The sequence below is a fragment of the Notamacropus eugenii genome, chromosome 3 (assembly GCF_028372415.1).
Source record: "Notamacropus eugenii isolate mMacEug1 chromosome 3, mMacEug1.pri_v2, whole genome shotgun sequence".
Taxonomy (NCBI): domain Eukaryota; kingdom Metazoa; phylum Chordata; class Mammalia; order Diprotodontia; family Macropodidae; genus Notamacropus; species Notamacropus eugenii.
Window position 1 is genome coordinate 468,004,192 of NC_092874.1, and position 72,089 is coordinate 468,076,280.

The window sequence follows — 72,089 nt, forward strand, 5'->3', positions numbered from 1 at the left end:
GTGCAGGCTCTTACCACCTCACCCTTGGACTATTGTAATAGCCAGTGGTAAGTCTGTCTGCCTCACGTCTCTCTCTGATCCAGTCCATGCTTCACTCAGTTGCTAAAGTGAGTTTCCCATAGTACAGGTCTGATCATGTCCCCTTTATATTCAATAACTCCAGTGACTCCTTTTTACTTTCTGAAATTAACTATCAGATCTTCTGTTTGGCCTTTCTAACATGGCTCCTTCCTACATTTTCAATCTTTATATACCTTACTCCCCACTGTGAACATTGGGAGCCAATGACCCTGGCCTCCTTGCTGTTCCTAGAACACAACACTCCATCTCCAACTCTGCATTTTTACCGGCTGTTCCCGATGCCAAGAATTCTCCCCCTCCTCATCTCTGCCTCTTGACTTCCTTCAGATCTTGGCTAAAATCTTACCTTACGCAAGAAACTTTCCTTGATACCCTTCAATGTGAGTGTCTTCCCTCTGAGAATATCTCCAATTATGGTGACTATCTCCTGTTTATATGTCGTTGTTGGCACATTTCTTTCCCATTAGAATGGACACTCCTTGAGAGCAGGGACTGGTTTTTTGCCCTTCTTTTATCCCTAGTGCTCAGTGTAGAGCTTGACACATGGTCGATGCTTAAGGATTTCTTTTTAACTCAAGATGAGGAGCATGTTCACTTCAGGCAAGGGGGACGCTTCATAGACCAGTTTGGCTGAAATGTGGAGTGTGACAAGGAGAGTAATATGGAAAAATCTGGAAAGGTTAGTTGGAGCCAGATTACGGAGGGCTTCTCATAATATGTTAGGAACCCCGAGGTTTGATGCCACACCCAGCAAATGGCAAAAATGACAGAATATGGGAAAAGACAGTGTTGGAGGCCAGACAGTCGCTCCTTTCCAGCACCCATCAATAATTATGTTTTGCCCAACCAAACAAGTCAAATACTTCTTTCATGGACCAGCCCTTTAAATACTTGAAGACAACTGTTTTGCTCCCTGTCACACACAGCTCCACCACTGAAATGTCTGGGTGACTTTGGCCAATCTGCTTCCCTTCTGTTGGGTGCCAATTTCCTCATTTGTGAAATAAGGGGTAGGACTAAGTAACCAGAGTTTACACTTGTATAGGACTTTAAGGTTGCAAATATCTCATTTGATCTTCACAACCAGCCAGGGAGGTAGACACTATGATTATTTCCATTTTACAGACAAGGAAACAGACAAACAGAGGTTAAGTAACTTTTCCAAGGTCACAAGGCTAGTAAGTGTTTGAGGATGGATTTGAACTTCTGACTCTGGAAACAGCATTCTCTCCACCACAGCAAAAATAGCTGCTCGGTTATTATTGAAACACTTTACATACATTATCTTATCTGATGCTCACAGCAACTGTGTGGGGGAGGGGGCAAGGCTATTATTATCTCCATGAAGAAACTGAGCCTCCTAGAGATTGAAGGACTTGCCCAGAATCACATCACTAGTAAATGTTCAAGACGCAATTAGAACCCAGGTTTTCCTGCCTCCAAATCCATGGCTCTATGCAGATCTCTAGAGTTCATTTTCATTCTAACATTTGGTGATTCTGCGGTGTGATGTAAGCTCACACAGCAAGTCACAACATGGAAGGAGAGTTTGCTCTCTGAGAACTGGGCTTTCTCCATTAGACCACATTACCTAATGAGTTTTCCTTGGGGAATACAGGCAGGGAATCTTGTAGGGATGGGCATCATTAATTTTAGTTAAAGTATGTGCAGCCTTCTTCTGTCCCTCCGGCCATTCCTTCCTCCCTTTCCTCTCTCCACCACCGTCTTACCACCTCTATACGTATACACATGTATACACACACACACACACACACACACACACACACACACACACATACACAGCTGGCACAGTCCCTCTGTTCATGGGTAATAGTCAACAAAGAGCCAGCTGTGTTAGCATTATATTTAAAGAAGAAGCTCCCATTTTTGGTTGTTCACTTGAAGGGACCACATTGATCATTTTGGCATCTAGGGCCATAACTCTACTGCTGCAGTGGCTCATTTTTTTTTGGCAGGATGGAGGAAATGCCTTGGGATCCCTCTGAAAACCCCTTGCATATTCTTTCTCTTCCTGTGACAAAGTGGAGTCTGGTAGCTAGAGTACTAGTACTTGGGGTCAAGAATGACCTGAATTCAGGTCCTGCCTCTCTGATACTGGCTTTGTGACCAGGACAAATTACTTACTCTTCTTGATCCTCAGTTTCCTCATCTGTAAAATAGAAATAATAAAAGAGCACTGAGTCCAAAGTTAGGAGGACCTGAGTTCAAATCCCACCTTAAACACTTACTAGTTGTGTAACTCTGGGCAAGTTGTTCACACCCTCTGAGGCTCAGTTTCTCCATCTATAAAACATCCTCTCAGAGAGGTTGTGAGGTTCAGATGAGATCATAAGTGTTGCAGATCTTAAGATACTACGTGAATTATTCCCCGCAGAATAAGAGCTCCCAAGGGCTGAGACTGTTGTGTGCTTTATATCTGTATCCCCAGCACCATCACAGTACTAGGCACATAGGTGCTTAATAAATACATGTTGATTGATTTACCAACTGGAGTCAGCACCTTCCAGAGAGGAGACTTCCTCTTGTTGTTCAGCCATGTCTGACTCTTTGTGACCCCATGGATCACAGCATTCCAGGCCAGCCAGTCTGTCCAAGCTCGTGTACCCTGCTTCTATGACACTATCTATCCATCTCATTCTCTGCCATCTCCTTTTCCTTCTTTTTACCAATATCAAGATTTTCTGCAGGACATTGGGAGGCTAGAGGACATGGGACCACAGACCTAGGGCTGGCTGGGACCTGAGAGTTCATTGAGTACAGCTCCCTAGTTTTATATTTCAAGTCTGGAACATCTGCACGAGACCCTCCTCATTAGTGGAGAGAATGTCTTTTGCCCACAGCTCTTAACCATCTCTGTCCCTCATCTAGGCATACAGCTTTGGAAATTAACCTTTCCACCCATTAGGAAAATCTTCTACAAATGCTCCGGGATTGAATGGTTTGGAAATACTGAGACCCAGGGAATGTTCCACAGCTACTATGTGTCAGAGGTGAGATCTGAACCCAGAGTCGTGGGACCAGCAGTATATGTCAGAAGCTGGACTTAAACGCCAGGTGTTCCTGACTCTGAGACTAGCGATCTATTAAATCACACATGACAGGTGCTCATCAAAGCGAATGCCTGATAATTCCCATTTTGAGGAATCCCGTTGACTCCTTTGGAGGCTCTCATTTCTACAAAATTATTTAAGTTGCTGATAGTCAATCAAAAAGCATTTATTAAGTCTCTACTGGGTGCCAGTACAGAGTATAAATGAATCCGTCGCTGCCCTGAAGAAACTAAAGGAATTGGGTTATTTCCCTCATCAGGAAATGTCAAGTTCATGGCAGGAGGGGAGAGGAATCTCTTCCCAAGCTCCCACTTCCCCAGGTGTCCGGCCAGGCCTTTGTCAGTTGCCAGCTTTGAGGATGCGGCCCCTTTCCAAGGACCTTAATTCCTTCACACTCCCCCTGCTCGGCCTGCTTGGTATGCCGCTGGCCTGCGCTCCCCATGCTGCTCCCCTACCTGCCAATGTGCTTTGAGGAATATCGTTAGCATTAAATTTGCCATTTACATTTTCCCGTTTGACATAATTGAGGAATGAATGCTCTTATGAAAATTAAACTCGTGGGCCTCCTGGGCTGTCGTAACCCTGTTAAAATGTAATGCGATTCCTGATGCGTCTCCTTGAGGTTTTTATTAAATAGAATATCAGTATGACTAATTCCCTGGGCTTAAATGTAGGCCGGGAAGCAGCATTATGGATAGGGCTGCCCACAAATGGCTCTCTCGGCTCAGCCTCTAATGGACTAATAATGCATTAGGCTAGAATCAGAAAGAGTTGGAGCTGGAGTGCTTATCACCATTATTGAAGACACCTGGAGGCTCCATTCATCAAGGTTCCATGGAGCTGGGGCCGCCTGTTTATTCGCCTGTCAGTGAACATCTCTATTTGGCCCTGGGCTCATCCTCACTGGGTCAGGCCAGGATGGAAGGAGAAGCAAGGTGGGGATTTCTTGTGGTCTCACGAGATTCTGGTTCTTTCTTTGACAAAGGGATGGCCTCATAAAGGACATGCTCCTCCCACTTGGGGGTTCTTGGTGACTTTCCTCTCCATTTGGGGGAGAATCCTGCAGAAGAGAGAAGGCAGAGAAGTGTAGGCATCCTCAGAGCAGGGAGACTGTGCCATACAGCTGGGCCAGGGAGTTCCTCCGTAGAAGCCTGGTATTGTGGGATTGACCTTGCCTGTGTTCCTTTTGGAGGGCCAGTGTCTCCCCACTGTCAACGCTGTTACATTGAATTGCCTGGCATACAGTAAACACTTTATAAAGGCTGTGTTTCTCTGCCTTTCTGTGCAATTACTCAGAGCCATCAAATGAGGCCATCTTGGAAAGAGCATCTTATTCCATGAGGGGTTAGTGTTGGCACTGGTGCCAAAGAAGAGGGGAATTGCAGATTTTCTTTAATAGTTTTTGAAAAGAACTGATCCAAATGGCTCCTCCCCATTCCTTTCTTTTCTTTATAACACCATACTCCAATTTAGAATCCAGGAAGTTTAACTCTTTCTCCCATCCTGAACTTGTAATGAAGAAACTCCCCCTTGATATTCTCCCAACAGTGTACTATTGATCATCTGTAAAACAGACTTACCCATTGCTTTCTATATGACATTAATGTGATTTGTTTATTTCTGTTTTAAAAATTTATTTTTTAATGTGAATCTAACAGTCAACAAACACAATCATTTCAATATAAGAGAAAGAGGAGGATAAAAGAAACGGGATTGCATACAGTTAATTTTTTAAAAACACACCTATCCATGCATATCTGTTTTAATTTGATAGGGTAATAACAATCGTTCTTCTGGGGATTGACCTCCCAGTCCGGTTGTGTGACTCCACCCTTCTCTTTGCTCTGTTGTGTTCTCTTAGGCACTTCATTTAGCTTTATTCTGCAAATGAAAAATAAATTGAGTTCCTCTTTATGTATCCATCATTATGTCTACAGTACCTGGCAAATAAGAGGTGTTTAGTAAATGCTTATTGATTGATTGATTGTGGCTGTAGGCATCAGTCAGAATCATAACTAACTTGGGATGGCTGGGGCTCTGTTCCAGGTGCTGACATCGGCAGAGGCTCCCTCCTCACTCTCCTACCCCTCCCTTAATCCTCTTCCCTTTCCCATCCCTGGACTGACACATCCTGGAGTTTTGCGGTCTTTATTCCTGTCTGTGGAGGTGGAATGCCCCAATGTGCCTCCTGGTCTAGCGACCAAGGCCATCTTGGCCTAGGAATGCCAGGCTTGGCTCTGGATAAATAAGTGCATCAGAGGCAAGGGAGACTGTCTCCTCCCACCCATACAGTAAACTCAGATCTAGCCTTCCCCAGTCTCTACCTTTTTCCCCAGTTTCTACCTTCTTCCCTAGTTCTCAGCCCTCTCTTTCCATGGTACCTGCTGGAACTTTCTCTGCTTAGTGAACTCCTCTTTTTACGTCTCTTTTCCACATTCTTTCCTTGTAGGCAGGTCATAGATTTAGAGTTGGAGGGGATCATGGAATCCACCCCTTCCATTTAAAGATGAGGAAACTAAGGCTTAGAGAAGGGAATTATCGAGGGTCACTCCGCTAATAATGGTCTGAAGCAGGATTCAAACTCCAAGTCAAGAGATTTATCCATTACACCATCCTTCTGTCTCTTCTGGTACTCACAGAGTCTTACCTTTTTCTGGAAGGAACCACATCTCTTGGGCCCCTCTTGAAGGCAGGCTGCTACTTCTCTCACAGTCCCTGACATACAGAGCCAGAATGAGTGGCTGCTTTAATCCTTGCTCCCCACTGTCACCATTCTGAGGGACTTTCAGACCCTCCCTCTGCCACCATCACTTAGCAACCACCTGTTCTTTCAAGTTCACTCCAACCCTTTTAGATCCTTGCTGCTGCCATTTATGGGCTGACAGATCACTCTCCCTCTTCGTCAGGAAGCTCAGTCTCACAGTCTTCTCCTCTCTAACCTCATCCTCTTTGAACCTTGTTCTTGTAGTTCCTCAATTTTGCCAGTCTCATATCTATCGTCTCTAGCCTGCCTAAACCCCAAACAAAAGTAGTCAGAACTTAGATACCCTCTCTTCCCTCCAGTGTCCTACCTCCCAAATGAATTTGCCCAGATACTGTTCTTACTTATGACTTTGGCATTGACCTTAGACCACAAGCCCTCTGAGGGCAGGGTCTAACACAGTGCCAGCTGCATACTTTTGATGATGATGATAGTTGGTTTTTACAGTTTCCAATGCATTTTAGATACATCATTTGAAGCTCTCAATGATCCTTTGAGAAAAGTGACATTTAAGCAGCTTGCTCAGGGCTGTATAAGTCAGTAGCAGAACTGGAATTCAAAATCAGATTTTCTGATTCCTTGTCCAGTGTGCTTCCTACTCAATTCAATGAACATTTGTAAGAGCCTATTATGTGCCAGGCATTGTGCTAGGGATATAAATAGCCTGTGGAGGCTTCTATCAGCCACTATTGGCCACCTTGAAGCCCCCTAGCCATGAGCTCCTCATTCCCTGGAGAAGTCTCACAGAGCTATTTTATGGGAGTGGGGCAGAAGATATCCCACAAGGACAGGCCATGCAATCTGCTCCCAGCAGCTTTCCCCCATCCTTGTTACTATCATTCCCTGACCTCTAGATCATTCTATCAGATTTGTAAAGTGACTTTAGAACCTGGCTCATGGCCTTCCTCCCCACTGCCTCATGCCCAGTCATCATTCTGAGGGACTTCAGCTTTCAAATTCATGCCCCTGCTAACATGCCCTCGATCCCAGTAAATTCTCCCTCCATCCCTACTTCAGTCACACACCAGCATGGTCACAAAGTCAGCCACCTCCAAGAGCTTGAAATTCAAAATTCCACCTTCCAAACCCACACTCTTGGTCTTCCACCTTGACTCTGGAATTCATACCAAACTTGCTCTTTTCCGTTATTATGCCCATTGATCCCTGGACTCCTTCCTATTCTCCTGGTCCACTTCCTAATTTTGATTTACTTGGATCCATTCCCAGTCCTGATCTGAGAATCTACTATATTATTTTTGGTCTTGACCTCTGATTTATTCTTCTCTTAGAAAATTTTTCTACATTTAATACCTCCACTTCCTTACCATCAAATTGCTCTGTCTCTGTCTTTCTCTCCTCCTCCTAGTTTTTCTTGTACCCCTCTAACTGTTCTTTTTCTGTGTCCCATACTGATCCTTTGTGCTCCAGATGTATTAAGCTGAATATTCTTCAAGTCTCTGTCCCTAGTCTCTTTCACTGGTCTCAATCTCGATCTGATTCTCCCATCCTCTTCCTTGGACTAAACTAGAGGAAGTTGGGGTAGCTGTGGAGGGCTGGGGGGGTTCAGTGTTCTAATATAATAGCTGATGAGCCATAACTGGTGTGCTTTCCCCCATGATTATTAGTTATTATCAGTCGATCAACCAGGCATTAGCTCTTAAAAACAGGTATTTATTAAGGCAATTTCAGGAGAACAGTTGGTATAAAACATCCTCCTTCTCTTGGCTCTCCTGCTGGTACAAAAGGAAAAGCAGACTCAACCTTCAAGCACCTGTGTGAGCACAGGATAACTCCCAACTCCTGGTTTTTGAAGCTATTTCTTCCTTTCGTGGGTGTATTCATGAAGTTGCTTCATAGACCTGGTGTAAGCCTGGTGGAGTCTTCTGCTGGGCTTCCTGTAGAGTTCTGAAGCTGCCTTTTCCCTCAATCTAGTTTGTCCTTAGCTGATGAGGAAGATTCTACTGATAGTCATTTCTTTTCCCAGGGTGAAGTCCAAATTCTTTGACCTTCCAAAATTTATAAGGCCATCCCCTGATCAAGGGGAGGATACAGATGCTCTGCGTACCCTCCCCTTTTCAGGGGATTGCCTGGAACTTCCCTAAGCTGCCAGACATTACAGAACTCAGTTTTGAACAAATGACCCAAGAGGCATACGTTAGCTTAATGCTTTTGATTGGCTGATTGAATAGAGAGGTTGTCACCTGACGAAGGTATTGGGCTAGAGTATATGTTAGTTACTAGTCAGGTGGGATGGTGAAGTCTTTCAAGTCTCTTCCTTCAAGTGACTTTAGACTACAGTTCCCCTAAATCCACAGAACCATGTTCTAGAACCTGGCTACACTCTTATCAGAGGGCTGGACTGTGTGACTCTGGGTGAATAGCGTCGCCTCTTTCAGCCTCAGTTTCCTCCTCTGCCTTTAGGACTGATTGCCTCCTAGGTTTGCAGTGGGAAGTGAATGATATATTTGTCAAGCACTTGAGACATCTTAAATCTACAAAGGCCAGTGAGGAGGAGTTAGCACAGATTGGTGGGTAGAGCGTTTGATCTGGAGTCAATCTTGGTTCAAATTCCACCCCAGACACTAACTGTGTGACTTTGGCCAAATTACTTGATCTCTTTGAGCTCCAGATTTCTCTTCAGAATGGTGATGATACCCATACCTTACAGGGTTGTAGTGAAGATCAAAAATCATCTAATATGTATAAAATGCTTTGCTATCTTTAAAGTACCGTATACATTTCAGTTATTCCTATCAACTATTTTTATTAACATGTTAACAATAAAAATGTAGACAAGCACATAATTTAATAAATAATTAAAATGAATAATTGATTAATAATGCTTCTTATTAATTGAATCTATAGATTTTGAATCAAACTGGGAAAAATACAAGCAGAGGAGGTAAGAAATCTTTCCAGATGAAATGTGAAAGGAGACAGTCACAGGAGGAGGCAGGGAACAACAGGCATTTGATTATTGTTTTAGGAAGCGATCTCCACTCAAACATCACGTAGCTTCATGGTTCCAATGGGATAATGAAACAGGGAGAAATCTTGATGGAAAGTTCCCAGCCCCACCCTAAAGACCCATGTGTTCACAGCTGTTTTATATTTTCTAGAGAGGCACAGCCAAAGAAAAGCTTAGTGGAGAGCAACAAAGCTCCCTTAAAACGCCAAAGGTGAAGTTTTCTGTAGAACTGATAGGGCTGCTTTTTCCAGCCCACCAATGGTCCTGGATCAGTACACGTAGATTTGGACATCTGATGAGGGTTGATTTAGATGATCACTAAGGTTCATTGTAGCTCTGTTACTTTGTGGCATTCTTATTTTATGTGGTATGTACCGTATACATGAATACATAAAAGATCTGATTTTAGCAGCTTGAGAAACTTGCTAGTGTGGGAGCTCCCTCCTTCGGTGCTGATTGTGACCCATCTATAATAGAGAGAGAAATTCTAGGAAGTTTCCTAAGGCCGATGGGAATCAATCTAATTACTGGATTATGTACATGAGGCCAACATTTCTCATTTTATAAACAAGGATACTGAGTCCCAGGGAAATGAAGTCACACAAGTAGGAAGCCTCAGAAGCAGAATTTGAACCCAGATAACAGAGCCAGGCTCATCGCTCTGAATCACATTGCTTAAGTGACATGTCCAGGGGTCCCACAGCTCATGTGTGTAAGAGTCAGGTTCATATGATTGCAGATTTAGATCTGGAAGTGACCTCAGATATCATTTAGTTTCACTTCCTCATTTCACAGGTGAAGAACTGTGTTCCAGAGAGTTGTCCTGAAACACTTGTTTGTGTTTGAGGAAGGATTGGAACTCAGGTCTTCCTGACTCTAAACTGAGCCTTTTACCATATCACCAAGCTTCTACATGTGCAGAAAACTATTAATGATGCTGATGATGAAAAATAATAATAATAGAAAATACCAGTTTAGTGGATTGCAAGTTGCTTGGACAGAGGCAGAGTGGTACAGTAGAAAAAGAAGCTAATTTGGAGTCAGAGGATCTGAGTTCAAATCCTGGTTATGTCACTTGTCTATGTGTTTTCTGGCTAGTCACTTAAGCCCTGAGCCTCAATTGTTGCATCTGTAAAATGAATAGGTTGTACTTGATGGTTTCTGGGGTTCTTTCTTGCTCTGGATGAATGAATGGATGAATGAAAGAATAAAGGATATATTAATATATTAATATATTAATAAATAACATATTGCTGTATACAAGCTCTAGGGATACAAATACAAAGTGCTTTATATCTGGCATCTCATTTCTTCTTAATTTAGCCTCTGGTCCAGGGCCACTCCCCTAACTGAGAACTTATACACTTATGGATTGGGGTCAGAGAGCAGTTAACTACTAATCTATTCAAGATTCTAAGCTCAATTCTGAGGGGCTAGGTTTCTAATACTGTTGCTCATGAGCCCCTACCAATGTACTCCCCCTGATTATCAGCAAATAGTCTCAATTGATTTTTACCAAAGGTATTTATTAAGGTGGCATAACAAGAATAAAAATTCTGGGATGCATTTTTCCCCTTTCATACACATTCCCAGCCCTGGGAAGGGAGGGCTCAAACATAAAGTGCAGTGGTAGTGAGGCACGTGTGCAGAGAAAATGTGTGGCAAAAAGATACTACCTGATTCCTACCTTTGGAAGCCTTTTTTCCTCCTTTTTCCTACCTCTGGAAGTCCTCATAAAATTTCTTGTAGGATAAGGCATTGGTTATAGATAAATCCCTCCCCTGGGCTGGCTCCTTTTAGGGCGAAACATTTCTGCTATGTTGGTTGAATCACTACTGGGTCAGGCAACTCCATCTCCTGCTTTTACTTTCACTCTGCCTCTAACTTTATCCCTGGAATTTCTCTAGGCTGGGCAATGCTCACAAGGCTCATGTCTACTACATCTATCTTGACTCCTGTGGCTACTGCTACCACTCTGGTGGACTTATCAACTCTGTCACTGGTGGGACTTATGGTGGGATTCTAGGTCTCCAGAGCTTGGCTGGAAGTCCTCTATTATACACTGGGCTGCTCTTGAGCTTTCTGACTCCCAAGCTGGTTAATTGTTTTATGCATCGCCCCACCATGCATCTGTTTCTTCCAGCCAATCACAAGATGTTTCCTGTGTATCTTTAGTGATGACAGCACCTTTGAAACTGGTCCAGGTCTTGTCTAATCTGGTTTACACTTTGGATTGACTGAATTGTCTAAGTTTTCTGTGAATACGTTAATTGGGCTGAAAAACACTGAAAACAACACTTTGACGCCATATGGATCAATTATTTGTCCCATTTTAATCATAGGGTCGTAGTTTTGTAGCTGAAGGGACCTTAGAGACCATCTAGTTAACCTCCTCATTTTACAGATGAAACAACTGAGGCCCATAGAAGCTTAGCAATTTGTCCAAGGTCCCTTGGGTAATAAGTGGCAGAGCTGGGATTCGAACTCAGATCCTCCAACTCTAAACATAATGGCTTTTCCTACTGTGCCACCCTAGGTTTTGTGACGAAGAGAGCTAGCCTTCAATCCAATGCTCTTTCCACTATCCTACAGCTGACTACAGAGTGGTCAGTGTGGCATCATTCTCCTTGCCCAGAACCCAAAAGAAATTAATTCAGTTATCTGGTGCTCAGACACTTAAAAACACTTAATAATAACAACAGCTAGCACTTATATAGTGCTTTTATGTTTATAAAGTGTTTTATATACATTATCTCATATGATGATCACAAATGAGGAGTTAGTAAGGTTACAGGGAATGTTGTTATTCGTCCCATTTTACATCTGAGGAAACTGAGGCAGGCGGTAGCTAAGTGACTTGCCCAGGATCACACTTACTAGCAGTGAGTTTCTGTGACTGAATTTGAAGTCAGGTTTTCCTGACTCCAGGCCCAGTGTCTAGTTACCGTGGCACCAACCACCCCTTATTAAATATTTATTTGAGTAGATGCTATGAGTGTAAAACAGACATGAATACATGTTACAGTCCTATGTAAGAAACACTCCCTTTGCAGATGGGTTGGAGTGTTTGGAAATGGGCAGGAGGTTCTGCCCAAACACAAGAAACATTGAGGGGTCATTTAAAACCATGAGAACAATTAACTCCGAATCTAGATAAATGGGATCAATGAATCCTCACCCAAGTGGTCAGTCTTTCTCTGCCTTTTGAACTCATCTCAAAGCTTGAATGTTTACAAGTAAGACAAGAAAATATATGTATCAAATGAGATAACACATGTAAAGGGCTTTGTAAGTCCTATGTAATTGTGAGCTATTATTAGCTCCCCTGGTCAGCTGCCCTTTTCTCACTTCAGTGCATTCTCACAACTGGTGGTCATGGGTAGAATGCATTCCTTCCCTTCCCCTCACTTCTCTCTGCCTCCAATAATTCTCATCTTCCTTCAAAACTCCTCTGAGATTATCTTTTCCGTGACCTCCCCATTTACTATGATTCTCACATTCTTTTCTTACCTTTTGCTTAAGTATCTGTGTGCATGTAGTATCCCACAAATAGAGAGTAAGATCCTTGAGTGCAGGGATAATTTCATTTTTGTCTTTGTGATTCGAGCCAATACTTGACAGCCATTATTTGACCTTCACAAGAACTAGCCGAGTAGTTTGTACATCATAGGTGCTTAATAAATGTTTGATAAGTAAACGTAGAACAGACTTCTTTCAAAACTATTGTCTTCTCTTGGTATTAGAGTAGAGCTTGAGACTTAGCCAAAGTGCCATCTTCTGTAGAAGACCTTCCTAGTCTCCCTAGCTGTGAATACTTGCCCTGCTAAGGTTAATATCCATCTATTCTCATATATCTTATATGTCATTGAATGGATGTTGCCTCTGAAAGATTGGGGCCTGAGAAATGACCTCAATTTAGAAAGGCCAAGGTCATCAGCTGCATCCCAGACCATCTCCAGTCATCTTGATTTTTGTGTTGTCTCTGGACTTGGGTGGCTCTGAAGGAAAGAATGAGGCTCATGATTTTGCGCAGCTCAGGTTATCACCTTCTTCTTCAAAAATGAAAGACATACAAGAACAATGTACTTTCTTTCTCCCCATTAGACTATAAACTCCTTGAGGGTGATCATTTTTTGCTCTTTGATTTTGTATCTTCAATACTTACTATAGTTATTAACAGATAGTAAGCACCTAATGCTTGTTGATTGAAATCTGAATGTTTGTTATAGAGAGGGAATACTGGATATGGAGTCAGGAAAAAATGAGTTCCTATTTCAACTCTGCTATTGGCTTCCAGGATAGACAGACCTCCCCCTTTAGACTGTGATCTCCTTGAGGGCAGGGACCAGTTTTATTTTTCTTTGAAACCCCAGAACTTAGTGCAATGTGTACTACATAAAAATCGGGTAAATAAAATAAGGCATTCAGTTTTATTCAAACCTCAAACTCTAAGCTATTTGCAATTTGGCAAAAAAGAAAATAAATGTAAAAACTTCACCAAGAGAAGATTTCCAAAATCTTATTTTATTCGATACCCCTTTCTGATGTCTTTCTTTGTCTATCATATTTTTAAATATGTTCTAGTTTGTTTATGATTATAAAGAGTGTGTGTGTAGATTCTGCTTTTCTGTTGACTGTTGATCCTTCATTACAGCCTATAAATCTTTTCATATTTGTCATTTTTATGTTCCCATTAACCTTGGCTAGGTTTCTTTGTCAGTGGCTAGTGAGGAAGGGAATTTTCTCCACCCAATTGGGCTAAGAACCAAAAAAGCATGAGAACTTCTGGCAGGAAGGATGACACATGAGAGTCTTGAATTTTGGAAGATCCTGACTGCAGTCAATTAGAGTCTGAACCCAAGAAGCTGTAAACAGGGCTCCAGCAATTCAGCTCATCGGAATCTCAGCAGGACCCAGGGATCCGTCATAGATTTATGGCTCTTAGGAAAATGTCCATTATAGATCCCTAGTCATCAGTATGATCCAGAATATTTTATAGAGGGTGTTGAACACTGGCAAGAGCTGTAACAGGGAGTCGTAACAATGATCTAGAGAATTCCTCCCTGTCCCTTCTAACACTTGCTCTTGGGAAAATGAATGGTGCCTATAGCTCTTATTTATTCAGTCACCTGAGTGAGTTCAGATAATAATTGTTCAACCTCTCATCCTTGCTGTGTGGATACTTGCACTTTTCAAGGGACAGGGTAACAGTGGATGGACTGGGCTTGGAATCAGTACGGTCTGTATTTGAATCTTGTCTTTGACACTTACTAACCCTATGACCTCATGCATGACATTTAACTCAGTCTCAGTTTGCTCATCTGTAAAATAGTCAGATAGTCAAATCAGTATGTACCTTGTAGCTTATCATGGGACTCAAATGAGGTGGTGCATGTAACAGTGCTTCATCATAAAGCTGGCATCTGAGCCATGATGCCACACTGCCTCTTATTAGGCATTACTAAATAACTCTTCATGTGAGCTTGGTTGTCTCCACTCACAAAGAAACCAGCATTTGATGGACTTTGAGCCAATTTTCTGAAGACAGAGTTACATTCAAGTTTACCACCCTGGGAAAAAAATAACCCTGATGCTTTAATGTTCCTTCAGGCATTTAAGTTAAAAGACTTTATCGCTAAATCCTTTTTGTCAGACTTTACTATTCCTCTGTGAAGTGAGATCGCTTTTCTCTAAAAGTATTTTTATAAACTTTAAACCTATTATATTTTCTGAGGACATCTACCTGCAATTTTCCTCTTTTTTGAAGAGAAAGTGTTGATCTTTCTGTAGGTGCCTTGGGGTGATGACCGCTGTATTTCAAAAACATTGTACTTAATAACATTTGCTTGGATACTTCCTAAAATCAGGGATTGTGTGTGTGTGTGTGTGTGTGTGTGTGTGTGTGAAAGATACATTTTGACAATCTGGGCCCTTTCTTGGAATAATGTTTTACAATGTATAAGGCAGAATGCATAGGATGACAAAGGAAGCTAATTACATTGAAATGTAATGGTGAACTATTAAAACATAGAGTCAAGGTTAAGAACTGCTGTCAGTCTGCTTCTGTCTGTTTTAGTGTACGTTCAGTATATATCAATCGCTATTGTGAAGGAATTAATTTGTTGTTATTATTAAGGGTTCATTAATGTTATCATCAAATACAGACAACAGTAGGATTAACCTTGGAGTATATAAAGGGAACTCAGCACTGAGGCAGGAATGAAGGTATTGAATTAAATGGTTTCCCAGATCTCTTTTAGCTCCTAGCATTCTGACATTCCAACGTTTGGACTGTACAGTGTCTGTATTTCTTATTGGAAACACTAGGTGGCACCAATACACAGCTGATCCAGGGCTGGACCAGGGACCTCCAGCCTCCACTTCTCCATTATTGGGGGAGCTAACTAGGCCATGTCTACACTTCTGGGGTGGAATAGAAAGCTTTCTGATCACAGTGATGAATGTCTCCAATCTGGATGATTCGGAAAAAGGAAAAAATGTCCATAAACCACCTACCCCATTTTTCCTATTCATTTATGGGCTGTTTTTTGGAGGGAGGAGTACAATTGGTTGAGCTTCCTCACCTCTGCCCTGGACTATTCAGCTCTCCAACTAATCTCCCTTCCTCATCTCTCCCTGCTCCAATCCTTCCTCTGCTCAGCTGCCAAAGTCACCTTCCTCATACATCACAGGGCTGACCATGCGTCTAGTGGTCCCCTCTTTTGACCTGGAGATCAATTATGAACTCTTTAGATAGTCACCATTGACACAACCTTACCCTTCCAGCCTACTTACTCTTCTCCAAGGATTTTTTGTTCCACTGGAGTCCTTGATGTTTCTTGTATGTGACACTCTCTCTCCCATCTCCATGTGTTTGCACATGTGGCTTCGATGCCTGGAATGCACTCTTAAAAAATAGCTAGCATTTATGTAGTGCTGGAGGTTTGCGAGGAATTTTACAAATATTATCCCATTTGATCCTCACAAAGAAATGGGGGCTGTTATTATTATCCTCCTTTCACCCATGAGGGAACTGAGGTAAACAGAAGTTAAATGACTTACCCAGGTTCCTATAGCTCATATGTGTCTGAGGCTGGATTTGAACTCAAGTCTTCCAGAACCGGGGTCCTACAACACCAATCCACATTTATTAAGTGCTCAGTAGGTACCAGACGCTGTGCTGAGCACCTAGCTGCCATTTTTAAATGTCTGCTCCATTGCTACCTTTAGCTTTCTTTAAAGCTCACCTTAACTATCATTTTCTACCTGGGGCCTACTACCCCAAGGTGCTAATGTCTTCTCCTTGGAAGTTACTTTTACATATTTTATATTTAATTTTCTCGGTACCTTATATTTCCCCCAGTAGTATATCGGACCCTTGAGAGTCAGGACTATCAAATCCTCAGTCTGGCACAGTGCCTGGCACATAGAAAGTAATAAATTTTTGTTGAATGAATGGATATAAATAGGGGGAAGTGAGCACAATTTTTTGCAGGGCTGGGTGTAAAGCATTTTGCAAATGCTGAGGTCCTATATAAATGTCAGTTTAGGAAGAAAATGTAGTCATTAGAGGGGTGACCTCAGAAGTAGGAGGAGCTGGGATTCCTCCTCTTACTTGTGGCTGTGTGACCCTGAGTTAGATGCTTAATCTCTCTGTTCTCTGGGCTGCTGTCTACAACTCTCTTTTGCAGAGAAGGTGCCACTTCACCCTGTAGAGAGAGTCTTTCCCCTAGAAGTTCCCTGCACAAATGGAATCCTGGGCCTGGACAAAAAATAAATTCGATAGCAGGGTCAGCAGTGTTCGGCAGAGCACAGTCCTGAAGGTTCCCCAGGAGCCTGCAGTCAGGAGTACAACATCATCCTCCATTGAGCCATGGTGATCACCTCTGGCATCTGAAGTACTCAGCTGCATTTAGAACCCTGAGAGCAGTGGGATGCACCTCTTTTTCAGGGTTTCCTCGGGCTCGGCGGCTCCGGCTTGTTTGCTCTGTGTGTGTGTGTGGGGGGAGGAGGGGTGACGCTTTCCCTGGAAATGTGGCTTTGCTATGACTTTCATGCGGTCTGATCTTTTGTTCCCTTTCGCCAGGCATTACTCTGTTATACTTGCTTGGACTCAATTCAGCCGAGCGTTTGTTAAAGGCTTGCTGTGCTAGGCGTTAGAACGAAACCATGCCAGGCTCAGGGAGCCGACACTCTGCCCCCTTGGAGTTTCCTGTTCATTGATGGACACGCTTTCTGCAAAGACGAATAATACTGGTCTGGAGAAAACCCATGGCGTGTTAGGGTCCTGAGAAGTCACCTCATCCATCTAATCCCTTGATTTTCTTGAAAGGAAAAGTTACTTTCCCAAGGTCACATAGTCAGTGAACCCCCAGTCCTATCTCCATATCTAGTTTAACATTCTACCCCCCGCACTTCCGATGTACGCGGTTTCTCAAGATTAAAGCCACTCAGTTCCTCATTAAGATGACTGTATTTCCATTCTTAACTGATTTCCAATTCACATTTGATCCCATCAATCTACGATGATGACCAGAAATGGACTCCACTATTGGGAACTTTGGGTTCCCTGACATACACTTAAGCAGGTATTTAATGCTCTGGGAGCATTATGATTAATAACTCTAGGTCCAGGCCGGGAGGGTATGTTTTCCAAGGTCCTCGGTGGTCACCGAGTCTGCTTTGAGACGGTCAGTCACTGACAACTTCGAGAGCGGAGGCAATCAGGTTCCTTCCTAAGGACCCACACTCCAGGTATTGGGATGCCCCCACCTCTTTTCGCGTGTCTTTCATCACTCCAAGGTCACTGCACTTCTCCACCGACTCAGCTAATTCTTCTTCCTTGCCTCTCTCTTCTTATGCTTTCTCAGTGATCACATGAAATTCTCCGTTCTATTCTCCTCCCTCTGCCTGTCTTCCTCTCTCAACTTCCCTTTATTCTATTTATGAACCAAATTCTAGCCTCCTTAGCATGTATAATGTTAGGGATACTTTATATCAAAGACTGGCAGGGTGGTTAAGAATGGCGAGTTGGAATATCTGGATCAGACACTTGCTGTGTGATAATGGGAGTTACTTAACCTCTCTGAGATTGATTGTAAAATAACGGGATTAGACTAGATGCAGTGCAGGAGAAAGAATGATGGATGTGAAGCCAGAGAACCTGAATTCAAATTATGACTGCCATTTACTATCTGCATAGCATTGTTTGTCATTTACCTCTGTAAGTTACAGTTACCTGCTCTAAAAATGAGGGGGTTGCATTAGATAAATCTGTGTTCCTGTGATTCATCAGAAAGTGTTGCTGTCTTGTTTCCCAGTAGGACATATTTCCTTTGTGGTAAAGGATTGTTTCATTTATGTCCTTGTATTCCCAGTTCATTGAAGAGTGCCTGGCATGTCACAGTCAGCACCTAAAGGTTTGGTGAACTGAATTAAGTCGAGGCAGCTTTTATACCTTGATTGAATGTTTCTAAGGAGGGGTGGTGGTCAACGCTATTTATGATCAGTTGGCCACTCTTCATATTCAACAACTTGTTGAACTAGGTTGCTTAGGAGCTGTTAAAAATAATTGCTAGCATATACATATCACTGTATGGTTTGCCAAGTGCTTTATGAATATGATCTCATTTTATTCTACAATGATCCTGAGAGATAGGTGCTATTATCCCCATTTATAACTGAGGAAACTGAGGCAGGCAGAGGTTAAGTGACTTTTCCAGGGTTACAAAGCTGAGAAACATCTGAGTCTATATTTGAACTTAGGTCTTCCTGCTTTCAGGTCTAGACATCTATTCACTGCATCTGGCTATTGTAATTGGATGCATTATACCTCTAACAGGCCTTAACTTTGACCATTGTGATAATCAAGTGATGATATACCTGCATACAGAGAACTGACTCTGAAATGACTCCCACATAAGTAACTCATCATTTTCTGTTTGTTTAAGGATGGGGTGTGTGTGTGTGTGTGTGTGTGTGTGTGTGTGTGTGTGTGTGTTCAGGGCTTGCTTGTGATATCCAAACATACCTCATTCTCTTTAGAAAGAAAGCACCCATGATACGATATGAGGTATGAGTCTTTAGAGATATTGACAAGCTTTTAATTTCTTCTACTATTTGATATCGAACTACATTTTATAACAGATTTTTAGCCATTCTACCCTGTTCCCACCTTCACATTAAATTTATTAACCAATGACCACTCATTGGTTAAGTTAGAGATGAAATTCTTTTTTTTTTTTTTACCTATGGGTTAGTTAATCACTGATTTATTATCTGCATGACCTTGGTCTAGTCACTTAGCTCCATGGGCCTCAGTTTCCTCCTCTGTAAAATGAGGAAATTAGCCTCTGAGGTCCCATCCATCTCTAGGGCAATGGTCAGGGTGATCTCAGAAGTTTCTTTCACCCATAAATCTATGACCTTATGGCCTGAGGGTCTGTTCTTTCACCAATGTGGCTTGAGTTTTGAAAGAAGACTGTCGCTAGATACCCATCAAAGAGGATGAGTGCCCCCCATCTGGGTCAGGTAGACTCTCTTTTTGGAGTGGGTCTAATTGAAGTCTTATGAGGTGCAGTGGTTCATAAGATCATAGGAGGATAAAATCTTGACTGGAAAGGACTTCAAAGGCTAAATGGTCCAATTACCTCATTTTACAGATGTGGAAATTGAGGCACAGAGTAATTTGCTTAATGTCCCACAGATAGTAAGTGACAGAGAGAGCTAGGATTCAAATGTAGCTCTTATAACCCCAAGTTTCCTCTAGCATACTGGAGCTCCTCTTCTAGTCTAGTGTGGAGGTTTGTCTTAGGAGAAGGTGTGTGCATCTGCTGCCCCAGAGGAAGTGCATCCCCCTGGCACTAAGCCGCAGTTACTCTGCACTAGTTCCAGCTGTGCCAGGCATGCCTAACGCACCCTCATCATTTCTAAGGGTGATTATTCTAGGCAGCAATCGGTCCTTCTCCATTTCAAGCCCTAGTCATTGATATCCTGTTGTGAATAATTCATTCTGTGAGCATGAAGAATTAATTTTGTTATGAGATAGCAGTTAATATAGATTTGGGACGCTAGGGAGGAACGAAAATTGACTATGTCAATATAATTTTGTCTTCCTAATGAGTCGTCTGTGTCTTCATTTAAAAAATGAAAATAGCAGCTGCATGCTTTCCTAATGTGCATCATTTCCATTAGCTCTCCAAAAGTCATTGACTCAAAGGGATCCAATCCAATTTCACCAAACACAATGCAACACACCTATGCAAAGTGCCTACTATGTGTAGGACACTATACTCAATGTTCAGGGCATTGAAAAGTTTATCCTGCCCTCATGAAGCTTATTGTAGATCAAGGTCATGTGCTTTAGCTGTAATGCAAAGTAATATATTACAGGGAAGGAAGTGGGGTGCTCCAGGCTTTAGCCCCATGCTTGGCACATAGGAGGTGCTTAATACCTGTTTCCTGACTGACTGATGAATGATGAGACTGATTAAAAGATATCATTTGAGTTGAGTTTTAGAGAGTAGATTGAGACTTGACATTTGGAAAGTTGATGAGCAAATATTAGGGACTTCTTATATGCCAGGTACCCTATTAGATGGTAAGGATACAAACCAATCAAGTAACTAACACACATTTATTATGCATCTGCTGTGTGATAGACACTCTGCTAGGTGTTACAAAGACAACCCTGAAACAATTCCTACAAGGAGCTTACATTCTATTAGAGTGATAAAACCTCTACATGATAAAGTAAATATGATGGATGAATGAAAAAAACCATTTATTTGGCGCTTACTGTGTACCAGGCAGTGTGCCAAGTAAGCACTAGGGATACAAACAGACAAATCAGAAGGTGTCTGTGAGTCTTTAGTGAGCTGCCATTCCAGTGGGGGGACAACACATCTGGAGGGTTTCAGTTGTAAATCAGATGAAAGGTCCCATGATCCTTAGGGTTCATTGTTAACATAGATGGCAATGCCTTTTCTATAATGTCATTTCCACTGATGAAACAATATCAGTTTCAATGACTGTTTGACAATGCCAAGGACTTTGGAGACAAGACAAGACAAGACCCTCCTGGGTCTTTAGTAGCTGTGATTGCGGCAGCAACAGGAAGAATTGTCATGTTGAATCACCACAAGGATGGTGCCTAGGATGATGGATGGGGGCATCGGGCTGGAATCCTTGCTGTTCCCAGTGTTCTCTAGTTCAGGGTCATGGGAAGGTCTCCTTGGGGTCTGAGGGGAGGTCTGAGGCAGTCTAACTTGCCTGGAACAGGTCAGCTCCTCTTTCTCTCTCGGGTACCTGGTGAGAGAAAGATTGACCTATTTGTTGTGTGACTATATGAACTATATGGCATCACATCATAGATCTAGAGCCAGAAGGGATCCCAGAGACCCTGGATTGGTCTTCATATACATCTCCTATGATGTGCTGGTTAATGTTTAACAATCAACTCTGAAGATAGGGCACACTTTTATGTTTAATCTACCACATTAACATTTTCTTTATAATGTTCTTTAGTCTAGACAATCCACAAAACAATAAATCAATCCCTGATTTGTACCTTTTGTCAATTTCCAAGTTGCAAATGCTTGCACTGAAAATTTAATGATTGACTCTAGTCAGCTGGGGAAAGCTGGGTGACCCAGTGGATAGAGTTGCCGGGTCTGGAGTCAGGAAGACCTGAGTTTAAAGCTGTATGACCCCAGGCAAGTTATTTAACCCAGTTTGCCTCAGTTTCCTCATCTGTAAAATGAGCAGGAGAAGGAAATGGCAAACTGCTCCAGTATCTTTGCCAAGAAAGCTCCAAATGGGGTCATAGAGCATCAGATACAAAGGAAAAATGACTAAACAACAACAAAATCTAGCCAAGTTGCCTCCAACATTCCTCAGAATTCGATTCCAACCTCCTCATTGTAAAGATGAAGAAAGAGAGGGCTTTGGAGATGAAGTGACTTGCCCAAGGTCATATGGATAGTATCAAAGATGGGAATTGACTCCTGATCCAGAGAGAAAAAGAGAGAGACAGAGAGAGACGGGGGAGGATGGGTAGGGAGAGAGAATGAGAATGAGAATGCACTTGACTGGCTCAGGATCAGGCAGCTAATAAGTATCTGAGGTGAGATTTGAACCCAGGTCTTCCTGACTCTTAGCCTAGTTTTCTGTCCACTATACTTCTTTGCCCATCCTTAATATAGTCTTAAGGAAACATGACATGGAGAACCCGTAGATTAGGCCTCCCAGCATGGAATCAAGCAGAGCGCCACAATGTCAGCCTGACCTCCCTACAGCTTGTTTCTTCCTTCTTGATTGTTTTTGTGTACTCCTTCCTGTCTGAATGGGAATCTGTCTGGCTTCTTTGAAAGAGGAAGGAAAATGAGGAAATAAAGAAATGGAAGGTAGGGAGGAAAGGGAATAAACACATGCATTTATACAGCACCTACTGTATTCCTGACACCAGGCTAAGTTCTGTGCAAATGGAAACTTTAAAAAATCCATGCAGTTATACTAGAATGATACATTGGCAGGTTTTCTAGTTGGATTGATCCTTGGCCCTTGCCTGACTCAACGTTTTTAATAGAGATAAACCACATGGTGGTCATGGTAGTATATATATACATATATACACATGGTAGTATATATATACATATATACACATGGTAGTATATATATACATATATACACATACAGTGTATATATATATATATATATATATATATATATATATATAGGATGTGTGTGTGTACACACACACACACACACACACACACACACACACACACACACAAGATTTAGAAATTGGACTCCTGTGTGTTACTAAGACCATGAATCTGGGTCACTGCTTGCTTTGTTCTGGAGCCATGATTTGGGGGTTATGCTTTATGGTATCCAAGCTCTCTCCCAGTTCTAGATTTTTGGTCTCTGTTGAGAAGAGCTGGCTGTGTGGAAAGTCTCTTGTCCTGTGTAGGCTCCAGCTCTTCTGCTCTTTCTAGGATTGCCTAGGGCAGTGAGGTGTTGACTACATTGTCTATACCCGTGTACGTTCACTGGGTCATGAATTTAGAGCCTTGGAAGTTATCCAGTCTAGCCTCCTGATCTTACAAACAAGGACATGGAGACCCAGAGAGAGAAGTGACTTGGGGAACGTCATAAAAGGCAGCAAATGACAGAGATGGGATTGGAATCCAGGTCCTCTCACTCCAAATGGGTCAGACATTGAACTTGAACCTGACTTTTCTTGACTTCACCATCTGCCCAAACCACCCCTTCCGCCTGAGTTCTCATAAAATACACAGCTCTATTCAATGGAGAATGGAATGTTCTTTGACAAAATGTGTATATTGCTAAAGAGTTCTATTAAAGGTCTTCCTTATGGACCCTTCCTGTATATTTTGCACTAATCCAGGGCTTCTTACCCTTTCATGTGTCCCGTACCCTTGTACAGTCTGGTGACGTGCGTAGAACCATTTTCAGAATCAGGGTTTTAAATGACTAAAGTAAAATTCAGAGGATTACAATGGAAACCAGCTATATTGGAATGAAGTAATCAAAATGTTAAAAAAAATCAACAAGTTAGAAATTCTAGGTTCAGAACCCTGCCTAAGCAATTGTTGACCCTAGTCTTGCTGTGTCTCAGTTTCCTCAGATGTAAAATGGGGACAGTAATGGCACCCATTTCCAAGCATTGCTCTATTATGCTTTATAAACTTTAAAACACTGTGTATGGATTATTGTTATTACTACTTATTAGTACCTACATTTAGTTCCACCTCTGGTTGGGGGCCAGGCTGTGTAAAAAGGTAGGCTCATGGCCTTTTGTAGAAACCCTTAGAAGAAAGTAAGGGAGAAGCCCAAAGACCTTCATCTCCTTGAACTGCTCAGTATCAGCGACAGAGGGAATTAAAAAAAGCAGAAAGACATTGCATTCTGATGGCTTCCACTCCAAAGTTTAATTCACTATGTATAAAATAGCAGGATGCATTTAATGTAATTCAATTAGGCTTAATTACATTAATACTAGCATTAAATTCAGCTAAAGGTAAGTCCTTGTTTTTTTTCTAATAATACAGAAAGCTCAAGACTGGATGAGTTTAAAATAATAACTCTACAAGAGAATGTGATTGAATGAATCCAAACGGACAAACATCCAAGAGTCAGCCTGAATATGAAAATTGAAACCTTGTATTGATGTCATTAAAGAAATGGAAATGAATGGCCAAATGGCTTGTCTACTCCATCACAACCATTAGACATGTCTTTAAGTGATAAAATACTGATGGCATTCCAATCGGGTGACCTCAATTCACCGAGAAAACATAGTCTAACTAGCTGGAATCAAAGACTCTTAAACTTTTGGAACTAGAGGCCTCGAGGGACCACAGAGTGACATTTGGGGGGCAATGGACTGTTTGAGTTTGTCCTGACCCCAGTCAGAAGCCCCTCCGTCTTCTCTTTTCACACAGTTCCATGCCTTGGTGTGGGCCAATATGTCTGTGGCCTAGTGAGTGAAAGACGTGGTTGTGCTTCAAGGCCATCTGGTCTGATTCCCTTATGTCTTTGCTGACTTTCATTGATCACGTTTAGCCTTCATATGAAAACCTTGTGATTTTCATTGGTAATTTTAAAATAGAACCTGACCTTGATGCTGTAGCTATGGTGTAATGAGAAGGGCACAAATCCAGGCTACTTACTTCTGTTGTGACTTTGGAAAATTTGAATAGCCTTTCTCAGCCTCTGTTTCCATTTTTTCTTAAATTTTCTTAAAATTAAAATTAAAAAACACATTCCATTCCTGACTCTGCTTCTGATTCTGTGCTTTAGCTACCTTTTCATACTGGAACTTACCAAGCACCTGTGTCTTCCTCATCCAGGAACACCCCTCTGCTCCTATAAGCCCCTTTTTCCTCAGATGAATTCCCTTCCGAGTTCCCTTTTTGGGGAGGAGACCGGCTTAGCGTTTCTTCATTCTTCTCCTGGCTCTGATTCTTCTGATTCTGACTCTCTGGACTTTACTACCATGTCCCTGCATGAACACTCTTCCTCCCCTTCCTCCCCTTCCCTGGAATACCCCTCCCCTTTTTAATCCTCGTTTATATGTTGTTCTCTGTTAGAGGGGAAGCTACTTGAGGGAAGAGCTCTTTTTTTTCTTGTATTTGTACAGTGCCAAGTACTTAGCTCTAATGCCTGGCTGGCATTTAGCAAGTGCTTAATAGAAGATTGTTGACTGACTGAGTTATTGTGAGGATCCAAGGACATAATGTCTGTAAAGCAATTTGTAAACTCCTAACCAACAACACAGAGTGAAAAAAGCTCTCACCTCTGGAGTCAGTAGATAGAGCTCTTGATTGAGGGTTCAGAAGACCTGAGTACAAATTCAGCCTTGGGTGGTTACTAGCTGTGTGACCTTGGGCAAGTCACTTAACCCTTCTGTGCCTCTGTGCCTCCCCGTCTATAAGATGAGGGCATTGTGCTCAATGATCTTTAATGTCCTTTTCAACTCTAAATATATGACCCCATGATTCATCTTAGGGGGTTCCTGAGGGCCTATTTCTTTTTTAAAATTAATTAATTTTTATCTTTCGCCGTTTACTTTTATAAGATTTTGAGTTCTAAATTTTCCTCCCATCCATCCCCTCCTCCCTTCCCAAGATGGCATGAAATCTAATATAGGCTATACATGTATGATCATCTTAATATATTTCCACATTGGTCATGTCATGATAGAAGAATCAGAACAAAAGGGAAAAACTACAAGAAATAAAGAACAAAAAAATGAAACAAAAAAAAGAGAAAATGGTATGCTTCAATTTGCATTAACTCCATAGTTTTTCCTCTGGAAAATATGGATAGCATTTTCCATCATGAGTCTTTTGGGATTGTATTGCTGAGAAGAGCAAGTCTATTAAAATCGGTCATCACATAACGCTGCTGTTACTGAGTACAACGTTCTCCTGGTTCTGTTCACTTCTCTGAGGGCTTATTTCTATAGCATCCCTGTGACATCCCTCTCCTCAGGCCCAAAGACATCATGGAGGGGCCCCGAGGTATTTGTGCTTAGAATTCAGACAAGTTACTGTGGAAGAAGTATACATTTCCAAGAATACATCATCAGCTCTCAAGCCACAGCAAATCACATTACTCATTCCTGGAGCACCCAAGACATTCATTATATGACACCATAAAAGAAATATGTAGCAGCTGAGTCTCTTAATTAGCTTTTGGAGACCTCACCTCTCTCCAATCAACCCATCAACATGCATTTATTAAGTGCCTACTATGTACCGGGCACTCTTCTAGCCCAGAACTGTTCTCACAGGAGCTACCCAGCTCTCTGGGAGGATTCTCGAACCGAATGGGGACACAGAAGTTTAATTGAGTTACCAAAGATTAGGATGCTGGCTTCCTTTCCTTCAGCAGCTGCTCACAAAAGCCCTGCTCTCCATACACATGTTCTATGAAACCACACCCAATAGGCTCATTATTCTGGAGCATTCTGAGACATCTACCCTGAGAGTCTGTAGAGGTGGACAGGGCAGGGATCCTCCAGTGAGTTCAGTGACTGATGTCCAGCTGTATCCAGAATGATTTGGAAGCACAGTTTTTTCAGGTGATGGTGAAGATAGCAACCTGTGTGTGACACATTTTACAACACACAAAGCATTTTCCATATTTAGTTATACTTGTTGCTTATACCAGATCTGTGAGGAAGGCAGGACAATGCATAGTACTTTGGTGGGTTAGTGATTTCATCGCACTCCATCTTTAGGATCATAAATGCTCTTGTCTTCTTAAAGGCAACTTAGTATAGTGTGGTAGTTTTCTAAGTGTGACCTAGGCATCCCCAGGAGGATGCCGAGACCCCCTTGGAAGGTCCATGAGGTCAAGTGATTTTCAAAGTAATGCTAAGAGGCTTTAATTTCTAATATGGTAAATATCAATAGATGGAACCCATATAGACAAATCCATAGTTGTCACCCTGTCTCTACCTTGCCATGCAGAGGTCTTCAGACTTTTCAAGGGTGAAAGATGCTAAAACCACTTATATTCCTTGCTCTCATTTTTCACCATGGGGTTTGAGAATTCTCATTCATCTGGCTACATTCAAGAGTGTGTCCATTTGGGAGCTGCTGCTAGTGTCTTCTCTCTGGGACCACCTTCCGTTTACACTGAGTGCCTCTTGGACATCCCTAGCTGTTTGCGTGTTGTCTCTTCCCATTAGAATGGAAGCTTTTGGAGGGCAGGGAAAATTTTGTCATTCTTTATTTCTAAGACTTGCGTATGAATGCAGTGTTGGATTTAGAGTTAGGAAGACCTGAGTTCAGATCCTGTTTCAGATACTTAGCTGGGTAATCCTGGGCAGGCTCCATTTACTCATCTTTAAGATGAGTACAATAATTGCACCAACTTCCCACAGTGTTGTTATGATCACATAACTTAACATATGTAAAGTGTTGTGCAAGATTTCTGGATTTGAAGTCAGAGCACTTGGGTTCAAGTCCTGGTCCTGTAATTTAGGGTGAGTACCTCCCCCCCACCCAATTACCCCAATGCAGGGCCTCCGTCTTTCATCTCTAAAATGAGGGGTTTCAGGTGGCTGACCTCTAGCATCTCCTCCAGTTGGAAAACTGTGATCCTGAACTTTGGTGCCTGTGACTCTCACCAGGTCCCAGAGAATGACCCCCTGGGGAAGGTCCTGGTTATCAGAGTTCAGAGCTAAAATTAGGCTGCACATGTGAAAGTGAATGCTGCACAGACCATGTGAAGCTGAGAACTGAGTGTTTGTCTGGTGAACTTGATTAATGCAGACAGGCTATTGAGATAATTCTGGTTCCATGCCACCCCTTGCTTGGCACCTCCCTCCCCCAACACACTTTCCCTTTAGTTGCCTCTAAGATGGAATCCAAACTTCTTTGGTGTTTAAGGCCCAACCTGCCTCCAGCTTCCCTTTCCAGCATTATTCTGGCTTACTACCTTTCCTGGACTGTGGTCTGGCCAGATGGGCCTTCTCCCTGCTCCCCTACACGATATCTCCATCTGCACCTTTGTGCGTGCCCTCTGCCTTTCAGAAATCCCTGTCCAACCCTCAACTTCAGTCCTTCCTTCTCCATGATGCCTTTCCTACCCCACCAGCTCCCAGAACCTGCCTCCCCAAACGACCTTGCATCTATTTGGTATATCTCTTGTAGATATTCATATATGCACATGTGATCTCTTTGAGGGCAGGGACATAATAATACAGGGCCTGCATGTAACAATAACAAATATTTGATTAATTGATAGGATGCAGGGTTTTTTTCTTTTTGCCTGAATTAGCTGGGATCTTTTTCAGCTCTGTAGTTCATTTAAGTGATGCAGAAGCAAGCAAAACCTAAGCATAGTACTATATTTTTTCCCTGCTCTGAAAACCCCAGATGATACAGAATCACAGGACTTGGCTTTCATTCCCCTAAGGGAGTGGGGGTTGAGTCAGACATCCTGGGTTCAAATCTCCCCTCTGATACTTAGGATCTCTGGGAACTTGGGAAGTCACTCAGCCTTCTTGGCCCTTAGTTTCTTGATCTGTAAAAGAAGGGGCCTGAACCAGACAGGCCTCCAGAACTGTTCCAGCTTCAGAGCTATGAATACACGGTGAATGATTTATACATAGCAGGTGAAATTTATAATCCCCAAATGATGGGCAAGAGGGGGAGAGAGGATGGGAGGGCAGACTCAATTCCCAGTCCCATGTTTGTTCTCCATGGAAATTCTGTATTCTTTCTGAACTCTGATTTTTCCAACAAGTGTCACATCTTACCTGTCAAGCTTTAGCTATTCACCCAATTACAGAGGGTAATGGTTACTTATGTTCATAATAACGATAGCTGCACGTAAATGTTTGCTAAGTACTTTACAGGTATTATCTCGTTCTATTATTACAACAATCCTGGGAGGTAGGTGCTATTGTTATCCCTGTTTTACAGTTGAGGAAACTGAGGCAAGTGTAAGTTAAGTAACTTGCCCAGGGCCACACAGTTATTAAGTGTCTGAGGCTGGATTTGAACTCAAGACCCAGTGCTCTATCCACTGTACCACCTAGCTGCCTTTGAGAGAATGATCACCTTGTCCAACCCTTTCTTTTTTTCAGATGAGGAAATCCATGCCCGTAGAAAGAAGCCACTTGCCCAATATAGCCTAGCTAGTTATTGAAAGAATTGGAATGTGAATTCGAGGTCCTTGGTCTCTAAGTCAAGGAATCTTTTTTGCTTTTGACTTGGAATCCCCAGTACTTAACCCAGTGTGTGGCACAAGTGTGTTCGTCCTTCATTGCTGAAGAAGACCATGCCATGAGAGAAGTGATGACGCGACTTGCACTTGACTTTGTTTTGAGGGAGGGAGGGCTGGGCAAGGTCACCAGCCTCACTTCTCCTCCAGAGCCATCTGAATCCAGTGACCAGATATTCATCAGGATGACTGGAGATGACCCAGGATGAGGCAATTGGGGTCAAGAGACTTGCCCAAGGTCACACAGCTAGTGAGTGTCAAGTGTCTGAGGTGAGATTTGAACTCAGGTACCCCTGACTCCTGCACTGGTGCTCTATCTAGCACGTGGCACATAGTATGTGATTAATAAAGGCTTTATTGAAATGTTTGTGAGACAGGTGGTCTGTGCTCTTCCATTTGCATGCCTGGAATATATTCCCTCCACCCTCAAGCCTCTGATGAATCCTTAAGACTCAGCTCAAGCCCTGCCTCCTACACTAACCCTGTTCTAATCTCCCAGTTCCCTTGTAAAACACTCGTGGTTTGGGGGTGTTCCTGTGGGAGGTGCAGATGAAGGACAGGTATTTATCACCACTCTCTCCTCCATATAGTCATTGTGGACTGATCAGTTACATACAACAATTAGTTCGCTTTGTTTTTTTAACCTAGTGGCAATATGTTGGCCCCTTGGTTCTGCATGGTCCCTTCCTTTGTTGTTTGATCCTGTCAATTTTATTTTTCTAACATTTCTCTTAAATGACCCCTTCTCTTCTCGGACACTACACCTCTTGGTGCAGGTCGTCCTCAGCTCATGCCTGGATGATTTCAGTAGCCTGCTGGTGGGTCTGTCCCATCTCTGGTATATCACCCGCCCTCTTCGCACCCCAACAGTGGCTCCCAATTACCTTCATAATCAAATACAGCATTCTGTTTAGTTTTTGAAGCCCTTCCTCATGTGACCCCTTCTTTCCTTTTCATTCTTCCTGTGCTTTGACTACTCTGTGATCTAGTGAGTGCTGGACTCCGTGCTCTTCCTTGAACAAAACAATTCATTTTCCACCTGTGCCTTTTCTCTGGCTGTCCTCCATGCCTGCAATTCTTTCCTCTTTCTCATCTCTCCTTCTCGGCTTCCTTCAAATCTCTTCTCAAGAAGCCTTCCCTGGTCCCCTTAATGCCAGTGCCTTTCCTGTGCTGATTATCTGCAATCTATCCTGTTGGCATCTTCTTTGTATGTAGCTGTTTGCCTTTTATCTCCTTCATTAGACTGTGAGTTTCTTCAGGGCAGGGACTGTTTTTATCTTTCTTTGTATGATCAGTGCTATATAGTATACATACAGTATATCTATATCTATATAAGTATATAGTAGTGACTTAATAAATGCATTTTGACCCAATATGGCTTAGATTAAATGAAAGGTTAGGAATATGATGACAATAGCTTAGATTTCCAAATCAGGAAAATTCCCGACATTTAGGCAGAGGTTTGGCTCTCATCTCTAATTTTAACTTGTTTTGACTCTGGGTAACATCTGGCCTTTTTTTTTGTATGAACATTTGTATTTAAAGTTATAAGTTCCAAATTCTATCCATCCCTCACTGTCTTCCTTTCTTCCTGAGATGGTACGCAAATAGATATAGTTTATACATGGGCAAACATTTTCATATTTGTTATTTTATACAAAAAGACTCAAATAAAATAAAAAAATGAAAGAAAGTAGAACATGCTTAAGTCTGTATTCAGACAATAATCACTTCTTTCTCTGGAGGTGGATAGTCTGCTTCATCACTAGTCTTTTGGAATTGTCTTGGATCATGGTATTACTGAGAATAGTTAAGTTGTTCACAGTGCTTCATAGTACAATATTGCTGTTATTATGTGCGGTATTCTCCTGCTTCTGTTCACTTCGTCATGCATTAGTTCATGTAAGTCTTTCCAGGTTTTTCTGAAATCATCCTGCCTGTCATTTCTTATAGAACAGTAATATTCCATTACAATCATATACCACATTTTGTTTAGTCATTCCTCAATGAAAGAGCATCCCTTCGATTTCTAATTCTTAGACACCACAAAAAGAGCTGCTGTAGATAGTTTTGTAAAAATAGATCCTTTCCCCCCTTTTTGGATGTTTTTGGAATATAGACTTAGCATTGTATTGCTGGATCAAAGGGTATGCACAGTTTTACAGTCCTTTGGGCATAGGTCCAAATTGCTCTCCAGAATGGTTGAATCAGTTCACAGTTCCACCAACAGGGCATTAGTGTCCCAGTTTTCTCGTATCCCCTCCAATAGCCAACATTTTCATTTTTTTTGTCACGTTAGCCAATATTACAGGTATGAGGTGGTACCTCGGAGTTGTTTTAATTTGTATTTCTCTAATAAATAGTGATTTAGAGCATTTTTTCATGTGACTATATAGATAGCTTTGATTTCTTTGTCTGAAAACTGCCTGTTCATATCCTTTGACCATTTATCATGTATTTTTATAAATTTGTATCAGCTGTCTATATTTTTGAGAAAAGAGATCTTTATCAGAGATATTTATTGCAAATTTACCCTTCCCCAGTTTTCTGCTTTCATTATAATTTTGGCTGCATTGGTTTTGTTTGTCCAAAGACTTTTTAATTTTATATAATGAAAATTATCTATTTTACATTTTGTAATGCTCCATATATCTTCTTTGGTCCTAAATTCTTCCCTTATCCATAAACCCATAGACAGATAGACTATCTTGTGCTCTCTTAATTTGTGTATGGTATCACTGTAATGTGTAAATCATGTACCCATTTTGACCTTGTCTTGGTATATGGTGTAAGATACTGGCTTATACCTAGTTTCTGCCATACTGTTTTCTAGTTTTCTCAGCAGTTTTTCTCAAATAAAGAGTTTTTGTTCCAAAAGCTTGGATCTTTGGGTTTATCATATACCAGATTACATCACTTACTATAATGTAATTTGTACCTAATCTATTCCACTGATCCACCACTCTATTTCTTAGATAGTATCAGATTGTTTTGACAATTACCACTTTATGATACAGTTTGAGATTTGGTATGGCTAGACCACCCTCTTTCACATTTTTTTCATTGATTCCCTTGATATCTTTGAACTTTTGTTCTTCCTATGAGATTTTTATTATTTTTTTGTAGCTTTCTAAAATAATTTTTTGATAGCTCAATTGGTATAGCACTGAATAAATAGATTAATTTAAGTAGAATTGTCATTTTTAATATATTGACTTAGCTTACCCATGATTAATTATTATTTTTCCAATTGTTTAGATCTGCTTTATTTATGTGAAAAGTGTTTTATAGTTGTTTTCATATAGTTCCTGGGTTTGTCTTGGCAGTTAGACTCCCAAGTATTTTATATTGTCTACAATTATTTTGAATGGAACTTCTTTATTTTTCATCTCTTGCTGCTATAATTTTTTGGTAATATATAGAAATGCTTATGATTTATATGGCTTTATTTTATATCCTCTAATTTTGCTACAGTTGTTAATGATTTCAAGCAGTTTTTAACGGATTGATTTACAGGATTCTGTAAGTATGCCATTATATCATCTGCAAAGAGTGACAGTTCATTTCCTCATTGCCTATTCTAATTTCTTTAATTTCTTTTTCTTCTCTTATTGGTATAGCTAACATTTCTAGTAAAATATTAAATAATGGAGGTAATAATGGGTATCCTTGCTTCACACCTGATTGTACTGTAGAGGTTTTTAGCATCTCCATTACAGATAATGCTTGTGGCTGGTTCTAGATAAATATTACTTATTGTTTTAAGGTGAGCTCCATTTATTCTTATGCTCTTTAGGATTTTTAATAGAGAGGGGTGCTGTATTTTTTTCAAAGGTTTTTTCTGTATCTATTGAGATAGTCATATGACTTCTGTTGGTCTTATTATTGATACGCTCAATCATGCATGCTGACAGTTTTCCTAATATTAAACCAGCCCTGCATTCCTGGTATAAATCCTATCTGGTCATAGTGTATAATCCTTATGATATATTGCTGTAATCTCTTTCCCAGTATTTTATTTAAAATTTTTGCATTAATATTCATTGGGAAATTGGTCTATAATTTTCTTTCTCTGTTTCAACTTTTCCTGGATTAGGTATCAGCACCATATTTGAGTCATAAAAGGAATTTGGTAGGATTCATTCTTCACCTATTTTTCCAAATAGTTTGTGTAGTATTGGGATTAATTGTTCTTTAAATGTTTGGTAGAATTTGCTTGTGAATCCATCTGGTCCTGGGGATTTTTTCTTGGGAAGTTCATTGATGACTTGCTCAATTTCTTTTCCTAACATTGGGTTATTTAAGTATTTTGCTTCTTCTTCTGTTAATCTGGATAATTTACATTTTTGTAGATATTCGTCCATTTCACTTAGACTATCAGATTTATTGGCCTATAATTTAGCAAAATAGCTCCCACTAACTATCTTAATTTCTTCCTCTTTGATGGTAAATTCACCCCTTTCATTTTTGATACTAGTAATGTGGTTTTCTTTTTTCCTGGAATCACGGCTGATCACTGTATTGATAAGAAAGCTCAAGCATTTCCAAGTTGTTTTTCTTTACCGTGTTGTTATTGTATAAGTTGTTCTCCTGGTTCTACTCATTTTACTCTGCATCAATTCCTACAAGTCTTCCCAGGTTTTTCTGTTGCCTTCCCTTTCATCATTTCATATAACATAGTAGTATCCCATTATATTCACATACCATAACTTGTTCAGCCATTCCCCTTTTAGCTTCCAATTCTTTGGTCTTACAAAAGAGAGCTGCTATTGATATTTTTGTACATACGTGCTTCCTATGTTTCCAGGGGGAAGGAGAAAGAAAGGGAACAAGACTTTATTGAGTTCCTGTTGTGTGCTGTCACTGAGCCTGAGCCAAGTACTATAACAAATATACCATTCAAAATAACATCCATGGTGTGGTAAAGTATGTATAGCATTCTTAAATGCTGGCTCTGGGATCAGAGGTCCTGGGCTCAAATTCCACCTTGAACTAGTACTACTACCCATGAGATATTGGGCAAATTACTTGATTTCTTTGGGCCTCAGTTTCTTTCTCTGTAAAATGATAAGGGTTGGACCAGATGGTGTCTAAGGTGCCTATCCAGCTCTGAATCTATGGACAATGATCTCCAGTCCTTTCAATGGAGCATTTGGGGGCTTAGTTTTCAGTTTTCTCACTATTCTGATCTCTAGATGTGTTCCATTTTGTCAATGCTGTTTCTGTCATGGGTCAGATCAAAGTGAATATGGTCTGACTGGGGCTTAGCATATCGCTCATATGTAGAGTACATTAGAATTCTCCGAATGTAACCTCAGATTGGGTTAATCTTTTGGGACTCATCTCATTGCTGACTCATTTTGAGCTTGCAGGTCAGTAAAGATGCAGTATTTCTTTTGCTGGCACGGGAAAAAGAAAAAGAGAAAATCTCTCCCTCTCCTACCCTACTTCTTTTCGGGCTTCCAAAAGAAACTCAGCTTCCACCTCTGGGCCCCAAAGTATTTCACCATCTTTGCAGCTGAAATACAGTTTCATGAGGGCAAGCAGCTTGTGTCCCTGCTGGCTGTCAGTTCTTCAGTTCGCTCTGGGTGGGTGGTTCAGAACGGACATGCTGACAGACCATCACCCACCGAAGACCAGCAATGGGGGTGCTGACAGGTGGCACAATTAGACTCGCCTACCCAACAACCTTTCAAGGAGAAGACACTTTCACAGTTATTAGTTTGCTGCCATTTTGCATTATGACTTGTCCACAGATTTTTTTAAAAAGCTTTTCTATTTGAAGAGAATGTAAAGGATAATAAGGAAAAAACCCACCACTCTACCATTTAGGATCTGAACCAATGACCCAGAGCCAAGGAAAACTTAACAAAGGAAAAGAGAAATAAACATTTCTCTCCCTGGGTGAGACACAGGCCCCAGTTTTCTGTATATTTTTCTGTGTATTTAACCTGTTCAGTTCTGAGGGCCTAGAAAAATTGGCAGAGAGCCCTTCGTGAGGGAAAAGGAGATTGGACCTCCCACATATCCATAATTCAAGTATTGACCCTTTGTGGACTCAGTTTTGTGACAGAGGGAAGTTGTCATTTAAGAAGTATGAAGTTCAAGGACAGAAAAGAAGTGCATTTACAAACAGCTTTGTTTGATAATAAAGGCCTAGAAACAAAGCATGAGGAGACTTAACCAGGGAATGTGGTACAAGTTATGGTAAGTGAATGCTGTGGAATATTACTGTGGTCAGAAATGATGAACACGAAGAAATCGAAGAAGTGTGGGTAGCTTTTTATGAACTGATACAAGGGAAGTAAGTGGAACCAGAAGAACATTATCACTAAAATATATAGAGAAAACAAATGAAACTGAATGTTGTGTAATTAGAATAATCAACCTTGGACCTAGAGGACAGTTGGGAAACACTATCTCTCTCCTTTCTTTTCAGAAACAGGGAACTATGTGTATGGAATATTTTATGTACTGCGAGACATGGGCAGTTAATTGATTTTATTGAATTGTGTTTTTCCCCAATTATTTCAAAGACTTTGTTACATGAGATAACTCACTGGTTGGGAGGGGGAGAAATATATTTGGAAATGTGAATGTGATGCAAAACTTAAAATTATCAATAAAAATAAGATAATTTATTTTTTTAAAAGAGAGTAGCTTTGTCTAGCCTTCCCTTCTGTGAAGGTGCATTGATGGCTATTCTCAGTCTTAATCAAATACTGTGGACGTGATCCAGGGAGCTCTATAGCTCTGATTTTGAGAATTCTATCCAATGCACTGTAGTGAGGCAGGGAAGAAAGAATTTCTTTCTGGTGCTGTATTTTCCAGCCTTTTCGTTGGGAGCTAAGATAGTAGAGGTCATTTCGTGTGACTCAACTTTCTCTCCTCTTCACTTCAACACAGCCTTGTTTCCATACTCATCCTTCGCTTTGGTCTCACATGAAGCATTGCTCATCATCTTCTCTAAGCCTAACCTTTCTGCTTGTGTCCCTGATCCCCTTCTTCTTGGTTTCACATAGGCTATACTCTCACACTTAACTCCCTCCTCCCCATTACTGCTCCCCAGCATATGCAACATCTCCTTTGCTGGTACCTTCTCCTTTGCCTTCAAACATACTAAGGTCTTTCCCATTTTGAACAAACTTGGCCTTGCTGCCAACCAACCCCCAACTAGCCTTACTAACCTAATTCTTTTCTTTTCATTGGGTAAGTTTCTCAACCAAGTGAACTGGTATAACTATTCACATTTTCTCTTCTATATCTCCTCTGACATTACTGGAGACAAAGGTCATGGATAATCTCTTTATTGCCAATGGTAAAATCCAATGGTAAAAAAAAACTGTATTCTCATTGTCTTTGCCTTGCTCTTGACACTATTACCACTTCCTTCTCAAAACTCCCTCTCTTGGTTTCCATGACTCTACATTACTCTAGCTCTCTTTCTGCTTCTTCAGTTGATCTTCCTCTGTCATTGTTAACCTCTTTCTTGCCCTGCTCCCCTAACTGAGGAGCCTCTGCAAGGCTCAGTCTGGGCCTCTATACATCCTTGTGACTGTTTCTTCTTCATGTTGATGAATATCACTCTTGAACCTTCAATTGAACCCCAGTTTCATACCTCTTACTGTCTCCTGTATGTTTCCATTTGAAAATCTTGCCATCACCAGAAACTTTGCAAGTTCCAAACACAACTTATCATCTACCAGTGAGCTGCCTCTCATAAGTTTCCAAACCCTGCCCGATGGGGTTACTTAGTCTACTTGACTTGACATCCAGCTATCACCTTTAAGTCACTTTCTCCTTCATTCCCTGCCCCCTTGTTTAGTCAATTGTCAAACCAATTCCTTTTCTTCCATTTGAAATACCTCCATTTTGTCCTCTCCATTCCACTGCCAAAATGCTCATTGAAGAGGTTTGGGGCTTCATCACCTCATGCAAGTGCTTCTTCCTTGACCTCCAATTTCTTTCCTTTCTGAGCCCTAAATTCCACTGCCAGTTTTCTTTAGACAATACTTTTGTGTAGCCCCTCTGTTCAAATAAATCAGTCAATAAATGAGCACTTAAAAGTGCTTTGTATTAGGTACTGTTCTAGGTTCTGGAGACAGAAAAAATTGAAATAATTCCTGCCCTCAAGGAGTTTGTAGTCTATTGAAGCAAAGTAACTCATGCACTAATAATTAAGTACTATGTGTACTCACACACACACACACACACACACACACACACACACACACAGAAAATACAACGTGATTTCCCTGAGTGGTGCTGGCTGCTGGGGGAACGTATGTGCATCAGTCAGTAGTTATTAATATTCTCATAGTTGCCTTTCTTGGCCATAAAAAAGCTGAGATTTTTTCTGTACCTCTGCCGACTTTCCTTTTTTTCTGATATCTTGAGAACAGATCCCCCAGTTCTCTCAAAATTGCGTCTTCTACAGCATAAACCTCCTCTTTTAGTACAACTTCTCTTTCCATATCTTTTTTTTAAAAAATAATTTATTTGCTTATTTTTAGTTTCCAACATTCACTTTTATAAGATTTTGAGTTCTAAATTTTTCCTCTCTCCTCCCTCCCAAGATGGCATGCAATCTGATATAGGCTGTAATTGTATAATCACATTAAACATATTTTTACATTAGTCGTGTTGTGAAAGAAGAATCAGAACAAAAGAGAAAAACCATGAGAAATAAAAAAAAGCAAAAAAAGAGAAAAATAATATGCTTCGATTTGCACTCAGACTTCATTATCTTTTCTCTGCATGTGGATAACTTTTTTCATCATGAGTCTTTTGGAATTATTTTAGATCATTGCTGAGAAGAACTAAGTCTATCCAAGAATATTTAGTGACATCTCTCCCATACAGTGTTGGTGCAATTGATTTATTTTGGAGGCCCAGTGTGGAGTTTTTCATTTACTTCAATACTTATTGAGTCTATGATCTCTTCAGTGTAGATAGTTCATCATCACAGATAACATCCCATTCATACTCATCCTGTGCAATTTTTGTCCATGTATTTCTGTAAATTATCCAGCCTGCTGTCTTGTTCTTTAAAAATTTTTATGAATTGGGCCATATATTTATGGTTTCTTATTCTCACTACATGATTGATGCACCTCTGTTTTCCAGTTACACATATTCTTAATGATGTCATTCATGCCACTTTTCATCACTGCTCTAGGGTACTGAACTCTCTCTCTTGTACGGTCCCAAGTTGATTCTTAGTGATCTCCATAGTCTTTTCTAAATAGTCACAAACCATTTCTTTAATAATGAATCCTAAAATTTTGCCAGAAATCAAAATTAACACTAGCCTATAGTCTGAAGAGATCCTTGTCTTTCCAATTAAAAAAATTGCAATGTTCACCTAGCTCAAATTCTGGGATGCCTCGTCTCCATGGTTTTGTGAAAGATGGAAACATGAAAGGATTTCATAATCTCTCCACTTTTTTAAAAATGATATTGTGGCTCTGATGTAGAAAATAATTTGTGACAACCTGCGTGTTCCTTTTTCATGTGTTTTTTTAAATCAGAGATACCTCTGATATATGCATAGATCATTCTCATAAAAATTTCATGAAGATGAAAAGTTGTTAATGTCTCCAGTTATTGCTACTCTTTTGATGGCCTTTGTTGAAAGGTAATAGCATCTATGAGATTCTTCTCCCCAATAGTTTAATATCTTAACTTGTGTCAAATATCTTGTAAATATATCTTTCAATTCTCTTAAAATGATATTGCTTATAGCATAGATTTCTTTGTTGAATAGTTGATTAAGTCCAGCTGATTTTCTCAGTTTCAACTCCTTGAAATCTATTTTCACTACCTTACAAAACATATTGAGAACTTATATGAGTTAAATGTCAAATGTGATGGTTTAATCTTCATAAATAATGAAAATAGAAATGTTAGGAGATTGGATCCATTTTTCTTTCTTTTTGTTGTCACTTAACTCTGTTTGCCTCAGTTTCCTCATCTGTAAAATGAGCTGAGGAAGGAAATGGCAAACCATTCCAGTATCTTTGCCAAGAAAACCCCAAATGGGCTCATGGAGAGTTGGACATGACTGAAATGACTGAATAAAAAGGACACAATACTAAGAGGAAGATGTAAAGAGAGAAAGAATTCCAGGTATGGGGAGTAGCCCACACAAAGGCATGAAGAGGAGAGATGTTCCATGAATGAGGAATGGCATGTTTGCATCATTATCGATGGGAATAATATGTTACAAGAATCAATGCATGTATTTACTTGGTTTCCTTTCCTAAGTCTCTTTATTTCTTCATCCTTTCCAGTAGATGTTGGCATATTAGCTATAGTTATCTTCATGGTGGTCTTTTGGGGTTTACTCACCATGAGTACTGCTAAGAAAAATGATCAGTGATGGATTTCCCATTACCTTTGGGTATATGATCAACTCAACTCCCCCACCTCCTTTTTTCTCCTCTCCAAGGGGCAACTATGATCCATCTTTACATTTAGTTGCAACTTAAGTCTTGTAGTTGTGGTGATAGCAAGAATTCATGTTTTAGTTCCTTCAATAACAGATAGACTCATCTGGACTAAGTTCCCATATCTAGAGTAAAAACAGTAAAATTCATGTTTAAATATGGTCTGAAGATTGTTTGGGTCCTAGCATCCCCTCATCCATTTTTCATTACACCTCTGCTACTAATACTGCAGAAATAGAGGATACTGAATAGGCCTGGGGATAGTGTGTGTGTGTGTGTGCATGTGTGTGTGTGTGTGTGTGTGTGTGTGTGTGTGCATTTTATTTGTTTCATGGACTGCCTAAAAATGAATCATTTGGTAACTTTACTGGTGATGAACTTCTCCAAGGCAGAGTCACAGACAACCCAAGTCTTTGGGTGCTGTAAGCATCATCTATAAGAGCTGAAACAATGTTTTTCACTGTCTCCTCTAGTAGACCCACACTGGCTAGTTTCAACAATCCCCAATGTGGAGAGCCCTAAGGAGCTGGCTCAACTCCTCTCCCTATAATTGCTTCCAGAAGCTGGATCAGCAACAGCAGTTGCAGATATCTGGAGTACCTCCTGTGGGTATCCAGGGTACACCTCTTTTTAAAGGCAATCTGTGGCAACACAGATGGTGGGGGGAGTGTGTGTAGGGAGGCCTCCCCTGGCTTGTGTGATGAGGCTTACTCTCAATATCCTATTGATGGGAGTGAGGTGGGGCGAGGGTCTCTCAGGTCCGCTTTCTGCCAATCGATCTAAAGCACTTATAAAACTCTTGTGTGCCAAACACTGTGCTTTATGCTGGGCATACAAAGACAAAAAGACAGTCCCTGCCTTCTGTTCTATCAGGATAAAGAACATGAATACATAAAAGTACATTCAAGTAGAGTATAAGCTCCTTGGGGGGAGAGATTGGTTTTTTCTATTGCCTATTCCCATGGAGTAATGAAAGTATCTTATAATACAGGGTGTCCCACATGTCTTAGTGCAACTTAAGCTATTAAAGCTTTTCATATTTGCACTCTCCCTATCTTTGTTTCTCTCTCTGTTCCTCCTCCCTCTTACTCTTCCAGTCTTTCTCTCTTTCTTCCTCTCGCCCTCTCTCCCTATATGTACACATACATTTATATAGATACACATTTTTAAACTGTTAAAGCTTAAATATACACTAAGTCTTTTGAGATATCACTTTTGAGTATTGTAGAGTGATGGCCATGAAGTAAGACAGACATACTTTCCACTTCTTTCCCCTGAGCCCCAATCTTTTGCAGTTCTATAGCTCTGGACAAGCCATCCAACCTCTGTGAAGCCTTGGATTCTCCATCTTCAAAATGTGGGGTTAGACCAGATGGCCTCAGAAGTCCCTTCCAGCTGCAGACCTATGATCTGTATAATAAGCATAAAGATGCCTCTAACAGCTTCTTAAGGCTCATAGGCCTTGAGCTGAAAGAGGCTAAAAGCCTGTATTTTAAAGATGGAGAAACTGGACTCCAAAGGATGTTAAGTGACTTGCTCCGGGTCACCCAGGCAGTCAGTGGCAAGGAGTGATTTGAACTGGTGTCCTTGGACTCTAGAAGCAATCCTTTCCTTCACCATACCATGCTGCCTGAAAGGCCCAGGGACTTTGTGAATATAGAAGCAGTCTGGGAGTCAGAGTGACCTGGGTTCTGGCTGTGTGGCTCTGGACAAGTCACTTAATCTCTGAGTGACCACAGACAACTTGTGACAACGACAATGCCCCTCTGCATGGGTAAGAACATTTCCACAAGTTCTAAGTACAAAAGAAATCCCCAATCAGGATCAAAACTAATTTAAAAAATACCCTGGTGTCTATCTTGTGGGGATGTTGTGAGGTTCAGACGAGAAGATGCGGGTAAAGAGATCTGTGGACTTTCCAGAGCAGCTCAGAAAGGTCAGTTGTAATTGTCTTCGTTAGAACCTGGGACCAAGGATTCAGAGCCCTGACAAATGCTTCATCTGATTACTTAGTTCTGAGTCCCCATTATTCTCTATTAACATATTCTCTATCTGCTTGTTTCTCCCTCCCTCTTCTCTCTCTTCCTCTTCCTCATCCTTCTCCTCCTTCTCCTTCTCTCTCCCTCTCTCTCCTCTCTCTTTCCCTTCTTTCTCTCTGTGTTTGTGTGTATGTGTATATACACACATATTCATATGTATATAAGGGTAGCAATGGTATTGGGGAGCCATACCCAGAGCTACAACGTGGACTTGGAGAACCCTTGGGTCTGTGTCAGGTGGCACAAAATGGTGCCTCTTGGATCACTAGCTCATTTGTGTAATTTCTGCAGCTTCGATGAGACGATTTCTTTTTTCTCCCATTACAAAGATTGTCTTCTTCTAGAGACTTGGAAGGAGGTTTAGCTGAGCACTGAACATGCTTTTTCTTTACTACTAATTAATGTTTCCTGTCCAAGAAATTGAATGCACCCCCTTTGTACGGCACCAGCCCAAAAGGAGTGAGCCCCCAGAGGGCATCACTGGATCAATTTTTCAGCATGGGATTATACAGTTTAGCTGTATAGGCTTAAGACTTTTAATTTGCTTACACATAGACTGGCTTGAGCTCTATACATCACCAGATCAATGCAAATCTATTTACTTGAAACTGGTTCAATTTTAAAAGAATTCCATTAACCAGCAATAAAAGGCCTGCTTTAATATGATTACTATAGGATCTTGAGCGCACAAAGAAGGTTTGTTTTTATATAATGATCTGAACATTAACATTAGGGCATTTCCCAAGGAAAAAGCAAGCTAGAGAAAAATGTTTAAAATGCAATGTGACTTTCAGGATAGGGCCTCGATGCAGGAAATGCTGTTTGACCAACTTCATTCTTCATATGGAAGGGTTTTATAGGAAGGGGATAGAAGGAAAGGGACAGTGGATTTGAACTAAAAGCTGTGAAGTCTTAGCTTGGCTCCTTAAGGTCTGCATGACCTTGGGGGAGTCATTTCATCTCTATAACCCTGTAAAATGAGAGGGTTGGACTAGGCTTCAAAATCACCAAATATCAGAGTGGGGAGGGACCTCAGAGACCATCTAGTCTCAAAAGAAGACCCCTTCAATGTAGCTAACAAGGTAATCAGGCACCCAGCCTTGGTTTGGAGTCCTCCAGTGAAGAAGATCGAATTGTCTCTCAAGGCAGCCCATGCTGCTTCGGGAGAGCTCTAAATATGAGGAAGGTTTTTGTAATGTATAGATCAAATCCATCTCTCTGCAACTCCCATCCATTGTTCCAAGTTCCCCCTCCTCCTCAGATGGCCACATTGGTAGAGGTTTACCCTGTTTTCCCAAGCCTTCTCTTCTTTAGGCTAAGTGTGAGCCACAGAGTTGTGGAAAAGTCCCTGTCCCAGAGAACTGGGGGAGGGTTCACAGCCCATCTTCATCACTTATAACCTCGGGTGGACTTAACCTCTTTGGGACTCACTTTCTTCATCTGTAAAGAAAGGGGTTGATTGGGCTCTAGCTCTAAATCCCTGATTCTTTGATTCTGAGTTGTTGCAACTGATTTTCGTGTGGCACAATCTTAAAAAAAACTTGTAGCTAGGATAAGAAGAAAACATAGGGGGAGGGGGTTTCCCATTAGAAACTCCTTCTAGAGACCTCACAATGGATATTAGACAGGATTGACACAGACCTCAAAGGATCCAAACAAGCAGTTTCCTGAAGAAATAACATGAATTACCAACAACCGTCTGAAAGATGTTCAGACTCACAAATAATCAGAGGAGTACAAATAGAACATAACTCTGAAGTATCACCTTAGACCTGTCGAAGTAGAAAATATGGAAAAAATTAGCTGATGGACCTGTGGGAAAACAGGCGTGCTAACTGACTGATGATGGAAATATGAATTAGTTCAGCTACTTTTTAAAGTTCTCGGTTTGTTCGTTCTTCTTTCTTCATTTTCTGTTCATTCTTGTATATATGTAAGTATCCATGTGTATGCACACGCACACACATGTATGTATGTGTATATACATGCATGTAAACACACATATATGTATGTATGTATTTGTTGTTCAGCTGCTTTACTTGTGTCCAATTCTTTGTGACCTCATTTGGGATTTTCTGGGCAGAGATATTGGAGTGGTTTGCTATTTCCTTCTCTGTTTTACAGTTGAAGAAACTGAGGCCAACAGGGTTAAGTGATTGTGTGTCTGAGTTAGTGTTTGAGTCCAGACTCTATCTTCCTGACTCTAGACTCTGACTTTATCCACTGTAGTACCTAATTGTCTTATGTGTGTGTGTGTGTGTGTGTGTATTTCTGTATTATATATTTAGGTATGTACACAAACATATGTATACACACATTCACAAGGTGATCTGTATGTGTATACATATACACACATCTTGTTTGTATTATTTCAATCTTTTCGTTCCCATTTTGGCTAAAATGTGGGCATTTAAAGATATCTGAAAATTGCCAAAAGAGTCTCAAAATTTCCAGGCCAGGATTATAGAGGAAGGACTGAGGATGCTGATGATTAGCATTTATATATGCTTTAAGATTCACAAAGAACTTTATAAATACTTCATTTTATTATGACAACCCCGTGAGGTAGGTGCTATTATCACCCCCATTTTACAGACAAAGAAACTGAGGCTTTATAGAGCTAGTAAGTATCTGAGGCAGAATTCCAACCCAGCTCTTCCTAACTCCAAGTCCAGTTCCCTACCCACTGCACCACCTTACTGCTTGTCAGAGCGTAATATCTGACATGTCTGGCTCTTTAAGCTTTTCCGAGCACTTCTTAGGGTTAGTTGAGTCTTATAACAAGCTGTAGGTCTGTTTTGCAGATGAGGAATGAAGCCTGAGAACTATTATATGACTGGCTCATAGTTGTTCCATAGTCAGAAGGTTAGACCTGGAGGAAGGCTGGGAACTTAGGCATTTTTCTGAATCCAGCACTTTATCCACTGTTGGCATCCACTGGGTCTAACCAGCCCTTTTAGGCCAGGAAGTCCTTTCCCTGGAGTGGTCCAAGAAAAGGGCGCCAACTTGTTTCCTGCCAGGTTTGGGAGCAGCTTATGTAATTTTTCTCAGTGCTTATGGGTCTGGGCTTCTATAACCTGGGCCTTACTCAGCCCATCTGAATGACTAAATGTCACTTTACGGTCCTGGCTTCAAAGTTTCAGGAGAATGGCTGAAAAGCTGGTATTAAAAGTGAAAACAGACTCTGCACATTGAATGAATCCCCAAAATTTCCCATGGATCGAGTGGAATTTTCACTTCTCTTTATTCTATCTGGACTTTGGTATACCCTTTCAGACTTATTATACATTACCACCCTTCTTCATGTACTCTGTGGGTCCAGTCCAACTGGCCCATCTGGCTGGTCCTTACATGACATTCCATCTCCCATCTCTGGAGAGAGAGGGAGGGAGGGAGGTAGGGAGGGAGAGAGAAAGAGAGAGAGAGAGAGAGAGAGAGAGAGAGAGAGAGAGAGAGAGAGAGAGAGAGAGAGAGACAGGCAGAGAGGCAGACAGACAGACAGAGAGGCAGACAGACAGACAGAGAGGCAGGCAGACAGGCAGACAGACAGACAGACAGACAGACAGACAGACAGAGACAGAGACAGAGAGACAGAGACAGAGACTGACTCGACAAAGGCCAAGAGAGGGAGGAAAGGAGGGAGAGGAAGAGGGAGAGAGGGGGAAAGAGACTATCAAACGAGGGGATCAAGGGAAGCTTTCCATATGAGGTGAAGACACGAGGGAAGCCACATAAAGATCCCACTCCTTCTAGCTGTGCCAGAGACAGGGAAGACTGCTGACTCACTTCCATTTCTTAGCCCTGCCTGGTGCTGAGAGCAGCACTGTCTGAACATCCCTGTAAGAAGAAAGGACAAACTGAAATGAACCTGGGAAACATCCAAAGTTAGTAGAAATAAAGACTTTGAAGTTAGATAAAGGCAGAGGCTTTATTATGAAATAACCAAATCAATGCCATTCAATGAAATTAAGCTGCCAGTGATGAATGGGAGTGCAGGCCGCACCCGGGTCGTAGGCTGGGCTTGAGGTGGTGGAGGTGCTGGGGGCAGAGGGTTGCCAGCCTCGCTCCCACTTAAGCCTGCTGCTTTGTATTTTTTTTAATTGAAAGTATTCACCTTAGACACTTCAGCCCGGAATTCTGGGCCCAAGGTTCTCATCAGCTAAAGTAAGGAAAATCCTACCAAGAGCCTTTTCAAAAGCTGTTCGGGGGGGCAGATGAAAAAGGAATAAACCACTGGCTCAGTTCAGCTGGAATGATGCTCATGGTAGACAGAAAGAAAGAAGAAACACTCTGTGCTGGTTTTGCCTTGTCTTAGCGCAATTCAGTTCAACAAACATTAATTGAGGAGAATGATCTTTAGATTGAAAATAATAGAACAAAAAGGTTGGTTAAGAAGGAATTAAAACCCAAAATAAAGCAGGAGATGATGGAAGGGCACTCAGGGTTTAGTCAGAGCCACACCATGTAATCAGGGTGGGGCTTTGCCCCAAGATGATGATGGGACCCAAGATGAGTTAGGGGAGCCCAAGGTTTAGGCCTTGAAGGCATGGTTAGATCATATCAGTCTTTGCTCCCCTTCTCATTTTCAGTCTCTGTCTACTGACCCATCCCCTGTCATCCTCAAACACTCACAGGCTTTCTAGCCCTAATTCTGTTTCTAATTCCATTTTTAATCCTAATTCCATTTCTAACCCTATTCTTAAAAAAGCCTTTTACTTGGCCCCAATAACCCCTCAAACTATTGTCCTCTATCTCTTTTCCATTTAACTTCCAGACTCTTAGAAGAACCATCCAAACTTGCTGCCCCAACTTCTTTACCACCAAGAACTGTGGAATAAGCCTCAATGACCCAAGTGGGAGAGTTCCTTGATGAAGTCAGAATTGGAGCCAAGGAACTGCAAGGTACAGAGTCATGATTTGGAGGAACAAACTGGACCTTGCCACTGTGGTACTGGGAGTTTTGCGCACAGTGCAGATCCAGGAAACCAGGGTTTTTAATAATTTGTTGTTATTCTAAAGTTGTCTTCCTGAAATCAAAGTCTAGGCAGACCATTCACAACTGTGCTGTGTGTAAGTTATATCTTGGGGACTTAACGGGCTTTACTGATGTCTGTTTTTCTGCATTTAATTGGAGACAGCAAGAACCCTGCTGAACCTAGGCAGAGCCCCAATCCTTGTGGCACTCTTGTTCATTCTGCCATGGATGAAGGAACTCCCCATACCGGCTCTAGCTGTCATCGTTTGCCCAGCTGATGAGTGAATATTAATTGTGTCTCTCTTACAAGTTCCCTCTCTTGTCTTTGGTTTGCCCCATTGATAACACATTGACCATGATTCATCCATGAGCGGTTCATATACCTGAGAGGCTCTTCTACGTACCTGGTTTTGCTTTCATCTTCTATCATTCTTTCTTGTTCTATGCCTAGCACTGGGCTAAGCAAGCGCTGAGAATACACGTATGAAAGCAAAGCCAATTCCTCTCCTAAAGAAGCTTACATTTCAATGAAAGAAGCAGCACATAATGGGGAGCAGGGAATTTTGTAAATATTTGTTTTTCATCCATCGTCTGAACGGTGCTTGCTTTAACTTTGTAAATGTGGTGCCAAATCTCTGCTTGCTACTGTTTTCGTTGTAATAAAGTTAACTGTAGTTATCCTAGTGCTAACTGGCACAAAGTAGATGCTTAGTAAATTTATTTGCAAATTTATACTAAATGTATTTAGTACTTTTCTTTCCTGAAATTTGTAATTTGGGACTCCCCCCACCTTTTTTCATTTTGATGATCTGTATATATTTCCACTGGGCAGCTAAGGGCAGTCGATTTCTTTCTGAATTCATCTTCCTGAATTCAAATCTGGCCTCAGACACTTACGTGTGACCCTTGGCAAGTCACTTGACCCCATTTGCCTCAGTTTCTCATCTATAAAATGAACCGGAGAAGAAAATGGCAAACTAGTCCAATATCTTTGCCAAGAAAATCCCAAATGGGGTCATGAAGAGTTGGACACCACTGAAACAACTTAACAACAACAGATTTCCATGTATTATAGTCATCAGCTATATTAAAACGATGGGTCAAAAGTCCAAGTTTACTACTGATTTATAAAAGAACAATAAAAAAAGCAACTATAATGCTTCTGCAGAAATTTCCAGTGTCATTTCCTTTTAGAAATCATGAAAACTTTGAATGGGAGTATATTGGTTCAGAAATTTACATGGAGGGTGCATGAGGCCATGGTTGAGTAAATTGATACACCCCATTCAGGAGCAATGGCAGAGTTGATTTGACCATGATGAATTCTGTATGAATCCACATTGATCTTCTTAAATGGCTTTCCCTTTTAATTCCTCTTTTGACCTATTTGAATTCTTCAGAATTTCATTTTTGAGAAGTTCCCATTGCCTCTTGGGAAGGCTTCCCCAGTAGAATTTTGGTCCAGTTTATCCCCTCAGTCTTTTCTCTGAACTCTTTGGAAGCATCATGGTACCGTGGATTTGGAGATGGAGGACTGGATTTGAATTCCAAGTTGGACACCTACTACTTGTGTGGCATCAGGCAAGTTGTGCAACATCCCTTGGCCTCAGTTTCTTCATATGTAAAGGGAGGGGATTGGAACCTTGGCCTCAGTGTTTGGGATAGCCAGAAAAGTCCAAGGTAGAGATGAGGAGAGAGAAAACTCCAGGCATGGAGGACATCTAGAGAAAATACCTGGAGTTTAGAGACGGAATGTCTTGTTCAAGAGTATGTGTCAGAGAGGGTCTAAGAAGACTGGAAAGTTAGGAGGGGGCTCGGATGAAGGGCTTTGAGGATTATGTATTTGATCCTGGAGGTGATAGGGAGCTACTAGCATTTATTGAGTAAGGGGAGTGACATAGTTAGACTCTGATTTTAGGAAAATCACTTTAGTGGCTGATGGAGGATGCATTGGAGTGGAGAGAGACCTGAGGCAGGCAGATCTATCAGTAGGCTATTGCAGTAGTTCAAGGGTGAAGTCATGTGGGCCTGTACCAGAGTTGTGTCAACATCAGAGGAGAGAAGGAAGCATGTCCAAGAGAGTTTACAAAGGTAAAATTCACAGGCTTTGGAAACAAATTGGATATGGAGAGTGAGAGGATGGCATCTGTATTGCAAGCCTGGGGGACAGTTATAAAGAAGTTTGGAAATGGGGAGTTTCAGGTTTATAGATATCGAGTTTAAGGCATCTACAGGACATCCTGTCCTGTCCATTGGCTGTTGGAGATCTGAGAATGGAGGTCAGCAGAGAAGTTAGAGCTGACTGGGTAAATCAGTTGGAGATGTTCAGCACAGAAATGACCATTGGATTCACGGGAGTTAATGAAATCAATAAGTGGAACAGGTTAGAGAGGGAAGAGAAAAGGGTCCAGGACAGAGTCCTGTGGGACACTCAGAGACCTAATCTGATGAAGATCCACCAAAAGAGACAGAGAAGCAGTCTAATATATAGGAAGAGAAGTGGAAGAGAGTCCCAAAAATGTGGAGAGAAGAGATTAGCAGGGAAAAGAGCTTGATCAACAGTGTCAAAGTCTGCAGAGAGGTTAAGAAGGATGAGGATTGAGAAAAGGCCATTGGATTGGGCAATTAAGCAATTGTTGATAATACTGTAGAGAGTTTTGGTTGAAGGAGAATTAAGAAGAGACTGAGAGGAAGGCATCTAGTGTAGGCAGCTTTCCCAAGGAGTATATCCACAAAAGAGGAGAGATGTGGGATGATAGCTAGCATGGATGAATGGATGAAGTAGAGTTTTTTGAAGATGGGGGAGATAAGAAGATGGCTTATGGGACACCCCTTCCCCCCAGTAGTTACAACCTTTTGAATGAGGACAGGATGTTTCATGATCTATTCTCGGGAACCAAGACTGGACATTGTACGTTGTCTGACTTTTGACGTCATCTAGCCACAGCTCCTTCTGATGCCTTAAAGGGAGAGCAGCTCCGAATTAATCATAGGTGACATTTCTGTGCACTAAGTTTTGAGAACCATTTTTCATAAATGGTCTCATTTAATCCTCATAACATCCCAGAGGAATAAATTTATGTTATCACCCCCTTTTTTCAGAGGAAGGATTTGAGGCTTAGGCAGGTTAAATGTTTTGTCTGGGATCACACAGTTAGTAAATATCTCAGGCAGATTCAAACCCTAGTCTTCCTGCCTCCAATCCAGGACTCTCCATCCCATGACCCCATGCTGCCTATCCAGATGTGCAGAACGTATCATTTCTTCCTGAGAGCCATGAACGCCACAGGCAGCCCTGGCTGAAGATGAAGTTTGATTTCCTATCTCTCTGTACTTTGTCTGAAGAACTAGAGTCTCCTCTGTGCAGGGATTTGACCTCAGCTTCTCAACTCTCTTAAGCATCCAACCACCGTGGATGGAGGGCAGTGTGTAAATAAATAAATAAATGCATAAAAATTCAATCAATTTCTCCCTTGCTTCCTTCCCTCACCTCTCCTCCTCCTTGATCTCCCTGTGGCTCTTAAAAGGATTAATTAGAACGATGTGAGCAGGGGTTGGACCGTCAAAAAACAATCGTCACTTTCCTATCTGACCCCTATCGCCAGCGACAGAATTAACAAATTGAATGTCTTGGGCAGACAGGAGCTGGGATGATACCAAGTTCATTACTGGCAGCCAAGGGGCCAGCATTTAAACAACTCTCGCTGATTAAATTCCTTTCTGGGCTCCTGCCTGACACTGTTAGAAAAGACCAAGAGCTAACAGCTCTTTCTCTCTCTCTCTTTTTAAACTCATGCCAATTATTCTCCTTCTATCTGCAGGTGCTGGCAAGCCTCTGGTTTTGGGCCCCCACCGTCTACACTCTTATCCACTTGGCGCCTGATTGGGTGCTCTCACATTACCAGTCACTGGGCTCAGCTTTGACCTAGGAGAGGTGGGGGGTGGGGGAGTGGTGGTGGGAGGGAGGGGAGATGCCCCCCTCACTGGCCGGCTCAGCTCTGTCTGCCTTTCCCTGCCCACAGTGTCAGTGTTGGGCATTGGAACTCACTTCTTTCAATGCCCAATGTTGATACAGTGAGCTCACAAGTTCACAGATGTAGAGCTGAGAGAAGCTTCGGAGGCTATCCAGTGCAGTCCATTTTACAGATGAGGAAACTGAGTCCTAAGGCTGTTAAACCACTTGCCCAAAGCATAAAATTGCATTGTGGGAAGGGACCTAACATACCAACTCAATAGTGCTTGATAAAAGTACCTATTCTGTGCTGGGCAGTATGCATCTTTAACCAGATGTAGGAGATGTAACCCTCTCTAAAATATTCAACTTCAATTCAATACCATGAGCATGTAGTAAGGGCCTAGTATGTGCTTGACACTAAGCTAGGCATTGGAGATCCAAAGCTGAGATACCCTGTCCTCCAGGCACTCCTGGGGCAATGACCTTGCCAAATGGTCAGCTAGACTTTGCTTGCCAAAGGAGAGATCCACCACTCCCAAGGAGACCCCTCTACATGGAGATAGCTCTGATTGCTGGGAGGGTTTTCCTTACATTAAAGCCTATATACCCCCTCTTTTAGTCATTCAATGAACATTTAAGTCCCTACTATGTGTGAGGCACTGTGTTATCACAGTATCCTAAATTTAGAGCTGGAAGAGGGATTTTAGAGGCTGTCAAGTCTAACTTCTACATTTTACAGATAAAGAAACTGAGGCTGGGAGAGGTTAGGTAAGTGACTTGTCCAGGGTCCCCCATTCCACTCAGTCATTGTCAGAGGTAGGATTTGAACCCAGATCTTCCTTACTCCCAGTCTTGTGTCCTATCCCCTATGCTACCTTGTTTTAGTCCTCACCACTTCTCATTATGCCCTCTGGGTCCAAGTAAAACAAACTTAATTCCCTTTCCACAGGGCAGCTCTTCAAATACTTGAAGGCTGCTATCACACTCTACCAGTCTTCTCTTCTCCAATCTAAACATTCCCTGTTCCTTCCCCTGAAGTTTTCCTGGCAAGGTTTCCAGTCTCCCAGCCTGGCTGCCCTCCTCTGAACGCACTCCAGCTGGTTAATATTGCTTCTAGCATGTGGTGCCCGAGTCTGTGCACAGTCCTCAGGACTGAGCAGCAGGGCTCTGGTCTCCTTCCCTTTGAGGCTGCTCAGTGAGGCTTGAGTTCCCCTTACTGGGGAGTAAAGTCTCCCATCTCACAAGGAGACGTGAACTTTAATGCAGAAACCCTTGGGAGAGTCAACACCTTGCCTTGAAGGGGGGCCATGGAAGGGTGAGCCTCAAGGAAATGAGGGGCAGAGGAGCCACATCTGGGAGGCACAGCACCCGGCATGAAGGATATGCTCCATCCATAGTTTTTGAACTGCAGAAAGCAGAAAGGATAGGCATAAACATTGCCCAGGGCCTCCTCAGGCTCCTCAGCCCCATTAAGAGATTAGCAGACCAGTAAGTGCCCACTAGCTCATGGCTTTTGGCTCCATTGAATTGGTAGAACCCTGGATTTGGAGTCTGAGGTCCCAGGTTCATATCACTTGTCTCTCACTCTCTGCGTCTCCTTGGACAGTCACTGGTTAAGATGATGAAAGCTCAGGAAAGTAACTATCCAAGGATACGTAGCCAGGAAGGGAGAGATAGCAGAATATAGGTGTTCAGGCTGTTTTTTAGTCTTCCCATCTCAGGGCTGCAGTCTCTTTATATAGTGAGGGCCTTGGACTAGATGCCTTCTGAGGTCCCTTCCAGCTCTGGCTATGTCGGTGATCTTAAGCTCTCACCAATGCTTAGAAAGCCTCCCCCTCTGTCCATAGGCTCATCCTCTAGGTAGGAGTCGGGGCCTACCATCTCAGGCAGATCAGAAGGCCCTCAGATGGGAGCAGGTCTAGGAAGGGGCTGGGGGAGCATATAGGCCTTGAGGCTAAAGTGGCAGAGGCTGTTTGCCTACCTGCCCAGGACCGGAAGTGCTGCCCACACATGGCACTGTCCAATTAGGTAGCGTTTGAGTTTCCTATCTGGCCACCTGACAGCTGCAAAAGGGCAGCTTGCACCTGACAGGCCTCTTTCTAGTCAAGCTCTATTAGAATGGCTCCATCTTTCTCTCCTAATTAATTGCCACCATCTGTGACTTTGCCGTCCCTGTCTTTGGATTCTCCAGAGTTCTGGGGGTAATATCATGAACTTTCTCTCCATCCTGTCCTACTAACCTGTCCCCTCCAGGAGCACCATCTCTATGTTGTAGCTTTAAGATTTCCAAAGCACTTTATTTAATGTGATCATCTTAAACAACACTGGGAAGTGGGTGCTGTTATTATCCTCATTTTACCAATAAGGGATTGAGTTTCAGAGAGGCCAGGGTCACATAGCCTCTGCAGTAGGATTTGATCTCAGAGCAGCTAGGTGGCACAGTGCTGGCCCTGGAGTCACGAAGTCCTGAATTCAAATCTGGTCTCAGATACTTACTAGTTGTATGACCCTGGACAAGCCACTTAATCCTGTTTGCCTCAGTTTCCTTATCTGGAAAATGAGGAGGAGAAGATGGTAAAACTTCAGTATCTTTGCTAAGTAAATCCCAGATGGGGTCACAGTGTTGGTCACAACTGAAAAGACTCAATAAAAACAACAAGCCACAGCAACTTCTTGATTCCAAGGTCCAGCATTGCATCGAGTCTGCTAGCCTGACTTTCTAGAGAATGAGCGTTGATTGCTGAGCAGAGGCCCAGCTTGGGCAGGGACTCTGGTGATCAGATCTAGAAGGTCCTTTGATGCATAGGTGACCCTCTCTCTGACCTTGTCTTTCTCCTTCCCAGATTTGTATTCTCTCACTCCCCTTTCTCGTATTCTCTTCAGGCTTCTTTACCTGCACGTGGTTTGTGCTGCTTGTCCAGGCTACAACAAAACTTAGCTATGGCTCTGTCATCTCTGCTGCCTTTCATATGACCTGGGCTAAGCTTTCCAGCCCCTTCCAAGCTGACTTGCTTCCCCTCCCACTTCCACCACTATTTGGTTGAGACTGTTTTGCCCAAGGCTGCTCATTATCTCAGTCCTTTCCCTTTTGGAAGCTTTTGGTATGGGACCGCCCAAAGTCCCCTCCACCTTGAAATCCATGGTCTTCATGGTCTTTCTTCCTGCACATTCTGTTGGCTTCTGTGTGACTGCTGTCTCTTGGTTCTCCTCCAGTCTGACTACTTCTCAGATCCCGGTGCTGGTACATCTCCCAACCCATACTCCCTAACCCTGGGGGGCTACCTTTTGAGACTTTCTCTTTTCTCTCTGACCTGCTACCTCTTTTTTCCCAGTGGGTTCAATGAGATGATGATTCCTCAATGCAGATGATTCCCAAATCTGTATATCTATAATCTCTTCTTTGGATGCCAGCCCTGGATTGCCAACTGCCAACTACCTACTGGCCATTGTCACTAACTCATCATCCTCCCATCCCCCATATTTCCTTCTACCCATGTCTGCTGTGGTCACTACCATTTTCCAATTCACCCAGGTGCATAGCCTTAGAGTCATCTTCAGCTCCTCCCACATCTATTAAATCATGTTGGTGCTTCCTCTAGGACATATCTCCTGCCTCCTTCACTCAATTGGCACAGCCATCACCCTAATTAGGACCTTTTTTATCTCTTGCATGGATTATTCCAACAGCGCCCTAATTGCCCCACCCCATTCTCCATCTCTAATCTCTTTCTTTTCAAATCCATCCTTCATAATATGACAAAATAAACTTCCTAAGGCACTATCTAACCAATATACCATATCCCTACCCAAAAGCCTTCCATGGTTTCTTTTCTGACTTTAGGACAAAGAATAAACTCAATAGCTTGGGATTTAGGGCCTCTACAGTCTGGCTTCATTCTGCCTTATCCACATGATTGCCCTTCACAGACTAAATTCCAGGTTGATTAGCCTTGAATTCAGTAGGCCATCTCTGCCTTCCATATGACCATTCTGGGCCTCAGTTTCCTCTTTCATGAAATGGAAGAGTTTATACTAAATCAGGACCTCTTCACCTTCTTTGAGTCACAGATCTCCTTGGCAACAGTCTGGTGAAGCCCATGGAGACCCTTCTGAGAAAAATATTTATGAATGCATGAAAGAAAATATATAGGATTGTAAAGGAAATTGATTATAGTGAAATTCAGTGATTTAAAAAACCAAGTACATGGGTTGTGGATTAAGACCTGTTGGACAAGAACACCTCCAATGTCCTTTGTTACTCTAAGATTTTATAAATGTATTAATTCATTCTGGTTAATTTTTAAGTCAGGAGAGAACACAGCAAGCCTCTGGAAAACATCATTCCATTGTGCTTTTTAGCTATGTTTTCTGTAGTGTCTTACAAAGAAGAAATGGATTGATTTAGAGGCCCCATAGCTGTTAACCATTCAGCAATTCTTCTGCTTGCCATCCTTGGTGATGGGGAGGGGAGAAATCCACCCCCTAGAGGTGTGACTCAACCAACATCCCCCTTGACTCTAAAGAGCCTGAGCTTTAGTTGTGACCCCAGTGCTTGAGTCTGCCAAAGGAGCAGCTACCAACTTCCTGGAGACCACCCTGCACTGGGATTTCCAGGCCTTCTCACTTCCATTTGGGCTTGAGGTGCCCTGAGAGTAGCTTGGCTGCTGTCTTTTAGCACTTTGGCCTTTGGCTTCAGCTCTGCCTCTCAAAGTGCTGGGAAAGGTGAAAATGAACAAGTATTTGTTTCCCCCTAAGAATAATCTGGTCTTCATGGAGAAGACCACAGCTCAGTTCCATTTGAGGCCTCAACAAAACTGAAATGAGTTTTCCCTGGGACAGCATGGTTTCCATCAAACTGCTCCCTTCTTGGTGAGGTGAGAGCCATTTTGGGGACTGGTTTTTGAGGAAGAAATACAGATGGCTCATGATCAGAAGATGGGATGTTCTTTCTGCTTTGGTCACTGGTTCTGTGGTCTTTGATTTGGGATATATACCCTTCCTTGTATATCACAGATAGGATCAGAAAACATGGAGCCAGGTCATGAGATGTAGGAACACACTGTCATGGGATCGTAGGATCATAGATTCTGAGCTGGAGGGCACCTCAGATGCCCCTCAGTTCAAACCCCTTATTATACATATGAGAAAACTTCCCCAGCACCTGATGGTTAGTAGTAGTATTCCAGGAGCTCTGAGAAAGGGGTGTTATAAAAGAAGGGGCATTGAATGAGGAGAGAGGAACTGCCATGACACAATACTTTCAGAAATTACTCAAAGATGTGGCAGCCTATTCATTCCTGCCACTCCCGCCTCTCTATTGTCCATTGAGTGACTCAACTTGAATTCTTTGGAGATGGTGGGATTTTATATCTTAGCCCAACAGCTTCAGCAGAAGTATATTGCCATTTAGAAATTGGGCCTTTGTTTTAGGGAGCAGTTTGGGGTCAGCTCAAGGGTTATGGTGATGCTTCTGTTTGCTGTAACTGGGATAGGGTGATTGGGGCCAAATTTAAAGGACAGTGAAAGTCATTTCAGTGCTTCAGCAGTGTAGAAATAACAAAGGTTAGAATCTTGTTAATAGGAATAATTAGCTAACCAAGGAAACTAGCAGATGGTACTTGAAATCCTCCATTTGTCCTCTCCCTGGGAGCCTCCCCAGCAGCAGCTTTGCACTGGTGTCCCAGAATCTGTCTCTCCTTCCAAACAATATCTCTTTTCTCCACAATATTTCATGTTTCTTGCCCTGGGGCCAAGGCCTCAGACCCTATTCCTAATGGCCCATAGTCAACACTTCCTAGTTAGTCAGCCAAAGACCTAGGACTAGAACCAGGTCTCTTTTCCTCCTTCTTTCATTTATATCACTCTGTATGAGAGGTCAGAGGAAGGAGAAATCATTGTTGCCCGTGGAGAACCAGAAAGGGCTTTACAATGGAAATGGAAGGAAGGAGCTGAGCATTTAGTAATAATCTGGAAAGTTCTTGAGTTCTTTACTTAGTCCAGAAGAGGAGCAAGGTCAAGTGTCTGACCTGGATAATGCGGAGAACTATCATTAGGAATTTTGGGGGCAAGCTTGAGGCAAGTGGCATGGGAGGGGTTCTCAGTTGAGAGGCAATGGGACACCATCTTAGATCACTCTAGACTCCTAAATGGAGTGGAAGAGGGTTGCTTTCATATTTTAACTAATTATTCTTGTTAATTAGGTACTAAGATTTGCTTTTTTTCTAGGACCAAAAGTGCTAATTTTGTTCCCCTTTATTTGGCCCCTCCCACTCCTCCCCCATTAGAGTTCTGATTATACAACTGGGACTTGGGCATTACTGCTTGGAATGCCTCATTTTCTACTCCTTTCAACAATAGATACTTCAGCACTTCTTATTCTGGTTAAGTCAAGCTATCTCTCACTCCCTTTGGAGAGAAAGCCCAACCCAGTTAAAGAAGACTGGATTTGGAGTAGAGGAGCAGAGTTCAAAGCTGGCCTCTTATTCCCTGTGGAACCTTGGGCAGGAAACTTAATCTCTATCCTCACTTCCCACCTCTGTCAAACATGGAGGTTGGACTGAGTGCCCTCCGGGGGTCCTTGGAGCTCTGGAGTTCTGAATCACTGACTGGTCTTGGTGGGCGGGGGAGATGGAGAGCTCTCAGCCAGACCTAGATACCTGAGCATTCCATCAGAGGCTAGCTGAACTTGATTTGGTGGCAGCCTGAGTAACCAAAGCCATGGGAGCCAAGAGGCTTCCCTTGGGCTTTCTTCCAAGGCCACATTTCGCAGCATCTGCTCCTCCTAGAAGCTTGTCATCTCTCAGCTGGATTTGGGGATGGAGATGTGGATAGCAATGGGTCTGGCCACTGGAGTGCATGCTGATTGGCTGGTGCCATGACCCACTGCTTCTTCATTTCCTACAGCCTCATTGGGAAAGCACTGCATTTACCCAAATGTTAAAGCAGCCCTTCCCCCCCAAATTAGCTTCTCCCAGCTCTCGTCCTTGATCTGATTAAATGAGACCTGGGCCTTTAAGAAGGGCTCCCTTTCCTAGCCCTCCCCCCTTCAATTACAGCACTAATTTCAGTAATGGAGCATTAATAGAGTAATGGGCTAGTGAGGCTGGCCTGAAGGAACTGTGGAGCTCAGCACAAATTGAGTAAATAAACCATATATTAGATTTCTAAACAATACTTTTAGTCCAGTCCCCAGGGAGAAAGAGTCGTCAAGACTTACTTAAGTCAGCCCTGCAAAGTGTGTGTAAAAGAAAGATCTGGGGCCATTTGGATTGGGGATGTTTGGAGGCCGGAAAGGCCACCAGACCCGTTCTAAGGAGGAAAGACAAGGGAGAGAGGCTGGTCTCACATTGTCCTTCCTTCCTTCCTTCTTTCCTTCCTTCCTTCCTTCCTTCCTTCCTTCCTTCCTTCCTTCCTTCCTTCCTTCCTTCCTTCCTTCCTTCCTTCTTTCCTTCCTTCCTTCCTTCCTTCCTTCCTTCCTTCCTTCCTTCCTTCCTTCCTGCCTTCCTGCCTTCCTGCCTTCCTGCCTTCCTGCCTTCCTGCCTTCCCTCCTTCTTTCTTTCCCTCCTCCCTTCCTTCTCTTCATCCCTCCTTCCTTCTCTTCTTCTATCTTCCTTTTTTACTTTTTCCCCTTCCTCCTTTCCCTTCCCTTCTCTTCCTCCCACAATTTCTCTTTCTTGATTTATTTGTTACTGATGGGAATCTCTGTGGTTAGAGACCCTAACAGTAAGTTGCTGGCATCAAAGAGATCTAGCTTCTCCCATAGAAAAAATATTTTTAATCCAGTTGAGAGATGGACCCAAACGTTGCCATCCTTTTCTCTGTCAAATGAGAGGATTGGATTAGATAGCTGCTTGAAACAGCCTGTATTTTTTAGTATTCGGTGGCTCCAAGCTAGGAATGGGTGGGGATCACAAGACCATCTTCCCAGCCTCATTCCATCTTGCTCTCCTTCATGCAGGTGATGGGTCCATCCAGCTAGTCTCCTTGTTTCTTCTAACCCAGGGTCCTCAGTTCCTCATCTCCACCATCTTCATGACTTCACGTGTGTCCCATGTTTGGAATGCTGTGACCCTCAGAGTTTAACTCAAGAATGACTTGCTCTATGAAAACATTCTCCATCTTCCCTGCTGCTGGTGTCACACCCTGACTGTGTGACTCTGGGCAGCCACCTAACTCTTCTCAACCTCAGTTTACTCACTTGTAAGATGAAGGGGTAAGATGTGATGTCCTCTGAGGTCCCTTCCAGCTCTACCTCTATGATCCTAGAATCTTTCTCCCCCTTATAAATTCCTTACATTTATTTTGTATATTCCTGTATATGTAACAGTCTGTCCTGGTAAGACTTCAACAAAGCCAAGGAAATTGGGAGAAAGTCTGAGAAACACAAATGGAAAAGGAGAGTCTTCAGATTCAAAACCAATATTCCATATTTTAGAAACAGCTCTGAGGCTGGAGTATGAAACTTCCTATGAACACACCACCAAAGACAAGGAACTTGCCTCAGCAGTGACTGTATTCATACATTTGTCCTGAGCCACTTCTCTGAATAAGGCCCCAAAAGGTACCTGGGAAGTATAACTGGCTGAATCAGGAAGAGTCCCCTGCCAGGTGGAACTGACCAGGTTGTGTAGGAAAGATTGTTGAACAGGAGAGCCTGAACCCCTCTTGTCTTGTGTAGGAGCAGTCTCTGCCACTCTTAGACTAAACCTCATTGACCTAGCTGAAAGGCAGCTGAAGACAATACAGTTCAGGAGAGCCAAGGCCTGAAGGTTGTGAAAGATCCCAACTGAGCTTTGAAGAGTGGGCTCCTGGAACGTAGTGTACTGACCCCAACTGCAGAGATACCATTCCCTCATGAGAGCTTTTGTGGCCTACCGGACCCTCTCTGGCAGCACCTGATGATCTGATCTGGTCCAACCTAATAGAGGCTGAGTCTAATGAAGAGACAGCTCATTGACTGAGTGACCACCTTCCCCCAGCCCAGCAGAAGATTGACTCCTCCAGTGAGATGCTGTGCCCTAGGAAGCCCCAGAGCAGCTGAGCAGCAGAATGGCTTTTCCAACCCACATGCCATGCCTTATGGTGAAATTCCTGAGGACCTTGTCAGGAAAGACAAGACATCACAAGGTGATTAGAGGAGATGGTCGGTCAATAAGTGTTGACTGTTTTTCTTGTTTCGGTGGTGTCTGCCTCTTCATGACCCCATGATCTGTGGGGTTTTCTTGGCAAAGCTACTGGAGTGGTTTTGGTATTTCCTTCTCCAGTTCTTTTTGCAGATGAGGAAACTGAGGCAAACAGGGTGAAGTGACCCTGGGGTCATACAGCTAGTGTCTGAGGCTAGATTTGAACTTGGGTCTTCCTTGTTCTATCCACTGGACCACCTAGCTGCTCAAGCATTTATTAAGTGCTTATTTTGCTCCAAGAATGTGTGAGTTGCCTTGTCCTTGTTTGTTTCCTACACATACGCCTCATTATCATTATACTTTAAATCTATGCCTGCTGTTCCATTTCCTATCCCAGCCCCACCCCCACAGACTATTTGTGGAAGGGCTCTGAGGACAGGCTTTACAACCACTGTTATTGTTAAATGTCTTTCCTGAAGATGGAGAAGAAAATGGCAAACCACTCCCACAACCTTGTCAAGAAAACCCCAAGGACAGTGTTGACATGGTTCAAAGGGTCAGATGTGACTGAACTACTTTGCTGAAGAGTCAGGTCTACCCACTGATTGCTGAGGGCAAATACACAGGGAGAAATGAGAAAAGAAGCACTAGAGAGAGATATGTGAGGTCCCCTCTCCATCCCTTTGAAGATGATGGGATCGTTGATTTAGAGCCAGAAGGAACATTATAGGTCACCTTTATCCAGCTGCCTCATTTTATAGATAAGAAACTGAGGCCCAGGGAGGTTGATGACTTGTCCAAGGTCACACAGGTCAAGTGAGTAGCAGAGGTGGACTTTGAACCCAACTCCTCGGACTCCAAATGCATTTGCTCTGCACTTCGATGATGTCTCTATGTTGTCTCCCCTGATAGAGTATAAACTCATGGGGAGAAGTAGCCTTTGCCTTTGTATCACCAGGGACTAGTAAAGTGCCTGGCATCCCATAGGTACTTAATAAATGCTTGTTGATGGGTTGAACGTGGCTTCATCTCCAAGGTTATCAGCCCAGTTCTCTCATAGATATAGAGAGTGATAGATGGAAAGAAAGACATATCATAAATGATGGTTGGACAGATAGATAGACCATAGCTGAGAGGTAAAGGCAGGTAGATGGAGATAGAGATGAATGATACAATTGGATACATGGGTTGGGAATGATGCCCAAAACAACCCTGTACCATGACCTCTGTTCCTGTTATGATTTCCTTTTTCTTATAGATTTTTCCTTTTGTGTGTCATGACTGTAAGCTCCTTAAGGGCAGGGACCGTCTTGTTTCATTTATTTCCCTAGTTGCTCAGCTCAGTGCCTGACACACAGTAGGTGCATAATAAATGTTTATTGACCAATGATTACAGATGAGAAAACCAGGTGGAGAGAGATTCCGTGAGGGCCTGTACTCACACAGTAGGCAGGCCTCAGAGAGGCTCTTTCCATTCCAAGCTCTGTCCTCCTTTGGATGCCACGCTGCCAAGGGAAATGTTAAGAGAAACTTCATTGTGCAGGCTTTGCTGACTGCTGGTGCCTGCCCTGCCCCCATGAGTGTCCAGCCGTCAAAGCAGCCCCTGCATTGTGCCTTCGCTGGCCAGGGTACATGGAGGGAAGGTTTCTGGCGGCCATGGGATAGAGATGGAATGTTACAGGGGGAGACCAGGGGCAGAATTTTCATAAACTTCTGGAAGTTTAATGGTAATTTTTAGGCAACTAAGTAAATAGAATGTTAGAGTTGGAGTCTAAAGGTTCTGAGTTCAGATTCTGTCTCAGGCCACTTATTAGCTGTGTGAGCTTGGACAAGTCACAATCTTCTTCACCTCAGTTCTCCCAGATATAAAATGGGCATAAAAATAATATTATTTCACAGGGTTGCTGTGAGGATCAAATGAATTACTATATGGAAAGTGCTTAGCCAGCCCTGCAGCACTGCGACGTTAATAATAGCTGGCATCTAGATCAAGCTTTTAGGTTTGCAAAGACACCCTTAGACTGTGAGCTTCTTGAGCAGAGAACTGTTGTTTGCTTTTTTTTTGTATTTCCAGAGCTTAGAACAATGCCTAGAATACAGTAGGCATTTAATAAAAGCTTGTTGCCTGATTGACTTAATAATTCATTGCTGCACTTGGGTTAAGGATTCTGAGAAAAAGGACATGACTCACAGTCAGTGAGTTGACCCAATTACTATTTCTTGACGTGGAAACAAACCCAAAAGGTGGAGGACTATGGGCACCGATTAGTACATACGCTCTTAGCCTCAGTTAATGTGTTGGTTTGCTGAGTGACTTTTATTCCTCTCTTTGTTATTCTCTGTTATAAGGAATGGAATTCTGGGTAAGAAGGGAGAGAGATTTGGGAATGAAAATGACATAAAGATGAAAAATTTCCATGGTGTTTTAAATATAAAAGGCAACCATGAAAGGTTTCTTTCTAAGATGAAAGGAGAACAGATCTGCTGTGAAAGAATCCTGGCAAGGCCAGAGGCAGCTGGCCCTTCAGGGTTCCAGCCTCTATCTTCCTGCTGGGTGCTTGGTGGCACACATAAGGCCCCTCTCTGCTCAGTCCTGCCATTGTGTCTGGCCGCCCTGCTGGTCCTGGGGCAATTGCATCCTTTGGGCCTGAGGAATATGCAAAGTCAGCTTTATCAGTGTTCCCAGCTCAGCTGGCAAAGCTGTCACATATAAACATGACCCCACTGCAAGTAACCCAGATCCCAGCGCACATCAGGTCTGGTTCAGTTCATTTGGGCACCTCTTCTAATTCACTAGCTGCCTTCTTGGTTCCTATAACCTTGTTCCTATGGCAATGGCCAGCATGATCAAAGCACTTTCTCACATGAGACTGAGATAGGGACTGTGAGGATTCTTATCCCCATTTTACAGATGAGGGGAGTGAGGCTCAGAGGGTGTAGAGCAATTTATCCAGGTTTCACTAAACTTTTAGATTGCTGGGAAGCAAGGGACATCCTTACATGCCCCAGCCTGGCCTCTGACTGTCATGGTGCCTGAGCTGTGGCCTGCGGGGGCACTCAGAAAAGGGTGGATTGTTCATTCCTGAGGTTGGACCAATTGTCACATTTGGGGAGGAAACTGCCTGAATCTTGATTGTAGAAATTTTTCTTTTTTCACTGGGTGAAGGGGGTAAAAAGGAGAGAAAACACATACTTGTGAATTATAAATAGTTTAATTTTTTTAAAAAAAGGGAAAGGGAATTTTCGGCAGAACCCTAACAGGGGGAGAGGAAAGGGGCTGAGCAGCCTTGGTCCAGGGCTATGAAGAGACCAGACTGCTTGTCACTGACCAGAATCTCAGGGATCCATGTCAGTGGGGAAGGGAGGGAGGAATCTGGAAATGAAGAGGAGGATTAGGCAGCTGCTGAAACATTGACCACCCAGCCAACCAACCAACCAACTGATCAACCAACCAACTGACCAATCAGCCAACCAATGAACCAACCAACCAAATGATCAACCAACTGGCCAACCAGCCAACCAACTGACCATCAACCAATTGACCACTGCAAGAACCTACGGGTCTTAGACTTTCAGTCAGCCCATTCTCTCTCTTCTTTCTTTCATGTCACTGCCCCCAAAGGAATTGACTGTTTTCTCTGTGACCATATACACCCCTTTGGCTGAAAGCTGCCCTTTTTTTGTGGTATTGGTCCCCTTTGTGGAGGGCACAGTGGAGAGATGGCATTGGGCCTGTCTCCTCATGGGTCAAATTAGAGAGTTGTTCAGGATGACCTCCAAGCTCCCTCCCACCTGAGTCTATGATCCCCAGAGTGCCCTGGATGTTTGCTTTAATCTCATTTCAGGTGAGTCAATCAGCAAACATTTATTAAGCACTCACTGTGTACTGTGTTTAGTCCTGGGAATATAAAAACAAACCCAGTGTAAGTTGCCAGGAGTGGGGAGGATTAGCGTGCTGTTACCATTTATCAGTTCACTGGGAAGGATGCTGACTATGGAGGCAGAATACTATTGGTCCAAATCCAGCTTTACCTTCTTTGCTGCCTGTATGATTTCAGGCAAGTGGCTTCACGGTTTTGGGTCTTGGGTATTTTCTCCCCATAAAATGAGGGGATTGGATTGGATCACCTCTGAGGTCCTTTCCAGTTCTAAATCTATGATCCTGTCTCAGGATGGCCACATGCTCTGAATGTGTGCCCCCTCTCTTCCCCCAGTCTTCATCTCTGGGGGATCCTCAGTGGAGAAACATTAGTGAACTCTAAAGCCAAGATAAACACCTAGTGACCAGGCATCTTGTGGGACTGGCAGATGACAAGGGGGAAAGACAAATGAATACTTATGAGAAGAGAGCGGGAAACAGGTTTGAAGGGGAAATGTTAGAGAAATTGGACAAGGCTGCCATGCCTTAGAAGATCGCATGAATGAATGAATAAAAACATCTGTTGAGTATGAAGTGCCAGGCACTACGTTGAGTGTTGAGGGCGCAAAAACAAAACTGAAGCCAGCCTCTACTTTTAAGAAGTTTCCATTCTAACCAGGGGAAGACAATATATATGGGGAGGGGTGGCCAAGCAAGAATGCCAAGGAAGCCATTGTATCAGATGTTAAAATTCATCTAAGACCAAGGGCATCTCCCCATGGACCGTTGACTTCTTTGAAAGATATGGTCTTTTGTAGAAGTAGGTCCAGTGATGTGAGTAATTAGACTGTTTGTACTTGTTAGGTACACTAGTATTCAGTGATTTAAGCAGCTTAAAAGGGTCAAGCAATGAGCACCATCCTCCATGATAAAGGCCCTAATGGGAGCCTCACATGAACCCCAAAGCCATCCATCTCTTCTCTGGAGCCTCTTGGCCTTCTTCAGAGAGACCTGGGAGCTTCCATGGGAGTTATGGACATCAGACAAGATAGATTCTATGCCCAGATCTCCCACCAGACTTCGGTTAGCTTCCAGTGTGCAAGCACTCAGCCTAAGTCAGTTTGCTCTGTCTGGGAAGAGTGCTTTAATAGACTTCCAGGGAATCATGATTGCATCTGTGTGAGCAACCTTCCATCCATGCTATACTTCTCAAACCAGGAAATAGATTCCTGCACATAATTTGTAGGTGTCTCTTTATACACATTATTTCCTCCCTAGGAGAATGTGAGTCTCTTGAAAGCAGGAGCTTTTTTCTGTCTTTGTAATCCTGGTAGAAAGAATAGGGCATTGATCTCAGATCCCAAAAGACCTGGATTCAAGTCCTGGGCTTTGATACATATTGACTGTGTGACTCCGATACCAAAGAAGTTACACATTCAGTCTCTATCTCCCCCACCCCCCCAATAGATAGCACAGAGTCTTGTATGTAGTCATTATTAGTAAATGCTTATTGATAGATTATACTTATTCCCTGAATACTAACAACAATTATAAATCCCTCTCGGGGTTTTGGCCATTTTTTTCATCCCGGGAAACACAAAAGATGCCTTAATCAGATTATTCTAAAGCCAGAGACATACCAAGGAATCCTAGCCCCTATGGGTGGAGGTAGAATAGACATAGAGGTCATGGGAGCCGAGGAAGTTGAGGAACAAGGAATCTAAGTTGTTCAAAGGCTCAGAGTTAGGGGTGGAAGAGAAGACGGTGAGCAGGAGTATGCTGGTAAATATTTAACAATGAACTCTTTGGATAAAATATTATACATACAACATATTTTCATGTGCAGTCTGCTTTCAAGTATAATATTAACATTTTATGAATCATGTAAGCATAGAAGATCAAAATAATAAATCAATCCCTGCTTTGTAGCATTTTCCTATTTCTGAAGTATATAAACTTACTCTGAAAATTTAATAATCTACTCTCTTAAGCTGGTAAGCGCTCACTCCAACACAGTCCTAATGGTGAACCAGATACTGAATTTACTGGGAGAAGACAATCAAAGGATCTTAGATCTAGACCTAGAAGTGACCTTAGAGGCCATCTGGGCCATTGCTCTTGTTTTATAGTTGAGAAAACTGAGGAACAGGCAGGTGAAATGACTTGCCCACTCCCCCCCCCCCCCCCCCCCGCCTTTTTAAAGTTTCAGTCTTTTATAGCACTGTATACAGCAGGTGCTTATCAGTGTTTATTGATTGATGAAGATATAATGATATATTCCATCAAATAATTTGCATTTTCCCCTGATGATTGTTAGACCCCTCGTTAGACTTCTGATTCAAAAAATCAATCATATAAGAATGGTATTGAGATTATTGAAGAGGATATTCTGACTTGTTCACTATTTTTGTGTCAGAAGTGAGTAGTTTTTAAAAAACCAACAACAACACTCTTTTGAGGTGTTATAAGAATGGCCATGTCACTCCCTTACTCAAAAATCTGTCCTTAGGCAATCCATACCCTTTGGTTTGATATTGAAGGACCTCCATAGTCTGACTTCCAGCTACTTTTCCAACCCAACTTCACATTTCCCTTCAAGGATTCCATATTCTAGCTAAACTGTTACCCCCTTCTCCAATGGATGGTCCTCTTTCTCTCTCTACCAAACTACTTTGTGGTTTTTAGTTGTTGTCCAATTGGTTTTCAGTCATGTCCAACTCTTTATGACCCCATTTAGAGTTTTTTTGGCAGAAATGCTGGAGTGGTTTGCCATTTCCTTCTCCATCTCATTTTACAGATAAAGAAACTGAGGCAAACAAGGTTAAGTGACTTGCCCAGGGTCATTCAGTTTGTCAGTGTCTGAAGCTGGATTGAAAGATTTCTTCTTGACTCCATTCTGTGCACCATAGCTCCACCTCTCTGCCCTTTGTGTTTATGTATCTGTATTCATACTATAGCCTCCCAGGAGATTGTAGTCTCCCTGAGAGCAGGAATCACTTGTGTTTTATCTTTATATCTTCCAGCCTAGCACAGTATAGCATGTAGTGGGCACTAAGAATGTTTGTGGAATTGAATTGCTAACCTATCAATTAAGCAACAAACAATTATTTAACACCTACCATGTGCCAAAGGACAAAAAATGAAATAGTCATGACCTCAAGAAGATTACATTCTCTCAAGGGAAGCCACGTATGCAACTAGAAGTACATATAGGAAGTGTACAATGTAAATAGAAAGAAATTTGGTAGAAATGGATTTGGGGATCATGGATTTAGGATGAGAAGGAACCTGAGATCCATCAAACCCAGCTCCCTTCTTTTATAGATGATGAAATGGAGGCATGGAGATATGAATGCAGAGAGTTGCTGAGAGTCACATAATTAGTAGGTAGTTCTAGCACTAGTTTCCCGATTCCAAGTCTGATGTCCTAACCACTAGGCAAGGCTGCCCCATAGGAGAAGGCTGGAGGGAAGAGGAAAGGCTTCTGATAGAAGGTGAGTTTTGAAAGAAGTAAGAGATTCTAAGAGAAAGAGGAGAGAAGAGAGCACACTCCAGGCAGCAGATACAGCCAATGCACAGGGATGGAGATGGGAGATAGATGTCATTAATTCCCTAATCAGGAGCCACCAGTGCTTACCTCCCAGAGGCAGTTCAGTTGGCCAGTAGGTGGGAAACAGACATGCAAGCAGTGGTACAATTTAATTTATATTTATTCCTTCTGAGCACGAGCCAGACTATGAGAAATTAAGTGCTTATGATGTTTCCCAAACATCCTTTATAAATGCTTTGGAGACCAATGTGCCACATGTGGTTTGAGAGGGCAGAATCTGGACCTCTGTGTCATTCCCCTTGGCTCCCCCACACCCCAGGCCTCCAGTCCATGTTTGGCAGATCAGTCTGCTTGCCTGACATCAAGACAGAAAGGAAGCTGTCGGGGCATTATCGTGGGTGTTTCCTGTGGTTAGTTGCTGGCAGGCTGGATTTATTTGGGGCCGCCATCTATGTGAATATCAATCTTTGCTGTTGAATCCCCATTCATAACTTCCTGGTAGTCCTGGCCCAGGGCCAGGACATGCATTTTCTGCCTGTGATGGAGAATGAAAAAGATGGGTGAGGATGGAGAAGGGAGGAAGGGAAATAAAGGTGGGGGAGAGAGAGAGAGAGACAGTACCCTTATCTGGGGTCAGTCCATTCATTGTCTCTGTAGTCAGTCCAACTTTGACTCTGACCAGAGAACTACATCAGTCTGTGGCTACACAGCCCAAGGGGCAGGCTGAGTTGTGATAAATTCAGCATCCTTACTAAACTCAAAACTGGCCTTGGGAAGTCTTGGGTAATTGAGCCTACCAGCTTGGGACAGCTTACCAAGAAGACATTAGGCAGAGTGCTAGATTTAGAACCAAGGACCTGGTTTCAAGGCAAGTTGATCACAAATGCTCACTGTGTCTATGGACAAGTCATTTCCTTCCCTGGGGGCCCAGCTTCTTCATCTGTAAAGGAAGGGGATTGGAGGAGATGTTTTCTAAGGTACCTTCTACAATGATAGGTGTAGGAATTTGAAGGACAGGCCAAGTGGCTTATACCTTCATGATGGGACTCAGGGTCAGAGAATGATGCTGACCCAGGAAGGTGTAGAGATGTAGCAGATGTCGACTGGCTGCTTGGTCCTTCCCCTGAGGCCTGAACAAGGGGGGAGAAGCCTGTTGCAGTTGGGGTTAGAGAGTAAGGGGAGATGGAAAGCCTATTCTAGTTCTGCAAATTTCTGAAGGAATGTGTTAGTAATGGGATTGGCCAAGGAAAGAGCTAATCAGAGTAGAGTGAACGGAGGGCTGGGGTTGGACTTAGGAAGGCCCAAAGTCAAGTCCTGCCTCCTGGACACATCCTACCTGTATGACCACAGGCCTGTCACTGAGCTTCGCAGTGCCCCAGGTTGCTCTAAGGCTACAGGGGTCAGAGGAACACCAGAGGAGCAAGTTTCGCCCTGGGAGTTCTTCACACCAATGAAATCCCAGATCCAGAATCCTTTCATTCCCCTCCCTGCCCAATAGATGGAAACATGTAAACTGAGGACCAAAAGAGAGAAAATAATTATTACCCCAAAATGGAGATTTATAAAGTGAAAGTGGACTTCTATAGTGACCATAATCTTAAACCCAGTCGCATGCTAGAGTAGGCTTAGCCCCTGGAATGAAACCAAAAGCCAAACCTTTCCTTCTTTAGGAAAGATGAGTTGTGTGTGTGTGTGTGTGTGTGTGTGTGTGTGCGCGTGTGTATAGGGGTGTTTAAATAATTAACTAAGGTTCTTTTGTAAAGGTTTTCCCCAATCCCTCCAGATGCTACTGTCTTTTCCACCAAAAATTGCTGTTCAGCAGTTTTCAGTCGTCTGTCTCTTCATGACTCCATTTGGGGTTTTCTCGGCAAAGATGCTGGAGTGGCTAGCCATTTCCTTATTTTACAGATGAGGAAACTGAGGCCCAAAGACAGACGGTGACTAGCCCAAGGTCACAGAGCTATTAAGTGTCTACATATACTTTAACCCACGTGATTGGCACAGTGGGAAGAGTGTTGGATTTGGGATCAGAGCACCTGGGGTCAAATCCCACCTCAATATTTACTTCCTTGAGTGACCTTGGGAAAATCACTGGGTCTCAGTTTCCTCACCTGTAAAGTGAGGGGTTTGGGCCCTTTTGTCTTTAATCCTACACTCCTCTGATTAGACACCCTCCAGGATTGTTCTCTGTTCCTCAATTACAGAGAGAGTTCCCTGGGGGCAGCAGGAACCATGTCTTGTACTTCTTGTAACATGCACAGTCCATTGGCCCCGAGAAGTTGATAGTGTGATAGAAATGCTAGGAACAATGGAGCTGAAAGAGCACTGGACCTTGGGATGGGATGAAACATGGGTTAGAATCTCTCACTGCCGAGTTGCGTTTCGCTTTCTTAGCCTTGGTTTTCTTGTCTGTTGAATCAAGACAAACATACTGATAGCTATATTATATACTTGAGGGAGTAGCTAGATGGCTCAGTGGATAGAACTCAGGTTTGGAGTCAGGAAGACCTGGGTTCAAATCTGGACTCAGACACTTACTAGATGTGTGACTTTGGGCAAGTCACTTAACCTCTGTTTGCATTATACTACCGGAGAAGGAAATGGCAAACCACTCCAGTATCTTTGCTAAGAATACCTCATGAACTGTAGATCCACAGGGTTATGAGTTGGACATGACTAAAAGACTGGACAAGAGCAAATATTGTATGTGTATATATGATACACGTATATGATCTTGCCTATTATATCATGATATTACATATAATAATATATGTCTGTATTATTTTACCTCACAATGGGCTCAAGTGAGATAATGTGTAGAAGGTGCATTATAACCCTTACCTGGGGATTTTTCTTTCAGCCTCAACCACAATAAACAGACAGTGTGTACCCCAGTGAGGTGACTTGGCCAGCTACTCCATGTCAGAGTCAGGATTGGAACTTACCTCTTCTTGCCTCCAAGTTCACTTTTATAAAGCCTCTGCTGTCTTTATAAAAACCAGACTTTCGTATGAATGGTGGCTGGTGTGGGTTCGAATCCCACCACCAATGTTTATAAGCTGTCCCTGTGGGGAAATTGCCTCACCTTTCTGAGCCTTGCTCTCCTCATCTTCAAAATGGGGAAAATAATAGCATGTATATCACAGGATTATTGTAAGGCCCAAATAAGATAATATATATAATAAAGTGTTTTGTAAATGTTAGAGTCCTTTATAAATGATACTCATCATTATAGCCCCTAGATCAAGTTGCTAAGCTAATATTATTCTCATGTGTTTAACCTGCAGCCCCAGAAGTCTGCTGGAGAGAGGGCAAGAAGGGAAGAATTTAGTGAATTCTCATTACTTGATAGCAGGAGCAGGCCAGGAGGGTATTCCAGAGATGCCTGGGCTCTACGTTCAGAACAGATCCCAGACCTTCATCCTGAGAAGGAGGAGCCAGTCTTTGGTCTTGCCCTCACAGTGAAGGCAGCCTTCACTGCTTGGCATACTCAATGTCATCAAATGGGTTTTGGACACATTTGCTGGTTTTCAGAAGTCTTTAAAACTTCTCTCATGATTAGGACAATTAGTGAATTGCTTTAATTTATCCCTGGCACTGCAATCATTATTAATTAATTTTGAAAAGAGGAAGCCGTGCCAAAATGGAAACCGTGTTAAACATGCCCAGAGTAAGAAAAAAAACAAAGAAAAACATCATCACTGCTTAATCTAGGATCATTGATTTGGTCCCTACATTTTACAGAGGAGGAAACTGAGTCCTTGAGAGTTATTTGTCTCACATTGCAAAGACAGACTAGACAGAGGTGGGATTTGAACTCTGCTCCTTCGGTGCTAAACCTAGAGCTCTGTCTACTGTTATTTGGAGAATCAGAGACTTGCAGAGAGTAGAAGGACCTTTAGGGTCATCTAGCCCCAGGGTTCTTAATCTTGGGTCTTATTTTTTTAAAAAATATCTCAATAACTGTATTTCAGCAGAATTCATTTCCTTTGTGGGCCTGTGGATTTTATTTTGTGCATTTAAAAACATTCTTCTTAGGATGGGCCCATAGCCTTGAGCAGACTTTCACGGGATCTCTGTCTGTAGGATCTGCAATTCCAACATGACGAAAGTAAATATGGTGCTGGACCTGGAATTAAGAGGAACCGGGTTAAACAATGCCTCCCCGAGGTACTGACACCGTGACCATGGGCAAGTCACCCATCATCTTTAACATGGGAGTATTTATAGCAACTATCCCACAGAGTGATTGTGAAGCTTTAATGAGACAATGTGAATAAGGTGCTTTTTAAACTTTCATGGTAGTCACTCCATTTTAAAGGAAACAAATATTTCTGTCCTTTTTTTATAGGAAGGGCAATTGAAATATAACAAAAAAAAGATTTTTCTCATTTGCTTTTACAAATTACTTGGGTGTCAGACAGAATGGGTTTTGTCTGGTAGTGTAGACTCTGCATGAATTAACTGAAACTTTGCACCCAATTGGTGGTGGTGGTGGGGGATATGTGTTCATCATCATTGTTCTTAAGGAATAATCCGATCTTTAAGATTTAATTATCGCAAAAGTATTCTGAATGTAGGAACTTTAGGGGAAAGACCCCATCTTGGTAGGTTGTAGTGGTTTTTTGTGAATGGACAACACTGCCCTCTGTTGGGTGCAGTGGCTGGCCAGTTCACAGCCTGAGCTAGTTTCTTCTATCATATAAGTAGATGAAATTTATTTCCCCAGAGTTTTCTAAATTGAGCTTCCTGATTTTCAAGCCCATAATGTCCAAAGGGCCAGAAGGTGGTGTTAGAGGAGTGGGTGGGAAAAGATCCTAGAGAAGACAGGTCTAGAGGTGGGAGTGGTACATAGTTAAGAAACAGTTAGTGATGGTAATAATGATGGAAGAAATGCATTGGAGAATTTCATTGGAAAGTAGATGAGATTATTTTGATGGAGAGAGAGGAAAAAAATGGAGATATGAGTTGAGTTGAATGGATTGCTACATAGAA